The sequence below is a fragment of the Rhinatrema bivittatum genome, chromosome 8, assembly GCF_901001135.1.
Source record: "Rhinatrema bivittatum chromosome 8, aRhiBiv1.1, whole genome shotgun sequence".
Classification (NCBI taxonomy): Eukaryota; Metazoa; Chordata; class Amphibia; order Gymnophiona; family Rhinatrematidae; genus Rhinatrema; species Rhinatrema bivittatum.
Window position 1 is genome coordinate 153,768,029 of NC_042622.1, and position 72,089 is coordinate 153,840,117.

General features: G+C 44.6%; 1 protein-coding gene across 3 annotated transcripts; it reads right to left on the reverse strand.

The window, feature by feature from the left end:
• Positions 1-2,575: 2,575 nt before the first annotated feature.
• Positions 2,576-45,227, reverse strand: FIBP (FGF1 intracellular binding protein). 3 transcript variants are annotated; one of them, XM_029613170.1, is made up of 11 exons: positions 45,071-45,227; positions 37,901-38,040; positions 19,956-20,154; positions 19,352-19,478; positions 18,638-18,738; positions 17,931-18,064; positions 16,621-16,729; positions 16,459-16,522; positions 8,644-8,730; positions 3,333-3,430; positions 2,576-3,245 (listed from the first exon to the last, which is right to left on the reverse strand). In XM_029613170.1, exons 2-11 carry the CDS (start codon positions 37,983-37,985, stop codon positions 3,176-3,178), a joined length of 1,074 nt encoding a protein of 357 aa, XP_029469030.1. In that variant the 5' UTR covers positions 37,986-38,040; positions 45,071-45,227; the 3' UTR covers positions 2,576-3,175. The 3 variants fall into 3 exon arrangements, with proteins under 3 accessions (XP_029469030.1, XP_029469031.1, XP_029469032.1); XM_029613171.1 differs by having other exon boundaries at positions 44,980-45,203; XM_029613172.1 differs by lacking the exon at positions 3,333-3,430.
• Positions 45,228-72,089: the final 26,862 nt, after the last annotated feature.

Below are 72,089 nucleotides of genomic sequence, written 5' to 3' on the forward strand. Positions count from 1 at the left end.
TTCAATGCCCCGTAAGGCTCGGAGCACCGCACCCTGCACCTTGCGGTCCAACTCCTCTTGAAAGTCTGGTGAAAACAAGACTGATGGAGGGGGATGAGGCATCACCAGAGCCTCCTCGGAGCCCTGAGGAGGCTCGGTGCCCGGCACTGATGTCTGTGGGGGAACTCCTAGGATGGGGCCTTCTCAACATGGGGCCTCTTCGGTGGCGGCGCAGCATCTGTCGGTGCCGCACCGGAACAAGAGCCATGCACCAATGGCAACTGGTGGTGATGCTTTCGGGTTTTCCCATGGTGCTTGGTCCGGTCTTTCCCCAGCACCGAGAAAGCGGAGGAACCTGATGTCCAAGAGAGCACCAACAGTGGTGAAGGCCAATCACTGGCTCACCGATCCTTGGAAGTAGCTGCTGGAGGTGTAGGAGAGGGACAGTGTATCTAGCGGTTCCCCCCTACCCCTGGGCGTTGGGGATACCGAAGCCGGCATAGATGGGAGTGGACCTTTTGGGGCCAAAGAGTTTCTCCATTTTGTTGAGACTAGCACGATGGCCCTTGTGGGTCATCTGATCAAACAACTGATACCCTCAGACCTCATGCGATGCCCCCAGGCAGAGGATGCAAACCTCATGCGGGTCTGTGGACATGGTCTGTGGGCATTGGCAAAACCTGGACACCATGAAAATGAGCCTGCGAACGGTCGATGGTCGGCAGTCACAGAGAAGCAAGCCGCCAGGAATCTTCCGCGAAAAAGGTTGAATGGTAAATCCTGCTGCACTGAGGGGACACCGTCCAGAGGAAGGGGTACCCGATGTGAAACAGGAGAAAAATGCTTAAAAGCTGAAAAAAGAGAGCACAAACTAGAAAGCTCCAAGCACCGCGAGGCAATCAGCACTGCAGAAAAAAAGACTGAAGGGTGACTTTGTGTGGACGCGCAGATAGTGGCATGCTGGGCATGCTCAGTGTGCCAGTCAAAGCTTCTAGAAACTTTGACAAAAGTTTTTCCGTGCCAGGCTCCATCTGATGATGTCACCCATCTGTGAGGACTACCATCCTGCTTGTGCTAGGAGAATCTGGATTTTAACTTTCTACCTAAGAGCCTAAATTTGGCTTCCAGAACCTCTCTCCCACACCTTCATATGTCCGTCGGCTGCCAGTAATCAAAATGGCGTCGATGGCCCTTTGCCCTCACTATGTCACAGGGGCTACCGCTGCCATTGGTCGACCCCAGTGACATAGTGAGGGCAAAGGGCCGTCGGCGCCATTTTGACTACTGGCAGCTGACAGCCCAAGTCCAGGAGATCGCTCCCGGACCGCTCCTGGACCCCCGCTGGACCACCAGGGACTTTTGGCAGGTCTTGGGGGAGTCAGGAGGGTGGGGGATTGAGGTAAATTAATTTTGGAGGTCTTGGGGGGGTGTCAGGAGGGTGGGGGTTTTTGTTAGATTTTTACTTTTTTATTAAAGATTTGTCTGCGAGCCCTGGACCCCCGCTGGACCACCAGGGACTTTTGGCAGGTCTTGGGGGGGGGGGGGGAGGGGGGGGGTTGTAGTAAATTAATTTGGTAGGTCTTGTATGGCTCTCACGGAATTACATTTTTAATTATGTGGCGTTCATGGCTCTCTCAGCCAAAAAGGTTCCCGACCCCTGGGTTAGATGGTTAGACAAAACTCCCTTTGATCTTGATTTGTGGAATTCTACATCATAACATAAGAATTTGCCATACTGGGTCAGACTAAGGATCCACCAAGCCCAGCATCCTGTTTCCAATAGTGGCCCATCCAGGTTACAAGTACCTGGCAAGTACCCAAACAATGCATCACTATTAGGGATCTATGTAAATTGTGGGATGAACGTTAAATAACTACAAATTAGTATCTGACAAGACAGCTAAAACTGGTACTACTAGTTGATTGGCAGAGTGAAAGCTGGCTCAGATCAGCTGATTGTAGGGCAGAGAGAAGCTACTGTGTGGTAAAGTACAAAACTACAGTAGAGTCCAGAGATTGTGAAATTCGCAATTTCCATGACTTTGGTCAGATTCTTGATTATCTGATCATGGAAATACTATGAGGTAGATATTCAAAGAATAGCCAGTTAAGAAAGTGAGCCAGATAAACATATCTGGCTAATTTAGCCAAAATATTCAGTAGCACAATTCCGTTATATCCAGAAGTTTGAGACAGCCGGATACGTTTATCCAGCTAACTTTAGATCTGCTCAACAGCAGGTCTAATTTAGCTGGATAAATCTGAATATCACTTGAATTTATCAGGTTAAGTTACCTGGATAAGTAGTCACCTGGAACACCCCCATCCTGCTCATTACTTAGGAAACTATTTAGCTGGATAAATAGTTATCCAGATAGGTAGTGGCCAATCAATGTGGCCGAATATTTGAACACCGCCACTTAGCCGAATAAGTCCAAATTTATCCAGCCAAGCAACACTAAATATCGGGCCTTCTCAGCATAGATGGAGAAATCTTCATACAAATTTTTCTTAGAATTTGGAAATAATTTATTTTTTCATTGTCTCTACAAACTCGAAACACAACACTGAAATGAATTCAGTAAGTGGACATGGGTAGAGACATTTTTTATTCAAGCTAGATATATAGGATGTGTATTCACACAAGCAGGAATAGTCACATATCATGTTACTTTTGGGAATGTGCTCAAGAGTTAATTGTTAATATTGTTGGGAGTTAAATTATGAAAACATTGTGGATGCTGGACAAAGCATCTGCTGTTCATTAATGGTCACAATATGTTCCTTGAACTATTTTCCTGCCTTAACATGCTCTGTACCTATTTGATGAAAGCTGTTATTCTACAAGTACATCATAGTAATAAGATCTTAACTAAAGATGAAAATTGGACAATATGCCATGAGGGGCATGGACAAAGCACATCAGTGACAGACTGTCCCCTCCATCCATGGCTTCCTGCCAGAACTGCTGGCAATGGCGCACTCCACCTCTCAGACCATAAAGTCATTGCCATAGTATAGATACAAAAGTCGGATTTCACAACAACATGAGGGAGAGGAGGCCAATGCTTGTATCTAAGACACAAGAGCTGGAATTAGCTCTCCAGAGGAGGAGAGGGAGCAGGTATCTGTCCTTCCTAAGGTGAATATGGCTCCTGCCAAGGTCAGCTCTGCCTCTTCTGGGCACCCCTGGGGGTTATTCATGATACATCTTTAGAAGACAGCTCTTCACTGTACACATATATCTTTCCCAGAGCGCCTGCTGCCTGTGAACAGAGAAAAATTCTGTTACGGTATTATAAAGCACCATCAGTGTACAATCACAAAGCACAGATTATTTATTAATTGCTTACTTAAATGCGTCAAGTGCACAAGCTGATGCAGTGTATTGTGTCAGGAAGAGATGTACATCAGAGAATGACCAGTTATATAACTTACAAGGCTCAATGAACTGCAAAAGAAAGACATTATCAATGCCCACACACTCATCGCCCCAACCCAGAACGGGTACAGCACAAGCAGCAGGAGTGCAAACTTTACATGCATGTGCATGCACCCACACACACATAGCCCCATCATAGAACAGTTACTGCATGGGCAGCAGCAATGCACTCTTCACACACACGGCCCCACAGTTCACAAGCAGCAGCAGTAGTGCACATTTCCCCATACACTCTGCTCCACATGCAGCAGTAGTGAAAGCTTCCCTCACACAAATATTCTGACAGATATTTTAAAAGGCAACTTACAATAATAAATCGAATCATTTTAGTTTTCCCCGGGCTTCTCCCCTTTCCCACTCTATTCCCACTGACAAGGAAATAGGGGAAATCAGGGCATGGGAAGAAACTCACTTTTAAGGGTCATTTGCAAAAGGGACTTCTGCTTTACTTGCAGAAATGGCCCTTAGAGGATTGTGCGACTGCTATGCACACGTTTATGCACATGCACACTATACATGCATACGTTTATGTATTCAGAGGAGAGGCAGTCCAGGGTGTAGAGTCTGGGAGGGGCTGGAACTTGCGTGCATCCTCTTTGATTTTAAAAATTATGTACGCAAAGCTTCTCAGCAAAACTATGTGCACCAAAAAAGCAAGAGTCATTATGACCACATTGTTTTACTGGGATATTTTTCAAAGTGAATTTATTCCTATAAGTTTATTTTGAAATAGCAGAGTTGTTACCTATAAAAGGTGTTCTCCGAGGACAGGAGGATATCAGTCTTCACACATGGGCGACTTTGGATGGAGCCTGGTACAGAAAACTTGTGTCAAAGTTTCTAGAACTTTGACTGAGCCTCTCTGAGCATGCTCAGCATGCATTGTATCCACATGGGGTCTCCTCAGTCTTATAAATGAAAATTGGTTCTTACCTGCTAATTTTCGCTCCTGAAATACCACAGATCAATCCAGACAAGTGAGCTTTGCATCCCCACCAGCAGATGGAAGCAGAGAAAAAATACATAACAGGTCAGTATTGACCTGTATCCAAGCCAAGATGAACCCCACCAATTTTAACTGTCAAGATAAGCAGGGCAAATAAAGATTGGAAGTCCTGAACTGGAGCCCTCACCTCCAAAAAGAAACCCAAAAACCGTCTTAAACTCTTCTTCCCTATTTACAACCATAGCAATCCAGGTCTTTCGAAATTAAAAATGGAGAAGGACCTCTAGACTGATCTGTAGTACTTCAGGAATGAAAATTATCAGGTAAGAAACAATTTTCCTTTTCTGTACATAACCCAGATCAGTCCAGACAAGTGGGATTTACTGAAGCCCTCCTACTCTGGGCGGGATCTCAAAAGTCCAGCTCGCAACACACCTTCACCAAAAGAAGCCTCTTCCAGCACTCAAACATCCAAACAGTAATGCCTGATAAAAGTATGAAGTGAAGACCACGGCACAACGCAACAAATTTCCTGTAGAGACTGTAACTGACACTCCATCCAGGAAGCAGCTTGCACCCTGGTAGACTGCACACACAATCCACTTGGAATTACCTTTACAGATATAGGCAAAGCAGATAGCCTCTTTATTTATTTTTAGATTTTTATATACCGGTGTTCCTATATGAAATAAAGATCACATCGGTTTACATTGAAACAGAACATGAAAATTGCCAAAAGGCATTACATAGAACAAGGTTATGAAACTTGGAACAGTGTACATAAGTTCAAAATTTAACAATAACGTTGTAACATTGATGACCAAAAGATAAAGGAGAAAAAAAAAAAAAAAAAAGACTTAAACAATTAAGTTGACAGGTCTTATTGAGCATAAAAATTATAACGTATAAGTGAGAAAGTCTCAAGTGTCCTGCAGCAAGAGATTAGATACCGAAGTAGGTAGTGGTATGGAAAATGGGGGTTTGTGAAGAAGATATGTTCTTGCTGGTTGGAGGGGAAAAAATGATGATCATGGTCCTGGAAAAGCTTGGCTAAAGAGCCAGGTTTTAAGTTTTTTTTTGAATGAAGAGTGGCAGAACTCAAGCCGAATGTCTGGTGGGAGCGCATTCCATTGAATGGGGCCTGCTGTAGATATGGCACGTTTATGATGCGAGGATTTTGTTGAAGGTACATAGAGTGTGCCTTTATATGCTCCTCTGATGGGTCTAGAGGAGGAGTGAGGGCGTAGTTGGTTACATAATTGAAGAGGAGAGATATTGTGAATGGATTTATGAATTACGGTGAGTACTTTATATAGGATCCTTTGCTTTATAGGCAGCCAGTGGAGGAGCTTGAGAATGGGGGTGATGTGATCTCTTTTATTCGTATTGGTAAGGATTCTGGCTGCAGAGTTCTGTAGCATTTGGAGGGGTTTGATGGATGAATATGGAAGGCCAAAGAGAAGCGAATTGCAATAGTCGACTTTTGATAGAATAATGGCTTGTAGGACCATCCGAAAATCGTTGAAATAAAGAAGAGGCTTCAATTTTTTTAAGACTTGTAACTTATAAAAACAGTCTTTGGTGGTTGTGCTTATGAATTTTTTAAAATTGAGCTGATTGTCTAGCATGATACCTAGATCTCGAACATGTGGTGAGTGATTTAATATGGGAGTGGATGAGTTGAGTAGGTCAGCTGGGTTTAGAAGTTTGATGTTGATGTCTTGATTGATGATTAGGATCTCAGTTTTGTTGTTGTTAAGAATGAGGCAAAGGCTGGAGAGAAGATGATTGATCTGTTGCAAACAATTGTTCCAGTGAGCCAAGGTTTTTTGTAAGGATTCTGAGATTGAGATGAGTATCTGGATGTCATCTTTGAGCCAGGAGCCACCGATGCCTTAGAGGCCTTTGCACCACTAACAAGACAAAAAGATGATCTGATCACCGAAACCTATTAGTGACCTAAAGATAACGCAAAAGAGTCCAACAAACATCTAATAAGTGCAACTCCCTCGCATGTGGCATCTCCACCAAACAAAGTTGAAAGGCAGGAAGCTCTACCACCTGATTCAGGTGAAAGGAAGAGACGACTTTCAGCAAAAAGGAAGGGACTGTACACAATGAAACTCCATCACCTGTAATCCGCAGAAACGGATCTTTACATGACAAAGCCTGAAGCTCTGAAATCCATCTAGCCAAACACATAGCCACCAAGAAGACTGTCCTTAATGTAAGATCCTTCAAAGAAGCCTGATGCAAATGCTCAAAGGAAGGACCACACAGCCCCCGCAGAACTAAATTAAGGTTCCAAGCCGGACACAACCTGTGGACCGGAGGCCTCAAATTTTTCACCCCTTTAAGAAATGAATGACATCCTGGTGTGAGGCCAGCTGTCTCTGCCAAAGTTTACCTCGAAGACATCTTCTCCATTCTGGCCTTGCGATCTTTTGGTGTCATTAGGGCACAATTGGTGCAGGTCAAACATCGTGCTCACGTCCTAAACACATAGCACAGACTTTATGGGGGTCTGTAATAGACATGGTGCGGGTACAGTCCGGGCACCGACAGAACCCCGACACCATGGCCATGGAAAAAATCGAGCCACGGTACGGTTGATGGCCAGTAGGCCGCGAGGGCCAAACTCGATGGTAATCGACGGAAAATGGGTAAAAACTTACCGGAATACCGCGGTCTGAAAAAAGTTAGAGGGATCCCTGTGGGGCAAATTAACTTTTAGTAATTCCGTGAGGAAAATTCCTGTCAGGAATCTCTTCAGAGCTCCTTTACCGCGAGGCTACTGCTGCGCGGAAAAAAGAAGACTGCTGGCTGCAGGGTTGGTGCCATGCTGGGCATGCCCAGTAGAGGCCAGTCAAAGTTCTGGAAACTTTGACAGAAGTTTTCCATGATTGGGCTCCATCCTGATGATGTCACCCATATGTGAGGACTACCATCCTGCTTGTCCTGTGAGAAAATGCCAGACCCTGGGTACCACCAGTCGAAGTAACTGCCGCACCTGAGATTGTAACATGTTCACTCTCCGAGGTAAGGAAAACTTCCCCAAGTGGATATCAAAACGCACCCCCAGGTATTCCAAGGACTGGGACGGAACAAAACTGCTCTTCGTTAGGTTCACTACCCAGCCCAGAGAGCCTAACGTGCTCCAAGCCTGCTGAACCGAACAACGGCACGCCAACTTTGCCCGGATGAGCCAGTCATCCAAGTACAAGTGTACCAGAACTCCTTCCCTTCTTAGCGCCGCTGCTACCACCATCATCACCTTAATGAAAGTCCTCGGCACAGTTGCCAGGCCGAAAGGAAGAGCTTGGAATTGCACCACAAACCACAAAAACCTCTGATGATTGGGCGCATAGGGATATGCAGATAAGACTCCATCAGATCCAACACCACCAGATACTCTCCTTTGTGAACCACAGCTATCACTGCTCATAAGTTTTCCATGTGAAAACATGGCACCTGTAGCGCCGTATTGATCTTCTGCAGATCCAGAATAGACCAAAAGGTGCCTTCCTTCTTCGGAATCACACAGTAAATAGAGTACCTGCCCTGGCCCCGTTCTTGCGGAGGAAGTGGCACCATTGCTTCTAGGTGCCGCAGGTGCTGCAATGTCTCCCTCTCTGCTTCCCTTATGATATGGGACACACGACGAGACACCACATATGCCTCTCTGATTGGGCGAGAAAATTCTAACACATAGCCATCTCTTATCAAGTCCAGAACCCATTGATCTGTTGTGATCTTGGTCCACTCCTTGTAAAAGAAGGTTAATCTCCTCCTAATAGCATCCTCAGAGGAGTGGACTGAGCTGGCCTCATTGTGAGGCCTTACTTCTTCCAGCCCCTTCACTGGAATTATTGTAGGCAGGTCTACGCACCCCTTGAAGGGAAGTTTTTAAGAGACAGACTCAATTGCTGCGACATACTCTGTGGAAAAAAACTGACTAAGGATACCCCGTATGAATGCTTGGTATAATGCATGCTGGGCATAATCAGAGGGGCTCAGTCAAAGTTCTAGAAACTTTGACATAAGTTTTCTGTGCCAGGCTCCATCTGATGTTACCCATATCTAAGGACTGCCATTCTGCTTTTCCTCAGAGAATTTGTGTAACAGGAATGTAATAGCCTGCAAACTTATGTGAGCTGTTACAAAATTACATCCTTTATGAAGCAAAACAAAATCCAGTGCAAAGCAGTAACAAAAAAAAAAATGTTAAAAACCCAAAAAAAGAAATGAGAAAAAGAGCGAATAGCCAGAGCCACACCTTCTCCAGCAGGTCAATGAAGAAATCCCGGACATCTTTAGTGTGTGTCAGGTTTGCTGCGATATTCACCAGCCCACGGGACAGGGTCTGTACCAGAGAAGAACACAGAGAGATCAGTATTCAAAGGGATTTATCTGGGTAACTTAAACTATCCGGAAAATTCCCAAGAATCATATTTCCTTCCCTGCCAAAGTTTTCAGGAAACACCTGGGTAAATTTTATCTGAATAAAAAGAGGGAGTATGGGGAGTTTGGGAGCAGTGTGTATGTTTAGCCAGGTGGCACTGATAATGAGCGCTGCCTGGCTAATATTACTCTGGTTGGACAAAATTCTATCCTAAAATGACCTAGGAAACTAGGCAAGTATATTCAGTGGCAGACTTACCTGGGTATTTTACTAAGGTAGTGTCCTGCTTGCTGCTGCACTGAAAGTTTACTTCAGAAACATCTTCAGAATCACAACAGCCAGCAGAGGTCATTGCCTAATACGTGGTTCAACAGGGTGCAGGGCCCAGGGCAAATCGGTCTGTGCAGGGTCTCCTTAACATTTTGTTTGTTTATTTATTTATTTAGATCACAACAGTTTAGCCTCAGGGGCTATATGCAATGGGTACGCGTGTAATCTGATGGCTTTATTCCACTCAATGAATGGTCTTGATCAGAGCGGAGACTGTTTACATAAGCGGTGTAACCCCAGCAAAATGCAATGAACTTGTGAACGAATCATAGCGATATTATGAAAGTGGAGTGTTTTTCTGTTGAATCAGACCACAAGCACTGCTAACACAGAATTCAAGAGAATTCATTGAGTGGAATAAAGCCATCAGATTACAGGTGTACCCACTGCATATAGCCCCTGAGGTAGCTCCAAATGTAAGGGGCGAAACTCGGCCAGATTCGGGCTTGCTTTTTTGAATTACGTCTCCATTGAATAAAACTCTTTCTGATCGGACATCTGGCGTCTATTCCACTTTGTTACCTATTCTAGGTCAACACATCATCATCAACAAGCATAAGTTAATTAATGTGCTATGAAAGAGCATTGTAACCCAAAATTTCATTTCATTATCCTACATGCCAAACTCAGTATATTGCCTTGTTACACTTTACATCGCTCAATACGTTTTGCTCAATGTACTAACATTATCTCAAGTTCTGTCAGTGACATTGTCGGCAAATTGGTATTTTACATTAGATTATATGCATTTCTAAAGAGCCATGTTTTCAGTCCCCATTTGAAACTTTTTCTTTCTGTTATCACATGTATTGACTCTGGAAGAGAGTTCCATAACTTGGGGCCTGCTATGGAAAATATTCGGTCTCTTATTTGTGCTAGATGTGTGCTCCGTTTATATTATATCACACTTGGGCCTTTTTCTCCTCTCCCTTCCATACATTTGTACTTTTATCACCTTCTCCCCATACTCGGGCCTTTCTCTTCTCCCCAAACACTCTTGGGCCTTTTTCTACTCCTCCCCTCACCACTTCCTAAACTAATTCATGCCTTTCTCACCTTCCCTCAACACCCATGCCTTTCTCTCTTCCTCACACACACCTGTGCCTGTCTTTCCTCCCCTCCCCTCAAAACACACCAGTGCTTTTGCTTCCTCCTAGTCCCAGATCCCAAAACAAACACCTCTTCCCTCCTCTGGCTGAATCCCCTCCAGATTCAACTTTAAGTATGAATGCTCGGGGTCGGTGGGGCCCACGAGAACTCTGGACCTTATTTATTCAGACTTCAGACTGAAGCTGGCAGAGGAGGAGGAAGATGCAGATGCTCCTGATGGTGACAGGAGGGAGGCAGAATTGAGGGAACATGAAAGAGGCTGCTGGCATTAACATGGACAAGGACATTTCCATGAGGCGACACACAGGTTGTTTATTCAAGCACTATCTTGCTTATTACAGCCAGCCTGCTGCTGTAATGCACAATAGCGTGAGGCACAACAAGGCATGAGTCACAGTGCATTTGCCCCATCTTAAAGATGGCCCTGAGTCTAACCCATGGTACAGGTTACTAATTTTCAAATTAACCCCTCAAATCAAGTACAGGATCTAGGTATACAGCTAGATGAGAACCTTACAATGAAAATGCACATAAGTAAATTAATCAAGACAGGTTATGCCAAGTTGTGAATACTACATCGATTGAAACCGTTAACTTTTGCAAACTTCCGAACTGTATTTAACTCTAATCTTCTCAAACCTAGATTACTGTAACTCTTTACTACTAGCTCTTCCAGCATGTCACTTAAAACCACTACAACTACTACGAAATGTCATCATATTATGTGATCATATTTGCTAGAACCTAACACCCTCGCTGATGTCACGGCATTGGTTACCGGTACAATCCAGAATCTACTATAAAGTATTAACGATAATATTCTTTTTCAATTCTTTAATGGTGGAGACGTATAAAACTTGTTAAAACTGCCCGACTCTGGCCGAGTTTCGCCACATATAGTGACTGCCTCAGGGGCTATAAAAAGACATATATATAAAATCAATAAATCATAAATACATAAAAAATCATAAAATTATTAAAACACAGACAAATTACCTTAAATATCAATAGATCAAAAATAAATAATTAAAATTATAAATACAAACAAACAATACTCAATTACATAAATATAACACTTATAAAAACATAAAAAAACAAAATTAAAGGTGACAATGGAATTAAAATAAAGAGCATGTTAACAACATCAATCTAAAAAAAGGGGGGGTACCTGCAAAGTGAAATCACAAAAAATATAAAGTCTGCCTTAATTATAAACACATTGACAAATGAAAATAAAACTTTTTAGGAAACATCCGCAATACATATACATCTGTTAAAAATCTGAAAATTCAATTTCAAAACGCTCAAAACAGGTTTTTATTTAAAACAGGCTTTTTTTTAAAAGGCTTTCTAAAAACATTTTTTTAATTGCAACAGTTCAAGTATAGATGTGACACCTCAATTAGCATCAATTGTGCTTAAAATTCTACCGGTTCCATTCATCAACGGTGCCATATACTAAAAAAAGATTCAGAAATTGTCAATATATATCTAAATATATCACGACTCATAATCATCCGGAAGGATTTACGCTCGCGGGCCTTTTAAAATCCGCCCCTAAATGAATAGATCCCAAGCTACTAATCCTTACTGATTAATAGCAGTTTATAGACTTCTGCTCTAGGAACTTATCCAAATCTTTACAAACCAGCTATACTATCTGCTGTAACCACATCCTCTGGCAATGAATTCCAGAGCTTAATTATGCATCGAGTGAAAAATAATTTTCTCCAATTTTTTTTTAAACGAGCTACTTGCTATCTTCATGGATTGCCCCCTAGTCCTTGTATTATCCGAAAGAGTAAATAACTGATTCACATTTACCCATTCAAGTCCTTTCATGATTTTGCAGACCTCTATCATATGCCCCCTCAGCCATCTCTTTTCCAAGCTGAACAGCCATGACTTCTTTAGCCTTTCCTCATAGGGAAGCTATTCCATTCCTTTATCAGATAGTGTTGTCCACAAAAAGACTAAACTTTACCTCCTAATCCCTCTGCAATATTGCTCACAAAGACAATTGAATAGAACCAGTCCTTGAGAAACTCTGCTTATCATTCTTCTTTCTTCAGAACAGGTTCCATTTACTACTACACTCTGATGTCTGTCATCAGCCAATTTGTAATCCAGTTCTCTAACTTGGGACCCACTCCTAGGTTTCTCATTTTATTCATGAGTCTCTTATGTAGGACTGTATCAAAAGCCTTGCTGAAATCCAAGTAAATCACACTGAGTGATCTTCCTTGATCCAATTCTTTAGTCCCCAATAAATAATAAATCAGATTTCTTTGACAGGATCTTCCTCTGGTAAAACCATGTTGCCTCAGATCTTGTAACCCACTGAATTGTAGATGGTGGTAGGAAAATTAATGGAAAGGCTAATGAACTGAGGTAAGGCCAGCCTCTTCCCTGTTACCACTTTTGTGAAGCAGGCACAACTCCAGTCTCCAAGGATCTACTGAAGAGGCCCTTCAGTGGACCCGTCAGCACTTCTCGGAGCTCTCTTACAGGCCGATATAGAAAACCCCATGGGAGAGCCAGCGAGAGCCCACTCTCCCGACGCGCGCCCAGGCGTTACTTTCTGTATCGCGCGGGAATAACTAATAGGCCCATCAACATGCATTTGCATGTTGCGGGTGCTATTAGTTTTGGGGGGGGGGGGGGGGGTTGGATGCGCGTTTTCCACGCACTATTACCCCTTACTGTATAAGGGGTAAAAATAGCGCGTGCAACCAGGGGCTAATAGTGCGCTCCACTGGAGCGCACTTTACTGTATCGACCTGTTAGTATCCTGGGATGTATCTCATCCTGCCACATCGCCTTGTCCACTTTTAATTTTGCTAGTTCCACCCAAACACTCTCTTCTGTAAAAGGGGATGTATCTACCCCACTCTCATCCATATTTTTGCCAACCAACAATGGTCCTTTCTTAGTGAAAACCAAACTGAAGTATTTGTTTATTATTTCTGCTATTTCTTCATCTTTCTCCACACCTTGCAGGCAGACAGGCTAATGCAGAAAATGTGTTTAGTCAAATGCACCTTTGTGCCTGCATTTGAGCGCCCTTGTATAGAGATCCCATGCAAATAAGGGCATTAAGCAGTACTCCCCGATGCAGAGAGACTGTACTTGACTGAAAACTTAACTCCAGCCCTGACCCAGGAGTTAAGTAAAAAAGTTAAAAATATATATATCTGTATATTGGAACTCTGCTGCCGCCACTTAGTCAGATAAATATTGATTTATCTGTCTATCTGGCAGCGGGAAGCAATCGCCAGATAGCCGCATAAGTCAGTACTTATCCGGCTGTCTGGCAAGGGTCACTACTATTTAGCTGGAGCGAAGTTATGGATGGCAGTTGTGTGTATCTGGCAGCGGGAAGCTGCCAGATAGATGGATAAATTAGTATTTATCTGGCTAAGTGAGGGCAGCAATAGCCTGTCAGGGATGCCTCCTCCCTTCCTGAGTTAAAATGTGCGTTCTGCCAGTGCCGAACGCACATTTTAAAGTTTACGCACTTTTTTTTTTTAACTCCCCATGCATTAGCATAGCACTAGCTTACTCTATCAGGAGTTAAAAGAAATTAATAATCTGAGCGCTAAAAATGTGTCCTGAAAACCAGCACACATTTTCTTAGCGCAGAGATTACTACATCGGCCTGAGAGAAAAACTAACGAACAAGCCTGTGAAACTGGAGCCACATGCAAACAGCTGCTCACATGATCAAGGGAGGGGGTACAAATGCTGAAAATGTGCACAAGGGAAGAAGAAAGGATGAGAAAGTAGACAGACAGTAGAGAGGATGACACCACCACACAGCACAAACAGCTCGATGCAATAAGGTGCGCACAGGTTTACTTGCAGTTGGAAATGCGTTTTGGGTGCTCTAGACTAGCACCCGATGCAGTAAGGAGATTAGCGCACCCAAAGCACAGGCCCTAACAAATATGGACCCGATCGTGCCCATCACTTGTAAATTCTTTTTCTTTTTTTATAATTCACTCTTTATTAATTTTTACTTAAAGCTAGAATTCATCTTACTCCAAAACAGAAAAAAAAGATAATGTAACATAAGAAACAATCATACAAATACAATAAAAAGTAAATATAAAAAGTTGCATCACTTTTCTTAAAGGTAAATGTAAATAGAGAGAGGTCCAGAAAAACAAAAGGGAGAAAAATAAAAGTGCATATACAAGTGCATATACAAGTATGGATTATCTCTAAGGATCTGTTTCCCCAGGAAGAGAACTTACACTCCTGGCATTAATAAAGGATTTCAGTTGTTCCGGCAAAGAAAAGACAAAACATTCATCTTTACCACGGATAATAGACCTACAAGGGTATTTCAAAACAAATGTATATCCCAAAAGTAAAACTTGAGATCTCATGATAAAAAAATCCCTCCTTCTTGTTTGAGTCGCCCTGGAAAAATCAGGAAATATACGAACAACTTGGCCGTAAAAAGTAAGAGAGATATTTTAAAAATATCTCCTCATTACTTCAATTCAGGTCATGTTCTACCACAAAGGACACAAGAAGAATTGGTCTATCAATAACCTCAGTTGTCAAATTCTCCAAAAATTGGGTCAAATTGGTAAGAGCTTCAGTTTGACTCACTTTAGAACTTTTACTAGTATTAGACAGGAAAAACACTTTATTAACTAAGGGAATCTTTTCAGAATCAAATTTTAAATTTTCTAGGAAAAACGTTTTAAGGGTACTATGAGTATCCTCACCCAGCACACGAGGAAAATTTAAGAAACACAAATATAAATGTCTGGCATAGTTTTCCAAATATTCCAATCTTCTAGAACAGTTTCCGAAGTCCTTTACCAATTTAGAGTTACAAGCCTGAGCTTGGGATACAGTTTGCTCCACGGATTCAATACGCTTCTTTATATCCTTAATTTAACCTCCCAAGTTGGTATCAAGGGATTGTACATTTAAGTTAGCCAGGTAAAGAGTTTAGGTATTTTCTGGATCTTAATTTGCAGATGTCTTCACAAATTAAATCTATAGTTAAATCTAGGTATTTTAAACTCTGCCTTGTTAGACCTCCGAAATCCTTAATGGAAGCAGAGGTATTTAGTTCAGTAGTCAGTGAGCCCTCTGGGGATAAAGTAATACCTACAGTACCTGCATGGTAATCAACTTTGAAGTGCCTGAAAAGCAGAATATAAATACAAATAAATAAATATATAGCCCAAGCACTATTGTTGCCCACCTTGGACTATTGCAATGTGTTTTTAATTGGGTTATCTAAGAGGTCTTTACAAGCGCTTCAAATCCTGCAACATTCAGCTACCAGGTTGGTATCAGATGTCAGCAGAAGAGAACATAGTTCGCTAGTTTTGAAGAAACTACACTGGTTGCCGATCGAAGAGAGGATTAAATATAAACTCACTCTGCTTATGCATAAGTTGTTGAGAATGGACTCCTTACCATGGATTAATCAGATGCTGCATATCTATAAATCAGACAAGAATGTTAAGGTCATCCCAAATAGGCTTGTTGGATATTCCCTCAGTCCGTGTAATAAGATTAGCTGAGTCCAGAGAGAGGATCTTTTTAATTGCTGGACCTATTTTATGGAACTCACTATAGAGAAATCTGCGACTTGCTGACTGCACAACAACATTTAAGAAGCTACTTACTAACAAGCATTTCAGACTGCAGGATTCTGTTGACCTTGCCTTTTTACAGCAGGGAAGATTCTTGGACTTTTTAGGACAGAGGCAACTGTAGCCTGACTAGGCATGTGTTGTCTGACAATTTTAGTGCTGTTTTACATGTTATTTTTAGTTTATTTATTGTCTTATATAGAATGCTTATTTATTATTTTATGAATGTTTTAATTGTAAGCAGCCTAGAGCTGTGTATAAGCGGCATATAAATATGCAGAAATAAGTAAATAAAACACTGCGAACCCCTAGAAGCTAGATGTTGGAAATGAAGAAAAGGGTGCATGGGGTACTCTGCACGGAGCGGTAATCACTACCCTTTACAGAAGGCTTGGGGGTAACCTGCATGGAGCAGCAGTTACAATCCTTAACAGAATGCATAGGGGTAACCTGCACGGAGTGGCGGTTATTACCATGAGCAACTTGCTGAGCAGGCTAGATGGACATTTGGTCTTTATCTGCCATCGTTCCTATATTACTATATAAACATGTATAATAAAGCTAGACAAGAGACATGCACACAGACAAGATCTCATAGTGTGGTGTGACTTTGCTTCTCTCTTACCTTAAAGTTATTTTCCATCTCAGGGAAGACTCCAGTTTTCCCCCGAAGGGAGGTGCACACTAGGCTGGGAACAAGAAGTGGGAGCACAGGAGGAGTAAGCAGTAGGTTTAAAACAGAGCCACTCCTCCCCCATCCACCCAGCTCAGAGCACGCCATCTGCACCTCTTGTGCTGGTCCAGTAGGTCCTTGTCTGTGATGAGTATCTTCAGCTCCTTCAGATCCTGGAGAAACTCCTTGTCCAGATCCATATCCATATCGTCTGCCTGGTTATCTGTGGGTCAAAATAATACGTGCAATTCATCTGAAAGTTAAGTAATCCTACACACAAAAATCAGAGGTACTCGGCAAATTTATATGCCAATCATTTTTTTATTATACAAAATTTAAACTGTACCATTTTATCACCCATATAATTTAATATATAGACCACATTGCACACTTTTATATATTGAAGAACCTAAAAACTTCCCCAGTATCATACATTCATTACCCTACATTCATACCAATCATACCACTCATACCCCTATAACCTCACACAATACCCATATTAAAATATTAATCTTATTCTCAATAATATGAGATTCTTTAGATACAAAATATCCAACAATTGATATGTTACACATACACTTCATATATTGCATAGTATTGTTAAGACTAATTCATTATCTTCATATTATACAGTCATGCACTATTACATTATCTTCATATTGTGCGTTCATCCGACCAGAGCCTCGTTTCACCCTGAAGTACAGGGCTTCTTCAGGGATCTACAACACTCAATTGTTTCTTCATGTATCAACATCAAATATCGATTTCAACACCACTTTCTCAATCAGCCAAGTCTTTTGCTACAATGTGGTCTATTTTGTTACAGCGATGTCTGTAAAAACAGGGTGAAACGAGGCTCTGGTCGGATGAACGCACAATATGAAGATAATGTAATAGTGCATGACTGTATAATATGAAGATAATGAATTAGTCTTAACAATACTATGCAATATATAAAGTGTATGTGTAACATATCAATTGTTGGATATTTTGTATCTAAAGAATCTCATATTATTGAGAATAAGATTAATATTTTAATATGGGTATTGTGTGAGGTTATAGGGGTATGAGTGGTATGATTGGTATGAATGTAGGGTAATGAATGTATGATACTGGGGAAGTTTTTAGGTTCTTCAATATATAAAAGTGTGCAATGTGGTCTATATATTAAATTATATGGGTGATAAAATGGTACAGTTTAAATTTTGTATAATAAAAAAATGATTGGCATATAAATTTGCCGAGTACCTCTGGTTATCTGTGGGAGCAGAGACAACACCACCACATTAGCTGCCAGAATGGACAGAACAGCTGCTCATGGAAAGAGCCACTGTCACTTGCTCTTCAACTGCTCCTGATTTTCCAGCTCCTTGTCAGATCACCACTTCAAGTGCCAGCCTAAGGGAAATTTCACAGCCACTCACCTACAGCGCCCAGGGTCCAGTTCTGGATCAGCTGCTCTGCGCAGTAGGCAAAATCCTCAAAGGTCAGGTACTGCAGCTTCTTCTTGCCAGTCTCAAAACGGCTGTTGGCAAAGAAGACAATAGCGGCGTAGTCCCTGGAGAAGGGAGGTAAAGGCGTAAGTAGGTCTCTCACATGAAGGAGAGCTATCCTGACCTCAGCCTGGAATCAGAGTGCGTAGTCTATAAAAGGAGACCTGCTCCTACCCTGCTCTCAGCTTGGAATCAGTGTGTGTGGTGCATAAAGGAGACCAGCCCTGCTCACAGGATGGAATCCGCAGGTGTAGCGTTTAAAAGAGACCTGTCCTGTCCTCAGAGTGGAAATCAGTGAGTGCAATGTGTGAAGCAGACCTGCCCTTTTATGTCCCCAAGTTCCATTCAGCAGTGGTGGAAATGTGGTTACAGACTGAACCAGCCCTATCATATCTGATACATTCACCACCATGAAAAGGTTTGTTAAAGAATATCTTTTGTTTCTCTGTGTCATCTGCTTGAATATAAATATTTAGAAATGGAAGAACAATTTCCCTGACAGCTTATCTTGTCCCAAAATGTTAAACTTCCCCCCTCCCTCCTGTGTAACATTACATTTCTAGGGCTGCCCCTCCAATTCTGTCCCATCACCGCACACCAGACATCTCCATGGGATTTCAGGGATCGGCATTGTGTACCTGGCCAACCGATCAGAGAGCAGAAAGTTATGTTGAATGTTTTCCACCAGTGACCCCTTCATCTCCTCCACCACCTTAAAGACACGCTTGAAGTTATCAAACTGAGAAGGAGAGAGAGGATAAAAGTGGTCAGAGAACAAAGGAAACCGTAAAGAAACAGGAAGGGGAGCAGTGTTTGTGAATGACAGAAAGAGCGAGAAAGATACATACACAGAGACAGAGAGAGTGAGAACTGCTAGAGAAAGTTCATTCCTTCAACTACTAATTTCATAACACAAGTCATGAATTGGAGGTTGAAGCAGCTCCTTATGAGCTCCAATCCCTTGTAGCAGGGGGAAAGGAAGCATTGCAATCCCCAGAGATGGAGGTGGATGGAGGAATGGCCCATCATGGGATGCAAACCCCAGGGCAAGAGGTGAAGCAGCCCACTGCAGGCTCTGATCCCCAGGGACTCTCTCTCTGTTGTGGGCAGTAATCTCTGGGGACTGGGCCTATCACAAGCTGTGGTCCCTAACACATCAGAGCAGGAATGGCCATTGCAATACCTAGAACCAACACATCACAGGCTCTGATCCTTGGGAAGATAAGCCCATTGTGGGCCAGGATACCTCAGGGCCATGCCTATTGTAGGCTATAATCACTGGGGACCAGAACTGGCATGGACTGTGATCCTCCAGTCCAGGGGAATTGCCCATCACAGGTTCTGATTTTTACCTGCCTCCTGCAGCTCTTTAAGGTGATATTTGTTTTCTCACTGACATCGTCCAGGTCCTTCTTTGTTCCTTTGGAGAGTTTCTTCCCCAGGACCTCCCTCACAAAAGCTTCATCAAAGGTATAGTATCTGAACCCAGAGACAGATAAGAGAGCAAAAGAAACAAAAAGGTTAGTGCCACTCTTAGGAAACACAGCTGAAAGGCCAGTTGATAAACTAAACCTTCTGCCTTCACTGCCCAGATCTCGCCAACTTCCTGTTGCCACTGCTGAGATCTTCCCTGCCTCCTACTGCTACTGCCCAAGTCTCCCTCGCTTCTACTACTAGTACCCAAGTCACCTCCACCTTACACTGCTGTTGCCCAGGTAACCTCCACCTCCTGCTGCCACTGCCCTGATCTTCCCTGCCTCTCTCCACCACTGCTCGGTTCTTCCCTACCTCCTGCATAACCACTTAGCTCTCTGCTGACTCCAGTCACCAATGCACAAGTCTCCTCTGTCACTACCTGGATCTCCCGTTCCTTCCACCTTCTGCTTGCAGTGCCTGGGTCTCCCCTGCCTCTTGCTGCCATTGTCCATCTAGTCCCTTTTTATTGCTGAGACTCACTTTTGGATCAACATAACCTGCCGGCAGGGTGGGATCTGGAAGAGCAGCTGGTTGATGAGTTTTGTGGGGAAATGCAGAAGCCGTTCCAGCATCTGGAAGGTGCGGTAGTGATCCATGGTATCACTCTGCAACACGTCAGCTGTAGCACCCGTCTGCTCCAGGATCCCGCTCTTGATCCGAATGCTAACAGCATCGCTGGCTGGAAAGGAAACAGCAGCACTGAAATGATTAGATTGTGCTTCCAAGAAAGGTATGAGGGTAACCTGCATGAAGCAGCAGTTACAATCCTAAAAGCTTGCCAGGCAGAATGATCTTTTTCTGCCATTATTTACTATGATACTATAACAGCAGGGAGTCCGTGCAGGGTGGTGGTGGGGGGTGATCATTTTGGCAACACTCAAGTGTGCACTGCTCGGCTCTATTCCTAGTTCACTTTGGGAACAATTTTCAAAGATCCTGCAGAGACTACCGGTTATAATAATGAAATACAAATTAAATGTTAGTGGCCACACAGTAAGTAAAGCACTCTTTAGCACATGGTCGCTAAGGCCAAAACTTTTAAACACCCACTTCAGACCTGTCATTAAATCTTTAGCACGACAGGGGCCGATGCAATAAGACGCGCACTGAAAACAGGCGCTTGTATTGTGCACCCGTTTTCCTAATGCACACGCAGCCACATCCCCTGGATGCCGGATGCAGTATTTAAATGAGGGGCTGCGCAAAAAAGGATGCGCTAAAGAAGAATTGTGAGTCCCTAGCGCTCAAATGCATTGGGTGCCCACAACTGCAACGGGCACTCAATAAGAGCATCCGTTTTAATCCCGCTTCTTCTGGCCGATTTTGCTGAGGTTGCTGAAGATGCCCATAGCTAAATACCCCTTGCTATGGGCATCTAAACTGTGCGTCCAGAAGATTTTATTTTTTTTTTTTAAATCAAGCCAATATACATTTATTTTTCATTACCGTAAGCAGTAAATTTAAATGTTACAAGGATACTAAGTAGGAGGAACCACAAAGGATCGTATTTTTAATTTCTTATGAGCTCTTGATTCACGGATTGACTTTAAGCCACCTCCGGGGCTGGAGTTAAATCTGCTGTGTTAAGTATGTGTTGGACGCCCAGCGATTATCTGCATCAGGGGTATAGCTAATAGCCTCATCTATATGGATTTTACATGTGATGGGTGCAATCAGCTACACATTTGTTTGGGTGCATGTTTTGGATGCACTAATCTCCTTATTGCATTGGGTGCTAGTCTAGCACATCCAAAACACGTGTCCAACTGCGTGTAAATCTGTGCGCTAGGCTGGATGCATTTTATTCCTGCAGTCCCTCAGTAGTTAAGAATAATTTTCAAATCAGCTGCAAAGGGATAATCTCAGACTTAAGAGAAAAAAATATTAGCGTTACTAACATACTTAAAAAACAATGAACAAAAGGAAACTTAAGTAACTCCGAAATTCAAGTCCACCATAAAGGGGATATGAATACCACAGGAAAAATCTTACAAAAGGAAGTAAACAAAACTGAGCAGCAGTGAATTTCATATAAAAAAAGAACAAAGAGGACAAAATTAAGACATTGGTGGAGAATCAGAGCCCCAATTTAGTAGCTGACCCTGTTGCATATATTTGTCACTCAGAAATAGGTTTAATTGACCTGGTTAAAAAAAAAGATATATGAAGCATTATTATACCTAACAAGACATTTACATGGAAAAAATAATAATTTAAAAAAAAAAAAAAAAAAAAAAGGTCCCCAACCAGAAAGCAAATTTGCTTTCCATAAACAGGATTCTTGTCTGGGTCTGATACAACAAGCACAGTTCACACACAGTTTTAATTAAAGAAACATGCATCAAACATAACATGGGCTTCTGTCTTAAAATATGCAGGAGAAATAAACGTATTCAAGAGTGCTTCCTCACCAGGCAAGCGAGGAGTGAGTTACAACACAGCTCAAATAGATTCCGAGCAGCCCTTACAGACCAAACCCAGTGAGTTAGAGATTCATTGTGCCAGCAGAGATTCTCTGCTGGCTAGGGGTTTAAACAGGGGTTTAAACATCAAGAGTGGGTTTCCTTCTGGGCCAATGAAACTTCACTAGGTGTGTCCCACCCTCTAATACCTGCAGGATAGAAATAATTCTGCTTCCCCAGTTGTCCACATCCAGCGTGGCTCTCCCTGGAGGGCTCCAGCCTGCAGCTTCTACAGCATCAGTTCAAGACCCACTGTTCATCACAGGATTCCCCCTCCCCAAGAGGGACCTCGGGGCACCTCCAAGGACCACCTTTTTGGGCTCAAAAATTGCATTTTAGAAAAACTGCAAACTTCTTACCACATCAAAATTCCCAAATACCAAACTTCTTATCACATCAATATTTCCTAATACCAGACTTCTTACCACACCAAGATTTTCAAATATCAGACTTCTTACCACATCACAATTTCCTACAACAAAGGAAAGTGTTAGCCACACATACCAGTTAAAAACAGTTAAAATAAGGGCCAGTGATTTTGAAAGTCTAACCCCCTAGTGGCCAGTGCCATTGATCGGTGCAATGGCTGCCCTGCTGATCTTATGGCACAGTTAACATGGGGCAGGCCCAGCTCCGACAGAGTCCACTCAGATCCTATATCTGTGGATTACAAGTCCTTTTCACTGAGGTACTGGTCTGAAGAGTCCTATAGAGATTCCACACTCACGGGGCGGGGGAGGGAAGGGGGGGGGGCTTTTTCTCTGTTTTCTCTTTTCCCCTTGTATCTGATGTCTTTGGAATTGATTCATAGTTATATCTTCTCCTCCTGAAGAATTCCTGATCCTCATCACATGCTCTATATAAGTCTACCCACTGTCAATGACTTTTCTTCTTTCTTGTGACAAAAGCTCCTCAGCAAATCCAGGCCCCTGGGGGCTGGCTTTCTTTCTATTGGTATATTACATTTTGCTACAATCTCTTCAGGATCTATAAGCAACCCTTCTTGTAACTCTTGGGATACTGCCCAAAGATCCTTTTGAATGCACCTGACTGCCTCATCCAATTGAGATTATCACAGGCATTACCAGCGTCCAGTTTCTCCCATCTCACCAGGGATGCTAGCAAAAGCAGTCCAGTCGACCTCTGCTGCTTTTCTTCCTATCAACCCACTAGGGGACCTGCAAGGAGTTGTACTGAATCATGCAGTTCAAGGCCTTGGCCAGACCAACAAACCTGCGATGGACTGCAACTGGGATGTAATTGTCAAGAATGTGCTCTTATTTTACCTGGCCCCTTCCCATGTGGGTACAATAAGAGCACATTCTTGACAACTACATCCCAGTGCATCTACAAATGCAATGCCCAAGCCTGTGATGTCTTCCAAAAGGAAACACACAATAGACAGCACAGTTGTACCTCTGTTCCTAATTTTCGCCATAGAAGTGCAGGGGCTTGCACCCTTGCAGTACTTTGCAACCCCTGTAGCGGTACTCCATTGGGCCTCTGGTGGGATGTATGCGCTCAATATCACAATGCCCGTGGGCATAGCTCCATGCCATAGCCTGAACCGACCGCAAAACTTCTGGTACTAGAAGTGGTGCACTGTGCAAGAGCAAACTATGGAGAAGTGTGCATTGGCACCATTACCAACAGTGACACATAGCACCCCATGGTGCCAGACACATGAGGGCACTAGATGGCGTCTATGGCACCGTCAATGGCCCCTAATAGCAAACAATAGCTGTTTGATGGTGGGAAAAGCGCCCAGGGCAGCTATAGCACCCCAAGTGCCCACCACAACATGAATGACATCAATGGCAATAACAACATCCATGGTGTCCAGGCACTCCACAGTGCCAATAATATTGGTGGTGTCTGGTGGTGCCCATGGCACTCGGAGGTCTAGACAACTCCCACAGTGTCAACTGTGTTTGCAGTCCTCCACTGTTTCAATGACATCCCATGGAGTCAGCAGTGTTCACAGGGCTCGGCGATGTTAATGGCACTCCGATAGCTCACAGTGCTTAATGACGTCCATGGGCTTCTGTGCTTACAGCACTGAGGGTGCCCAATAGCATCCGATGGTGTCCTTGGTGCTCTACTGCATCAAGGGCATCCATGGTGTTCAGCAGTGTCCATGGCTTCAACAGCGCCTCCAGCACTCAATGGTGTCCAAGGTGCACTACAGTATCTATGATGCTTGACGGCATCAAGGGCACCCATGGCACTCGACAGCGCTCCACAGCATCAAGGGCATTCAGAGCATCTGAGGCATTCTTTTTATTTTTTATTTTATTTATTTATATATATATTCCACTTTTTTCAGCACTTCAAAGCGGATTACATTCAGGTACTGCATCTAAGGCGCTCATGGTGCTTGACAGTGTCGAGGGCATCCATGGCGCTTGATGGCACCCACAGCATCAACAATGTCTGATGGCACTCCCAGCACTGGTGTCCATGGATAACTATGGCATCCATGGCACAGCGTCAAGAGTGTACATGGCACTTGACAGCATCAAGGGCATCAGCTGTGCTCTACAGTATTGCGAGCATCCATGGTGCTCAATGGTATTGAGAGAGCATCTACAGTGCTCTATGGTATCCATGGCGCTTGATGGTGTTGAGGGCGTTCCAGTATCTGACCATTGGTGCTCTGGCACGGACATGAACGGGCAATCAATTATAGATATGACACCAATGGTGCAGCAGCAAAGCTGAATGCCCAGACTCATGCTCAGCCTCTCTCCCAAAGAGATGCAATGCCAGAGCAAGCTGACAAGCACACAGGGAGGCTATGTCATCCAGGGTATCAGAGGTGAATATTAACTTTGGCCCATGGAGACTAGCAGTTGGATGAAACTTTCTGGAGCTCCTTCCTGGATGGGAACTCAAGGAAGTCCAGAGACCTTTTTGGACCACTCACGGATTACATACTGTTAGTCCCATGAAACACCTAACAAAGGCTCAAAACAGATACATTTCAGGAGAGGACAACACAAAATAAGCTGCAGATGGAGCATTATTTATTAAGGAGAAGAGAACAACCTCTGCTAGGCTACATAGTGCTTTAGACTCGCCATGCGGCCAGCAGAGAGGCTTAAAAAGGGAGAAAATCAAAATAAATACCATAAGGTATAAGAGGAAACAAGAAAACATAAAAGCTCTGTTAGAACAAAGAGCTGCTGCAACAGCTCCAGAATTGTCACAGCTACTGCTGTGAGGAAGAGAGCAAAGCTGATACCATAACCATATGGCTCCGCAGAAAAAGAAAGACTGAGGAGTTCTGCCTAAGGGCAATGATACTTCTGTTGCCATAACTGGATTATCTCATCATATTTAGCTTATACTGCCTGAACTTGCCACAGTAGGAACTGCATCTATTTTTTTTTAGAAAACTTTTTATTGAAAATTTTATATATAACAACTGTAACAATATCCACCAAAGAATATCCAAGATCAAATTGCTCCCAACCCCTCCTGTCTCATTTCCCTATAACCCCCATCCCCTCCCTTTGTCCTTTTAGATATCGTCCCAAGAACTTCACATGAGCACTCTGGATTAGCCATTGGGATACACAGACATAGAATGACTTCTGTTTGCTAAGTCATAGCAAACTCCTTGAAATTATAATAAAATAAAGGCAACAAAAGTGAAAGCAATTAGAGAACATTAGTCAGCTAAGTGATATGCAGCAGATATCTTCAAGATGAATTTGGCCTTCAGTTCCCTTGGTAAAAAATTCACAAAAGGACACATTGGCTGGATAACTATTTCTTCTTAGAAAACCATAGTAGTGTTCGCCATTCCAGGACATATAAGTCCAATATAGAAGTAGACCACATATCGAAGGTAGGACCCAAAGCAGATAGCAAGTTAGGCAAAAGTAGCTGAATAGTGACTAAGTACCCTTTTGCAAGAATAAGCTTGTCATGAATACTGATAGATATCATTGAGTCTTTATGACAATTAGACAAAAGACCACAGACCATATGGAGATAGAAATATTAGCAGAAACCAAAAATTGTTTGATCAGAGTTCCAGAATATTTGAAACAAACATCACATTCCCATAAGCAATGCGTTAACGTTGCCTTAGGTTGAAGACAAGTAATACAGTGATCAGAGGCGATTATATCTGCAAGATAAGCCTTATGCGACCAAAATGTAATTCTATGCAGAATTTTATCATGAATTTCCATACATTGCTCTCATCACTGCTCCACCAATCAATTTATCACAATCAGATAGATCATTCTCAGTTATCAGGCAAACTAGGTCCTTTGACCATGTAGCAGCTAATGTTGAATAAATGGAATACTTAGTAGAGGAATGTAAAAATGTATAGTACAGCGATATAGAAATTTGTTGTTTGGCATTCAAGGGTAAAAATCTTTGAAAGGGACCAGAAGTCAAGGATCTCATATCAGCTACAGGCAGGGAATTACTATAACTACTAATTGCAAGTATCTGAGACAGTCTTAATTAGGAAAATGTAAATACTGATAACAGTAGTGAAATGAATGTATTTTACCATCTTGTAAATTAATAAAGGAAGCTAAACTAGCAATCCCCTGCTTACAGAGGTTTTTAAAATTTTCATTTCTCCAACTTGGCAGAAAACTGGATTTCCCCGCAAGGGCATATGAAGATACAACTTCCATGATAAGACTAAATGCTAAGAACACGCCAACATTTCCGCATAGAACCTATGAGGAGAGACTTGGAGATATAGGACGGCAACACTTCACTATGGGAATGTAGCAGGTACATTCAACTATAAGGTTTCACAAAATCCCGCTCTAACTTCACCATGGGGCCACCCTGATGAGACTGACTCCTCAACCATTCTCTGAAGATCTGAAAAAGGCATACCGTATTATAAAATCTAACATGCGCAAATCCCAAACCTCCTCCTTCCTTCTAAATGTTGCGATTTTACCCTCGCGGATAGCCTCTCACCTCTTTTTCCTTCTTTTTTCAGCTTTTTCCCACGGTCCAGAGACCGCCAACGGTTTCTCGAACACGGCTGGAGCCGCTCAAGGGCTGTCCTGTGGTCAAGAGGCCGCAGACCACGCTCCTACGCTGCTTGGAGGCCGCCAACGTTCTATGCCCGTGACTGGAGCCCACCGACAGCCTTCTCATGCAGCCCGGAGGCCACCGAAGTTACCTTGTTCCCTCCGTGCAGAGGGGCCTTCATCCTCGGCCTTGCCTCGGCAGGGAGAGCCGTCTTCAGCATCCTCTTTGCGGCTGGAAGCCGCTCCAGCGTCGGGCCTAGCTCTGCTCCTGCCCCGTCTTCAGCGGCAGGGATGCCGCTCTCCAAGGTCCTGCCCACTTCCCCTCTAGGCACGGGGCCACGCCTCTCTTCAGCACTTAAAGGGCCAGCGAGGGAATGGTGCTTCAGTGATGTTATTGTGGGAGCCTCCTCTTCAGCCCTATAAAAAGAGCATGACTTCACTTCTTCCTTGCCTTCGCAAGGAGCCAGTCCTCCTTAGGACTTCGCTGCAATCCAGCTTCTCCAAGGCATTTCGTTCCATGTGGGATCCCTTGTCTTCGTCCAAATGTTCCTCGTCTTGGTCTCTTGTCTTCGTCAAGCTTCATGTTCCAGTTGTTCCTGATGTTCTTTATGGTTTCATTCATCAGTATTCCTGAAGTCCTGATGTCCGACTCTCTGGATGTCTTCATACCATCCTCTTCTTCATCCAGATGTTCTTAGTCTTGGCTGATCCTGACTTTTATCCTCCCAGCATCAGCTTCCATGCTCCGAGCTCACTCGAGCTCCACGCCGAGCTTCACTCCGAGCCCCTGGATCCTGAAGGCTTCCTTATCTGGAACCCCGGTTTTAATCTTCAAGCTTCAGGTGCCACCCTCCAAGTCCACTTGAGCTCCTCGCCAAGCCTTACTCCAAGCCTTTGGATCCTGAAGTATTCTCCTCATCCTGAATCCTGTCCGGATCTTCGGAGCCTCTTGCACTTGCCTCCGTCTTGATATGAACTCTGCCTAACCCTGTTTTGTCCTGGCGTGTCTGCGCCTTGCCTTGATTGGCCAGGAGGGCACATCTCGGTTCAGGCCTCGCTGGAGTCTTGTCTTATCTTCATCCTGAATCTTTAAGCAACCTGTCTTGGGAAATCTCAAGCGTGGTCTGCGAACTGCCTTGCTTGGTAGTGTAGGGTGCGTGATGTGGCAGTACCAATGCAGAACTCCGGATATTTCTTCAGTTGTGACTCCATCTGAGTCCTCTGTATAACCTAAGGCTCGTTTTAGCCTACAAGTCTTCGTCTCACCTTGAATACCCTGAGCTCATCTCAACCTTTAAGCCTTCGTCAGATCCTGGTTCTTCATCTGATAACTTTGCCCTTCAGCCACTGTCTATCCTGTCGCATTTGCTGCTCCCGTGCGGCAGGTCCCGAAAGGGCTGAGTGGCCAGAGGGCTACTCCAGAGACCAACATTAAGTTGTTGGGTCTCCTGATGCGTACCGGTTCGGCAGGGGCCACGGTTCTACTTCTCAGCCTGTGCTTGGACATTCCTCACCTGCCGCGGCGCTATCCGGCGTTCCCACAACACTGAGCTGATAAAATAGGAAATTTAAACCTCGCCCGCTTAAAATTCCAAAAGAACTTGGAGCAAACTCTTTGAATGAGACATATATTCTTTTTCCTCAAGAAAAACGGTACCATCTGAAGCAGATAAAATTATTTTGATCCCCAAATTATTGTAACTAATACCCTATGACCCTGTAAAAATAAAGGAAAATGTTTCCAACTAAGTAATTTACTCTTGAATAAGAGGTATAATATTATACTGATAGCAGCTAGCAGGGACTCTATATATTTTAACCCCTAAATACTTAATAGTATCCTTTGCCCATGCAATCGGAAAATTAAGCCACCCGTCATGTAAATGGCCAGCAATATCCATAGTCTTGGATTTGGATAAATTCAATTTTAGTCCTGAAAAGAATCTGAAGTCATGGGATATGCCATATCAGTAAAGAAAGAGTAGTACGAGCATTAGTCAATACCATCAACATATTATCTGCAAAGAGCATTAACTTCAACTCCTGGGTTCTTATTCGGACCCCAAAATGCCCATATCTTGCTTGATTTTGTGCACCAAAGGTTCTAGCAATAAGACAAATAGGAGTGGAGACAGTGGGCACCCCTGCCTAGTACCTCTCCTTAAACTAAATAAAGGGGATGTGGCACAATTGACACATATAAAAGCCTTAGGATCCTTGTAAAGAAGTTGGACAGCAGATAAAAATGGGCCCACAAAATCAAACTCTCATAAAAATGTAAATAGGAAATCCCAAGCCACCCTATTAAAGGCTTTTTCTGCATCAAAACTGATTAATAGGGGTTCTGCAGCTTCTTGAAATGACAAGTTTCCAATGCTAACAATAGACATCTTATGTTAGCAGTGGGCTTTCTACCAAAAACAAATCCAGTCTGTTCAGGAGAAATCAAATTGGGCAAAATATACTTTAATCTATTAGCCAAAATCTTGGTGTATATCTTAATGTCCTGGGTCAGTAAAGAGAAAGGTCTGTTCGAACCAGGATCAGTTAAATCCCTCCCTTTCTGGCATTTCTTGACTCTGTATCATATAATTAAATAGATCGCAAAAAGCAGAGGTCACTGAATCCTGAAGCAATATATAAAACAATGAATTCAAACCATTTGGCCCTGGTGATTTATGTAATTTTAGTTCTTTAATAACCAGGGAAATTTCCTATATAGAAACCGGCTTGTTTAGAGTAGCTAGCTGCTAAGTCGATAAATGAGGGAGTTTTCACTGTTCAAAAAATTCCTTTTCGCAATCTAAATTGGGTACCTCTTTGCTATATAAGGTTTGATAAAAGACTTTAAACACTTCCCCTATAGTAGAGGTAGTAGTAGCAAAAGAGCCATTTGAGTGCTTAAGATTACTAATAAATTTAGATAAGGACTGAGATTTCATCAGATTAGCTATCAACCGCCCCCAGTTTGTTCCCATACTGGAACAATTTATGCTTGTCTATAAAAATAGCACTAGAGACCTTCTGGTGAAGTAGATCATTAAGGACAGCTTGAGCCTTGCTAAACCTGGATTTCCATTCCTCTGAATTATTTTTATTCCATTGATTTTTATAATAAATCATTCTTTTATCCAACTCCAAAATGTGTTTATTCCTTTGCTTTTTCTTATAAAAAGCAAATTGAATAATCTCTCCTCTCATTACTGCTTTCATCATTTCCCAGAACAAAATTGTGTTGTCCCTATGCCGCTGGTTAGTTTCCAAGAAACACTGTCACTTTGCCAGCAAAAACTGTCCGAAATCCTGCTCATTGCACAACCATTCCAGCATTTTCCATTTAAATAAGGAATCAAAACCAATGTTTCTCCCCATATTGCAAATGGTCAGAAATCACCAGATTCCCTATTTCCACTTTGTTTACATCATTAAATAAAGATTCTGAATCAGAATGTAGTCAGTCCAAGATTTGGTACAATACACCCTTGTATAGTGGGTGAAATCCCTTTTTTCTGGGAGGTGAGTCACCAACTGTCCAATAGGGAAAGAGATTTACAAAGAAAGGAAATACCTTTCCCAGGCCCAAAGAGGACCACGGAGAAACGGAGTGTCTGTCATCAAAGGGTCATGATGTAGGGAGATATCCCATGTTTTGCTACTGAAAGCACCAAGTATGAATCATAATAGCAAAGAAATATGCAGACCAGTGTACTGACAGGCCAAGACTCTGTCTCAGTGGAAAAAGAAACAACTTTGGCCAGATGAGAGCTTTACACTGAAGGATGTTTTTCAAGATATGCCTGTTTGTAAGTGCATGTGTAAATAAGACCAAGGCAGAGGGACAATGCAACAACTTAAGCTCATAAGCAGGAGTCATGGATCAGCCAAGGCAAGGTCCAGAAGTCAGAAGAACCCTCACCCTTGGAAGAAGTGGGGGGGCAGTCTGAGATGGAGAAAAACGCTGACAATGGAATAACAGCTTAGCATACAGATGTGGCAGAACACCCCCCGAAGAAATAGGGAGCGGGGAAAAGACCTGCAATGCAGCAAAGACCCTCCAACCACCACATGATTATGTATGAGCTTATGCATATTTATCAGCTGGAAAGTAAAAGACGGAGGGCAAATAAGGAGAAATAAGCAAAAAATCAGAGGAGTGACCCTGAAACCAGAGAAGGACCTGAAGCAGCCCAGCACCCCCGGTATCGAGGAGGGAGAAGACTAAGGTGTGGCCAGGAGTCCGAGGAAAAGTACAGAGCCTGAGGCGATGGGGAGTCAAGAGCAGCCTGATAGCTCTGCTAGTTCGGGACCCAGAAGCAGACCTCAGAAGCAAGTCTCCTCCCCTAACCACATTCTCCAGACAGCATCTGTTTCATAGGTGAACAGAGGGATATTGTCTGAAGTTGGAACCAGGGGTAAGTAAGCTAGCCATAAGTATTAATATATTAAGCAGGCTAAGGTTTATGGCATGTTTTAACCACCCATGATACAGAACTTTCTTAAGGTAAACTGATGCCTAGTGGCCAGGATGTTAGAGACAAGAATTGTTATCTTCTAAATGCTAAATCCCGCCAAATCTGAGGAGAGCACATTGAAATGTGAAAATGATGTAGGGAGATATCCCATGTTTTGCTACTGAAAGCACCAAGTATGAATCATATTAGCAAAGAAATATGCAGACCAGTGGACAGGCCATGACTGTCTCAGTGGAAAAAGAAACAACTTTGGCCAGATGAGAGCTCTACACTGAAGGATGTTTTTCAAGATATGCCTGTTTGTAAGTGCATGTGTAAATAAGACCAAGGCAGAGAGAAGGTGGGGGTGGAAGGGAAATAGAACCAAAAGGTTACTAAGAGCCAAGAGAAACAGATAAGTATGAGGAAAAAAAAAAAGTGCGAAGCTTGCTGGGCAGACTGGATGGGCTGTTTTGTCTTCTTCTGCCGTCATTTCTATGTTTCTATGTAAGTGGGAGGGCAACTGGACGTGGCCTATAGCAGACAGGTCCCTGCACCCCTAAACTTGCTTTCAATGAATGCAATTGAAATCCCCCCTCATAACAACAAGGGCTGTTCTTAAAACTGAGATACAAGTGATCAACTAAGTAAAAAAAAAAAAAAAAAAGGTTGACTGTACCTATTTGGAGCATAAAAAGACACAAAATGACAGGCTTACCAAATAAAGTGCCTTTGACCAATACAATTCTACCCTCATCATTCTCCCACTTTCGTTCTAACACAAAGGGCACCTTTCTGTGGATTAAAATGGCCAACCCATTGTGTTTGGAATTGCCTGAGAAGAAAGAAAATCTGATTAAAACCTCTTTTATTCCATAATTTATCATGCTCTTTATCTTTCAATGAGATTCTTGTAAAAAGACAATCTCTTCCTTCAGCCTGTGACTCTGAGAGAGCAATTCTTCCCTTCCCATTCCTGCTACGTTCCATGTAAGAAATGTTACTTGAGGTCCCACTGAACTGTATGTGTGAATTGCCTAACCCCTCACTGGCAAATGCCAGAGAGAGGCTAATATTGACCACTGCATTGCTACCCTCTACTCTAAGTACCTCCATAGAAAATCCAAATATATACGCAAGACTGTGGCTATCCGGGTAAAATTTCCACTATAAGGCATTCCCAAAATACACTCTGTTTCCCAAAACTCACAGCAAAAAATCGATTCTCCACCTGAATCCTAGTTTGGGTACTAAACCATAGGATAGTGCTCCCATAAAAGACAAAGACATCGCTACCCCTCCACCCAGCCCCTCCCCTAACCCTCTCACCTTAATCCCAAAGCCAACCATAATCAAAAAGAACTCTCTGCTTAGTTAGCTGGAAACAGTACTGTGAGTGTTCAGGTGCCATCCCCCGAGGCAACCCAAAACAAGGCCTATTGAAGGCAGACATCAGTCTCATAGACTTCTTCGTTTAACAGTGAATGTTTAAACTCGACCATATCACCGCCACATAACTAATTATAAAGAAAACAACAGGCCCAGTCAAAAAAAATAATCTGAGCTTTCAAAATATAAACACACCCCTTGGAGAGGGCTCATACAAAAGGCTTCTCTGAAACTGAACCAAACGTGGCCCAAAAATAATGAACTATCTTTCCCCATCAGGAGTGTCTCCAGGTTGCAAGGTTAAATAAGGAAACCAGCGCAGAACATAAGAAAAATGTCACCATTCGATATAACCTCTGAAGTGCCGTTAATATGAAACTCCATCCAACATCAGAGTTGCAGGAACATCAACAACTGGTGAAAACTATACATCAGGACTGCTTAGCCCATATAAGACCCAAAAATATCAATGCCAAGTACAAGAGCGCATGATAATGGCCATCCTCAAAGTATCCAGCATATAATTCTACAAGAGAGCCACATGCCCGATTATTAGGGAAACTGCTTGGCATCAGGCACAGAATCAAAAATGCAGTGTACCATTGCACCACATCTTCAGCCTGGCTGGAAATTGTAGAGCAAATTCAATTTGCTTGGCTGCAAGTTGCGCACTCAAAGGCCCAAGTTCCTTGTGCTTCATGGCTACTTTGAAGGCGAAGTCTTCAAATATTTTAATGGCATCATTATTATATTGCAGCACCAATACCTTGTGATATGATTGCCAAATTATCTGCTTATGCTGAAAGTTAAGGAAGCGGGCAATCACGATACATGGCCATTGGTCACCATCCTTTTTAGGTCCCAAACTATGTGCACATTCTACAATCAGAGGCACTACCTGATCTGATAGTCCCAACGCCACCAGCAGCCATTTAGCAAGTATCACCACTAATCTGTGTTCCTCAAGGGTTTCCATGAAGCCCACAAAATGCAAACTGTTCCGACATGAGTGGTTTTCCAACTCGTGTATCTTTTGCTCATGGACCATGACCAATTTCTCCATTTTCTGCAGCTTTCTCGCAGTGGTCAGAGTTTCGTCTTCGACAACAGTCATGCGGCCCTCTAAAGGCTTCAACTTTGGGGCTGAACTTGGCTATCGTAAATTTTATACCTGCAATTTGTGGCTAAATTCCAGGGACTGCCGCTTTTACTGCTTCTGTTATGGCCATCATAGTTTCGTTTATGGCACACTGAATCATGTTTTCTACTGCAGCGGCCATTTTCTTGTCTCCCGCCTTCGGCTTATCTTCCTCTTTCCTTACTAGCTTAGTAGACATTCCCGAGGGAGATTTTTGCATATAATGATCAATGTTCATATGAGCTTGCAGAAACAGTATGTGCTGCTGAGATATTGCTACAGCTGCCTTCAATATTAGTGAAAATTCGGGGAATGGCACCTGGATCCAGCAGCAACACAACTGCCCAGGATCAACATATCACGTGACTCCAGATCTATTGTTATTAATTCTCCATCATCAAAACTATGTAAAAGAGCAAAAACTTCCTTTTAAATTCAAAGCAGCAACCAATGTTAGTCTTTCTTTTGCAGCAAAAGCTGGAATTGGAGTAACACTGGATCATCAGACAAACTGCAGCCTCCACAGCCAGAGTTCAAGACCTGCTGATCCTGATAGTTCTCTGTAGAAGGATGAATTAGCCATGACATGCAACATCATCCAATGGTGCTGAATGGACCCTTCTCTCCTAGCTCATAGAAATCTTTTGCTCTACTGAACATGTATGGAGTTCCCATGTGCATGCTGCCTCGTGAGCCCCTCAAGTTGATTGCAGACCTTAGATTTAGCTAAGTAGTCAACTCTCCAGGGTGCAGCCTGAAACAGAGGCTTAGGTGCTATGACTGGAAAAGCAGCCTGGCAGTGGGTTCTTGAATCCATTCTAAACATAGTCTGGGATAGAGTCCTGGAATCTGCTGTAAGCAAAGACTGTAGCACAGATATAGAGGCTGCAGGAGAAGATGGCTGGAGCGGGGTCTCTGGCACTGCAGTGGACAAAGCAGCTTGCAGCATGGTCTTTGGTGATGCTGCTGTAAAATAATCAGTATGGAGAAAGATAATTGGCACTGGGACAGGCATAGCCTGGGATGAAGACTTGAGCGCTATAAATCCAGCGCGAGACAATCTTTGGGAGTTCTGTGCAAGCAGCCTGATCTGGGGTCTCAGGAGGAGCCAGAGGCAGAATTTGGACCAGAGTCCTTAGATATGCTGTAGTAGCAGCCTGGATTGGATTCTTGGAGTGGACTGCCAGATCAGATGAGTGTCTTTGGATGCGCTGTGGTAGCCTCCTTGAGCAGATTCCCTGAAGTGCTGCTGGAACAGTCTTGGCCAGAGTCTCGGGAAATGCTGTGACAGCAGTCTGGATTGAACTCTGTGGAGCATGACCTGGATTAGACATTTAGTCTAGAGTAGGGCTAAACTTCCTTTCATGAGGCAGGTGTAGACTTCTGTGTAAGAAGCTGATACATAAGAGCTGGCCTGGAATCTGGCACCAGATTCTGTTTAACAGGTGTGATAGCAGGGCCTGCTGGCTAGGAGTCATGGATAGAAGCAGGGCTAGAACTGGCTTCTGAGACAGAGGCAGTTTTAGGAGAGCCTGAGACAAGGATGGGTTTAGTCAAAGCAAGTTACACAAAAAAAGCACAAGCTACCTTCCTTGGTTTTAGAGCCGGTTTCATCAAGGCCTGATTAGAAACAGCTGGTTGTAAAGGGAATCTGGGCTTGCATGCAGAGATCGGATGATTGAATAGGAAACCCAGAAGATGAGCTGAGAATATCAGAACAGGTAGAATTCCCAGGCACCGAGCTGAGAATAGTTGACTGACTATTAGCCCTACAAACTGGGACAGAGACACCAGAGCAACAGCAGGACTGGACTATGGAGCAGGATTCAGTTTTGCAGGTACTGATTTTTTTAAAGGTTTGGCTACTTAAGACAACCTAAAAGCAATTTTCAGACTTATCAGCCACTATTTAGTCACATAAATTAGAACTTATCTGGATAGGCACCATTTCTTTTCCAGATAAATCCAAACCTGCGTGGCTTGCAGTTTTTACATACGTGAGCATGTTTGCGCAAGTTATAAAAGACAGTAGTAAATTTTCGTGCACCCATATACATGTGTATATGAGCAAATGCCAGCAATTTTGAAAGTTATTCTCCCAGTCTTGTATTAGTGGAGCTAACGAAGAAAGAAATGTTAAAAATCAAAGGAGCTAAGATAGGACCTTGGGGACCTCCACAGCCTAGTGACATAGAAGATGTCAGCTAATCAACCCATATGTGCTGAGGAAGAGTATAGTGATCGGAGTATACTACCATGCACCTGGCCAAAATGATGAGACAAACAATGAAATGCTAAGAGAAATTAGGGAAGCTAACCAAATTGGTAGTGCAGTAATAATGAGAGATTTAAAATAAATGTAAATGTAACATCAGGACATGCTAGAGAAATAAAGTTCCTGGATGGAATAAGTGACTGCTTTATGGAACAATTGGTTCAAGAACCAAACGAGATAGGGAGCTATTTTAGATCTAATTCTTAGTCGAGAGCAGGATTTGGTGAGAGAGGTAACTGTGGTGGAGCCACTTGGCAGTAGTGATAATAACATGATCACATTTGAATTAATGACTGGAAAAAGGACAGTAAATAAATCCATGGCTCTAGCATTAAACTTTCCAAAGGAAAACTTTGATACAATGTGAAAAATAGTTTCAAAAATCAAAACAAAACAAAACAAAACTGAAAGAAGCAGCTACAAAAAGGTTAAGAGTGTACAACAGGCGTGGGCATTGTTAAAAATACCATCTTAGAAGTGCAGTCCAGATTTATTCCACGCATTAAGAAAAGTGCAAGGAAGGCCAAATGAATGGTAAAAGGTTTTTATGCTCGTCAGTCGCAGATGGCTGCGACCGTGTGTACTTACTTCTGCACTGCTCTCCTGCCCTCCCCAGGACTGCTCACGGCTCGGGCCAGCTTTCACCGCCGCATTCCCCGGGACTCCTCATGGCGGCCTGGACTCCACCGCTGCCGCCACCCTCCTCGACTATGGGCCTTCCTAGGCGCGCGCGTGTGATACCGGGCCCTCCTTTGAAGCCTCATCGGCGGGAACCTCGGGGGCATCTCCGGTATGACATCATCAGACCGGCGTATTTAAACTCCACCCTCGCCCTCAGCTAGTCGACTTGGCAACAAATTCCATACGTCTTCGACTACTGCCTACGTATTCCTGAAACTCACTTCATGCTTTGGACTCGGACTCTGTCTGGTACCCGCTCCTTGGGGCCAGTGCACACACTGGGGATTCGCTCTCCTTGCCTATCCCGCTCCTCGGACTGGCTCTGCTTCTCTTGGGTTCTAACCTGCAAGGCCTCCCGTTCCTCGGGCCTACCTCTGGGACACCTCAGCTATCCGTGAGTTCTACAGGGGAGCTTCCCACTTCTCAGGGTTGCACCCGCAACCTGTATAAGTCTGTCTGTGTCTCCCGCTCCTCAGGACCACGCCTACGTTAGTGACTGCCAGGGCTTCCCCGCTCCTTGGGGCTGCGCCTGCCGACTTCCCGCGCATATTATAAAATCGGGCATACACGTGCGCGCACCGAGTAGCGCGTGCACATGTATGCCCGTGCGCAGGTTTTAAAATCTACCCCTTAGTGAATAGCCTTAGGGTCCCCCGAATACAGGGTTCCAGGAGGCGGCCTGGTGTGTGGACCATAACGGAGTACTGCTACTGCAGATTCAGTTAAGCGAGTTGTGAGGGTGGACACAAAATTGGAGTAAAATCTCGAGATAGTTGTGAATGACTGACTAAAAGAGGTTGGTTTTCATTGAGGAGGAAACTGCTGGGCCAAAAAAGAAAAATCACATTTTTAGCTACTCAGCTTCTGCAAACACAGAATAGGAAAACCAGAGTGTGTTTTGTCTGTGGTTGATGTTTAACAACAGGACAGGCCTTGTCCAGCAATGCCAGCTGCCTAATACCAGCACATCAGGCAGAGGACCACCAACACAGCCATATTCTATTCTGGTACCTGAATAGCCATCCAGCCACAGCTGGTAAACCTCCTCGTCAATCAGGGTAGTGTTCCCCACAAAGATATCCAGCTCATTGGCCATTTCTGGGGTGTCTCAGGCCCCTGCACGAGGATCCTTGCTGCACACACTGATGGCTCTGGAAAGGAAAAAGAGAGATATGTAACCCCCACATGATCAGAAATCAGCCATCCCTGGTTTTCTTCTCTTCATCTGTATGTAACTTAAGGGCAGTTCAGGGTCGAGCATTGGAGATTAAAAGTGGCCTCAGTTATGCCTGCTGAAATCTGGTGTCCCCAGTTCTCAGTGTTATCCTCTGCCCCTGCTCCCTGTTCTGTTGGACGTGCTGGAGAATCCCTCAGCTCCCCATAAGATGCAGGATAAAATACAGGCTTATGCATGTAAATGGCTCATTATAAAACTGCCTGGAGTTTATGTGCATAAAAGTATGTATAACCCAATTTCACACCTTCTTTTATGCAAAAGAAACCAGGCATTCTGGGGGGAGGCATTGGAATTTGCACGTATACTTTTGATTTTAAAAAGAATGCACGAGGGTCACATGATGCTGAGAGAGAGGAAGGATGTGAATTTCTACTCTCTTAGGCCCAATTGTTCCCAATTCGCTTACACCAGGCAGTTTTTCTCAGCATTTTCAGCTTCAAGAAGTTGGGACAGTGCTAGTGTAGTCATCCAGGTGTGTTTCTCAGGGTATGTTGGCTTTTGCAGCAAAGATAAAAAATAAAGAGAGGCCTAAGGCGGTTGGACCAAAGATGGCGAACGAGAGCTGTGACGCCGAGCAGGAGATGGTCAGCCTAACCTCACTCACCGAACTAAAATCAGCAGAAGTGGAAGCGCTTGAGCCAGAGCTCAGAAAAATCATTGATAAGTTGGACGAGGTTTCCTCCATCGTAATGGGGTAGAGTGTCGTTTCGTGGAGGTGAAATTGCTTATTTAAGATGTGTAAAATGGCCTAACTACGCAGACTGAGGTAACTGCGCTTAAGTCAGCACTGCAGAAATAGGACGACCGAATGAAAGACCTCAAAAACAGGCCCCGATGTAATAACATTAAATTTGTCGGGCTGCAGGAATTGCTGGGAGAGAATTACCCGGATTCCTCAAAACGTGGCTTCATCAGGAGAAATGTGAAGAGAGACTTGAGAAAATTGAGAAAGTACAAAGTAATTTAGTTAAATCTGAAATTAATAACTATAATAAAATGGAATTTATAGAAAATCAGTTAAAGTATGCTAACTTAAGAGTTGTAAATTTTCCTAAGCAGGATTTGACTCCAGCAATAGATATGTTTAAGGAATATTTACAATTTATATTGAAATTGCCTAGCCAAGCCCTGCCCGCAATAGCAAAAGTATATTATATTCCTGAGAGAGGAAGGCAGAAAGAAAAAGTGCAGTTAGAGGTTTCTAATTTATCTGAAGTACTTGAAACTTCTATTGGAACAGATATTTCTGTGAGAGCCACACTTATGGTATCCTTTGTTTTTTCTTCTGAAAGAGACACTGTATTACGTCTATTTTTTAGATATAGGAAGGAGAAATTCCATGGGCAACAGGTTTGGATTTATCCAGACCTGGCAAGATCTACACAGTATAGACGGAAAGAATTCTTGAAATTGAAATCTGAGGTCTCAGTTAGAGGTGCTGGGTTTTTATTAAAATACCCTTGCAAATGTTAAATAATATACAAGGAACATAAATATGTTTTTTCAGAAATTTCTAAGTTGCAGGAGTTCTTGGATTCCCATCCCCCAGATTCGAGTCTAGGATAGGAGCAATGAATAAAACCAAATTGTATCTCTTAATAGTTGAGAGAAGGGTGACATAACTTCTCTTGTATATTGTTTACTGTTATATCGCTCATTATACAAAATTTATTCCCCTGGATTTCTTGGAGAAAAACAGAGAATTAGAATCAGTTTTACTTCAAGTGTATAATGCCTTAATTAGAGATGTTGGATCCTCTGTATTCAGTGCAAATGTTGGTTTTTGTAAGGATTGTTGAAAATGCAGAAATAAAAAATTAAAAAACAAAACATGAACATATCGGGGGCCCCCTTGCCGAATGCAACGTATCTGCCCCCCCGACGAATGCGAATCCCGAATGCAACTTATGGCGTCCCTCTGCACATCCCTACTAAGCCCCCACAAGGAGAATATGGACAGATCATGTGTAGCCATACCATTGCTACTGGATTTCTCACATAAGGTGGAAATAATGCAGGTGCTGAGAGCAGGTAAACAGCTGAACGAGGGCAAAAAGGTTTTGATGTTCCAGGATTACTCCGAGAAGCTGTGGGCAAAACGCCAGGAATTTTCCCCAATATGTGCTAAACTGAATGCGATGGGGGTGAGATCAGCATTAATATACTGGGATAAGCTGAGAATTCAATAATCTGGTGGAGTCTGTTGATGTCTTACAGTGTCGGAAGCCAGGAAATTTGTGGAGGAGATAAAGCAGAAAGGTACATAATTACGATGGGCTGCCTTTGCAGCGTGCTGACCTGCTTTTCTTTGAAGTTCCAATTAAAGAAGTGAGAGTCCGGTTTGCTACCTGGCTGGCGATGGCATTTGTTTTTGTCCTATACAAAGAAAGTCTATGGAGCCAGCTTTCCATGCCGTTAGACTTGTAAGCCTCTAAAGTTTACATGCAAATTGAGTTTAGCAAGCAAAAAGGAACCCGGAGATGTTCAGCAGAGGTGGCTGCTTGTTCTCCCCATTTTTTCTTTTTGACTGATACTGACACTTTTCTTTTTTGTCTCTCTTTTTCCACAAGTTTTCAAGTCTCTTTTTGTTTATTGTTCCCTTTTCCTACAATTATCTTACATCCCCAGTAGAGAAGACTGCGTGCTGGTTGTTCTGCAAGATTTCGTGCTTAATTTTGATTGGAATAAAGTTGGGGAATGTGTGAAATTGTGTTGGGGGGTATTTACTAGGCAGTCCTCCGAGGAGATATCTCTTATGTGGCCAAATGGAGGAGGGATATAGCTAAGCAGCTTTTCAAATTGGAGAATCAGCTTGCTAAGACCAAAAAAAACAGTTGGTTGCTTCAAACATAAAAGAGAACAGAGAGGCATATTTAGCTGTTCGGGTAGCTTTAAATTCCTTGATCCATCAAAGAACTGTAAAATCTATAACTTACTATAAATTTAAGCTGTACCAACATAGCAATGAGACCGGCAAACTTCTGGCAAATCTTATTTTTAAAAAAGTGCGGGACCCCATTATATCACTAGCCTAAAAGCTGATGATGGGAATTTGGCGAACTCTAACAGGGAATTAGTCAACATTTTGAAGCACTTTTATGAAGTTTTGTATATCTCAGAAGGCTATGATCAGGAGAAGTGCAGAACCTTTCTAGAAAAAGTGAATATACCTAAGTTTACAGAAGTAAAATCTATATAAATAAAAATGTTAAATAGTTTGGACAAAATCATTAATCTCAGAAACCACTGAACTGATTGCTTTCAAATTTGGACACAACCTTCATTTCGCATACAGGAAGGTTCTTCTGTACTTACATTACAGATATGTCACACCTGTGACAGGTAAAATAGGTTTAAACATTTTTTTGAGAAAACAGCGACATCTGCTGGACGTAAGCGCCATCTGTTACACCTTACACTAACACACACTACACTAATCATTTCGCCAGTCCAGGTCCACGTTTCACTTCCATTTTAACACATTCGCGCACTTTTTTCGACGGAAGATAACTATTTCCTTTACAGGTAAAATACACCCACCACCCTCCTCACACCCCCCACACACATGCCAAATTGATTTACTTCCCACAGCCTCCCAACACACACAAAACCACCCTCCTCACACCCCCCACACACATGCCAAATTGATTTACTTCCCACAGCCTCCCAACACACACAAAACCACCCTCCTCATACCCCCCCCCCCACACACATGCCAAATTGATTTACTTTCCAGGCCCCTCACAACACACACAAAACCTGACAGAAGTCCGGGAGGCTCCAGCGGGGGGCCAGGACCGGTCCGGGACACATCTCCTGCACTACGGCCGTCAGCTGCCAGCAATCAACATGGCGCAGACGGCCCTTTCCCTTACTTTGCCACTCGGGGACACCAATGGCGGCAGTAGCCCATGTGACATAGTAAGGGCGAGGGCCCCTCGGCGCTATTTTCAGGACTGGCAGCCAGCGGACCTTTGCCCTTACTATGTCAGAGGACCTACCGCTGCCTTGCTCCACCTCACTGACATAGTAAGGGCAAAGGGCCGTCGGAACCCGTTTCAGTGCTCGCAGCCGACGGACCAACGCCAATACATCGCTCCCGGACCGCTCCTGAATGCCCGCTCCACCGAGTGACAATTTTATCAGGTCTCGGGGGGTCTGGAGGGTGGGGGGTGGTAATGAATTTATTGCGAACATCTTGGGGAGGGGTCACAAGGGGGGGGGCAGGGGTGGTCTACTATTTTTCGCGGGGCTGGGGGAGGGGGGCAGGAGAGTGTGGGGTGGTTAGTTTAAGAGAACTTTTCTCATAGGGTTGTTTTTTGGGGAAGGGGGAGGTTCACACACAAATACATACACTAGACTTGCACGATCTCGGGAACGCACCAAAATAGCCCTCCCCAGACCACAAAACAAATTTGGAAGTGCAAATTTGGTTAGGCACTCCCCTATTTGGCTACATAACGCGCACAGATGCCCAGGGACAGACCACATGTAGCACCAACAATTTTAATTTCCCAGGTCTTGGGAGGGGGCAGGAGGGTGGGGGGTTATTATTTGATTTAAAGGGTTGGGATTGGGGGGGGGTTGGGGTGGGGGGGTTCCCACAGAAATAGAAAGACAAAGGTTTTCTGATCTGAAGGGTAAGCAGTAGGCGGGGGAGGTGACAGTGAGGGGAGGGAGAATGAGGGGGAGGTGAGTGTCAGGGGAGGGAGAATGAGGGGAGAGGTGAGTGTGAGGGGAGAGAGTTGGAGTGGGGACAGGGGAGGGAAGGGGGGGGTGAGTGACCAAGGGGGAGGAGGATGAGTGACTGAGGTAAATGAGCAAGGGGGAGGGAGGGAGGGTAAAGAACCTGACTCTGCCACTGCAACGCGTGGCCGGGTACCGCTAGTACCAAAATAAATAAAAAACCCAAAAGTGTAAGAATCCACTTAACCAGTACAATATGTGAGCTAGGCCTTACCCACTTTTATCTATGCGGACGATGTCCAAATCCTCATTCCCATAACCGAAACTGTCTCCAAATCATTCAAGACCTGGGACAACTGCCTTCACTCTGTCAACCTGTCCTTACCAGCCTCAACCTCGCCCTCCATCCAGCAAAAACGGAACTACTCATCATCTCCCCTGACCAAAACTTCCCCTCCCCTCCTGACCCGACTGCATCGACCGCCAGCCAAGTAAAAGACCTAGGTATCATTCTGGACAACCAGCTGAACCTAAAAAAATTCATTAACACCACAATAAAGGATGGCTTCTTTAAACTCCAAGTTCTAAAAAAATTAAAACCCCTCCTCCACTTCAACGACTTTCGTTCAGTCCTCCAAGCCACATTATTCTCAAAAATCGACTACTGCAACTCTCTGCTCCTAGGCCTCCCTATGACCACCATTAAACCGCTCCAAATGCTCCAAAACACTGCGGCCAGAATCCTCATTAATACCCGCAAAAAAGAGCACATTACCCCTATCCTCAAAGATCTCCATTGGCTCCTTATCTGCTTTAGAATAATCCATAAGAGCAATTTCCTCCCCTCTCATTCTAACACTGTTACACACACACACAAACACACATTTCCTCCCCTCTCATTCTAACAGTTACACAAACACACATTTCCTCCCCTCTTATTCTAACACTGTTACACAAACACACACACACATTTCCTCCCCTCTCATTCTAACACTGTTACACACACACACACATTTCCTCCCCTCTCATTCTAACACTGTTACACACACACACACACTTCCTCCCCTCTCATTCTAACACTGTTACACACACACACACACTTCCTCCCCTCTCATTCTAACACTGTTACACACACACTTCCTCCCCTCTCATTCTAACACTGTTACACACACACACACACACTTCCTCCCCTCTCATTCTAACACTGTTACACACACACACACACTTCCTCCTCTCTCATTCTAACACTGTTACACACACACACTTCCTCCTCTCTCATTCTAACACTGTTACACACACACTCTTCCTCCTCTCTCATTCTAACACTGTTACACACACACTCTTCCTCCTCTCTCATTCTAACACTGTTACACACACACTCTTCCTCCTCTCTCATTCTAACACTGTTACACACACATTTCCCTCCTTTCATTCTAACACTGTTACACGCAAACACACACACACACACACATTTCCCTCCTTTCATTCTAACACTGTTACACACACACATTTCCCTCCTTTCATTCTAACACTGTTACACACACACACACTTCCCTCCTTTCATTCTAACACTGTTACACACACACACACACATTTCCCTCCTTTCATTCCAACACTGTTACACACACACACACACACACACACATTTCCCTCCTTTCATTCCAACACTGTTACACACACACACATTTCCCTCCTCTTATTCTAACACTGTACACGTGCGCATACATTTCCCCCTCTCATTCTAACACTGTTACACACACACACACACACACACACACAATTTCCTCCTCACGCTAATAAATCTACTGATGCTTTCTCTCACTCTAAACAGAGCTAAACACGAACACACATTTCTCCCTCTCACTATAACAAACCTAGTCATACAGAATTTTCCCCCTTTCAAACTAACATAGCTACAAACACACATCCCCCTCTCAAACACATCTACACATACACGCACTCACCCTCTCACTCTAACACTATTACACACATACATTACCTTCCCATCTTACTAACACAGCTGTACACATACACGTCCCCCTCTTACTCTAACACAGCCACACATAAAAACACTCCCCTTCTCAAACTAAAGACAGCTACACACACTCTCACACCCCCTCTCACTCTAACACAAACTCATATATTGATGTGGTGACTCGGTCTGTACCTCCTTGGCCCCTAATAGGCTGACTAGTGATCGTGTGTTTATGCGAATCTTTCCCCTTCCTTCAGTGGCCGAATTCTCTCTGTACACTCACCGACTCGGCTCGGCCTCACACCTCAGCCAGAAACATCAGCAGGATCCATGCTTCTGTCACTGTTATATTACTAATTGAATAATAAAGTTGCAGCTCCTGTTGTTGATGGTTTGTTGTTTTTTTTTGCTGGCGGTGATTGGTTCTTTCTTCTTCCTGAAGAGAGACGCAGGCTCAGACGTCACTACGTTTCCAGCAAGTCATAGGGAGAGTATATGAAGGAACAGCGCATGTTCTGAGCAGTGAGGGATTGTTGCAGGGGGGTGGAGTGTTGGGTGGGACTAGCGAGCATGGTAATCTGTTCACAGTGTATTGCACGTACTTGTCGCTCTCTAGCCAAAGATCTTAATTTTTTACACTTTCGTGCTTTCCAGGGAATCCGAAGAAAATTTTATAACTGTGAAAAACTTGGTAAATTAATAGCTAAATTAGTTGTCTTTTGCCTTCGTAGTTCTAAAATTTCCATCAAGCTGAAAAGAACACCAGATCAAGCAATAAAATTGCAAAATTGGGACCACTATCTAGCAGGACTGAACATCCTACCATGCATCATGGCAACGACACCCGGACGCTAGTGACCCTAAGCCTCCCCATCTCTAAAAGCAGGGCTCCCCAAACTGTGTTTTGGGACCCTAAATGAAGTTACAAAATCTCCAGCTAAGGTCAAAAGTACCTCAAATGGCAATACTTTACAGGCAGACGCCAGCAGCAGCATTGTTAGTAATGGAAGTCAGTGCTCGCAGGCCCTGTGATGGCACTACCCTTGCATGAGTTTCTGTAGTAACAGAAAGCCCATGCGCAAGAAGGGATAAGGGTCATTGCAGGATCTGTGAGCATGCACTAATCTACAAACTTTTTTCTTATTTTCCTTAGTAATGCTACTTCTGCTTGCAGATCACCATCTGATTTGGGAACAGCCATGAGGGGAAAGGAGGTTTAAGTGTGTATGGGTCGAAGGAGATTGCCACTGTTCTCTTTTCAGCCATCACTTACCCAAGAGAAAAATGTTGCCCCTGTCATCAGCCTGCCCTCTCTTCCCACCAGTTGTCATCCACTTTTGGCCCGGGCCCTAAGAAAAATGGCTATTTGAAGGGAGGGATGAGATGTAGAAGGGGTTTGTAGGTTGGATAAGGTGGAGAGGTATTGGCAGTGGATGATGAGTGGGTAATGACAGAAGTTGAACTGGGAGATGTAAGAGGAGTTGGGAAGGGTAAGAAGTGATCAGCTGAGGGGAATATAAGGAATGACTGGAGGGGAGGAGATGAGGGTGGGTATGACAGAGGATTAGTTGAGGGTTATAAAAATGTCTTGCAGCAGAGAAGGACCGGAAGGTGTATCTGCATACATTACCCAGCAGCCTCTGGGAAAGGACACCAGAGGTCACTGCGAGCAATCTAGATTTCAGACTCCACAGCCCCAGCTTCCAGAGTCCCCACTCCCCTTGCAGCAGAAGAGGACCAGAAGCATGCGCCTAATGATGTGCATTCCTCAGTCCTCCTTACTATAACTTTACTATGGATTTTATACCGGAGTTTAATTCAAAACAAGAGTCAATAAGGTGAGTAACTAGGTAATTATAAGTAGATTAATTATAGCATTTTGAGGGTCACTGACAGACAAATATAAAATAAATCAATAGACTAAAAGTACTTTAACATCCTTATTCCCTTAGGAATTTTAACTCGATTACAAATCAACTATATTAAGATGGAGATAATACTTCAGCAGCGAGAGGGAGACTTTCCAGTCCTTTGCACATGTATGATTATCTCCCAGCTGGCAAGAGGTTGTATGTGTGCACTAAGTGCAAAGAGCTCCTAGCCCCCAGAGAAAGAGTCTGATCTCTGGAGGCTAGAGTGGCAGACCTGGAAAAGCAAAGGGAGACAGAGAGATATATAAAGGATACCTTCAGGGTCATAGAAGATAAATCCCATCTCCAATCTTCTGCTGCCTTGGAGGAGAAAAATCACCTAGAAGGAGAGCATCACCTTGAGGCAGGAAGCAATCCTGTGGCTAGCACCTCTGCTCAAGGTGATGTACAGGGAGAGTCACTCGAAAGAGGCCTCGAATATTCTGTAATAACTCTCACTAGGACGAAGCAATCTGAACAAAACAACGTACAATGTGCTCCTCAGTATATGGATTGGCCACTGTTGGAAACAGGATGCTGGGCTTGATGGACCCTTGGTCTGACCCAGTATGGCATGTTCTTATGTTCTTAGCTTCGAACAAGCCGGGATGCCCCGGACAGCCGTTGCAATGTTTAACCTAGGGGGCAATCCATGAAGTTAGCATGTGGCACATTTAAAACTAATTGGAGAAAGTTCTTTTCACTCAACACACAATTAAACTCTGGAATTTGTTGCCAGAGGATGTGGTTAGTGCGGTTAGTGTAGCTATGTTTATAAAAGGACTGGATACATTTTTGGAGGAGAAGTTCAATACCTGCTATTAATAAAGTTGACTTAGAAAATAGCCACTGCTATTACTAGCAACAGTAACATGGAATAGACTTAGTTTGTGGGTACTTGCCAGGTTCTTATGGCCTGGATTGGCCACTGTTGGAAATAGGATGCTGGGCTTGATGGACCCTTGGTCTGACCCAGTATGGCATGTACTTATGTTCTTAACCTCCGTTTGCGAGATGGAGCAACATGTCACACATCGGCAAAGAGCATAGCAGAAATTAGGTCCTTTTTCAGCAACAAGGTAATTTCAAAGGGGCTTTGGCCACCATGCTCGCCGGATTTGACACCACCAGACTTCTTCCTTTGGAGTATGCTCAAAGGAAAAGTCTATCAGAACAAGCTTTGCACGGTGAAAGATTTGAATGAAAACATCCAATGTGAAATTGCTGCTATTCCCCCTGATATGCTCACAGACACGTTCAGGAACTTGGATGGAGCGTCTCGTTGAAATGTGTCTGGTGGAAAATGGCGATCACTTCCAGTATCGCATGTAATGCAAAAGATTACACATACGTCAAGGTAAGTAGCGTATTTTTTTTGGTTCAGATTGCTTCATCCTAACAGAAATTACAAGAGAATATTTGGGGCCTCTTTTGAGTGAATCTCCCTGTAGTATCCTCTCACACCAAGGACATGTTCCCAGGGACACATGCCCCAGGGGGGAGGGTTAGAACAGCCATTGTAGTTGGTGATTTGATTATTAGGGAGGTTGATAGCTGGGTGGCTGGTGAACAAAAGGATGCTTGATAACTTGCCTGCCTGATGTGAAGGTGGCGGACCTCGCATGTCACATAGATAGGATTTTAGATAGTGCTGGGATGGAGCCAGCTGTCTTGGTACATATGGGTACCAATGACTTACGAATGTGCAGGAGGGAGGTTCTGGAAGCCAAATTTAGGATTTTAGATAGAAAGTTGAAATCCAGAACCTCCAGGGTAGCATTCTCAGAAATACTCCTTGTTCCACGCTCAGGACCTCAGAGGCAGGCTGAGCTCAGAGTCTCAATGCGTGGATGAGACGTAGGTGCAGGGAAGAGGGTTTTAGGTTTATTAGGAAATGGGGATCATGATGGGTAAGGGGGGGCCTTTTTCCAAAAAGATGGACTCCATCTTAGCCAGAGTGGAACCAGGCTGCTGGCACTAACCTTTAAAAAGGAGATAGCACAGCTTTTAAACTAGATGATGGGGGAAAGTCAACAACCACTCAAATGCACATGGTTGGAATGATGTATCTTTGAAGGATACTAAGAGAACAGGGAATTTAGAGTATCCCAGTAGAGAAGTTGAAATAAATGCTAAAGTGGACCAGGTGCCTTTAAGTAAAGAGCAGGCAGAACAGAAAGATTCTAAATGGCCCCCATAAGCAGGTTGTTAATACAAACAAAAAATATACTTTGAAATGTCTGTATATAAATGTGAGTGTTATAGTTAGTGAGGTTTGGGTGGACCCTTGGACACTGTGGTGGCTGACCACGCCCACGGGGGGAAGTCCCTTGAGGGGCCACAGGTCAGGCTCAGCTCTGGACACACAAACACAGATTATATCTTTATTTAGACAGTTTGAGAAGCCACCAGAGGTGGCAGTAGTGAGTAGAAGATGTAGCCCGGCTGGGCTAGTATTCCCCAGGGTGCTGGAACAGCGGTTCTTCCGGTAGCAGTGCTGTAGTGGAGAGAACTGAGAAAGTGAGCACAATAGAACATTCACAGAATCCCAGATATGGAGAAGCCCCGAGATAGGGAGAGCTGGCCCTTGAGGAGCAAGTACCAGATCCCTGGAGGTAGAGAGACTTGTTGGCAAAGTACTCACACAGCGGTTCCACGTAGGAGATGGCACTGGCGCTGGAACGGGTAATAGTACTCACTGATGGTGTCTGTAGCTGGAACGGGGGCAGGACCTCGAGGAGCGAGTACCTGGTTCCAGGGAGACAGCTCTGAGGAGTAGATGGTAATAGTACTCACTGATGGTGTCTGTAGCGAATTCTTCCAAGTAGAAGAGGAGATAGATGCAGGCAGCGAGTCAGAGAACATGGGCCCTCGAGGAGCGAGTACCGGTTACCTGATAGCAACCTGAAAGAAACAATGAGGCCCCGGAGGAGTGGGTACCCAGTTAGCAGAAAGAGTCCAAAGGGAGTTGGAAGGCAGAGTAGCTGGGTACGGAGAGCGAATCCCATCCATAAGATCACCCTTGCTAACTCAACGGCTAGCAATAAACAGTAGGCTTAAATATCCGGGCAGTGTGACGTCATCACAGGGGGACGCCCCTGAGGAACGCACCAATGAGGAAATAAAAATGAGGGTCACGCGGCGCGCACGCCCTAAGGTACCTGAAGAGCATGGCGGGAGGCAGTGCCCAAGCCGGTCCGGGGACGCCGGAGAGGACGGCAGGCGGACGCCGCGGCAGCCAGGCATCCATGAAGAGCAGGAGGAGTCGCAAGAAAGGAAAGGTAGGCGGAGTGAAGCCGTCGGGAACCTTCAAAGTGACGAGGGGAATCCTCAAATGTTCCAATAGGCGTCGAAGTATAAAGTTGCCTCCTGCCCTGTATCCACCAGGGAGACTGGGAGAGAGCGGAGGAGAGGGCGTAGTAAGGCCTAAGAACAGTCCTTCCGCAGGACTTAGGCTCGTCCGTTTCCCGGACGAATTGGGTATGTTTGGACATCGTGACCAGCTTGTCCACAGTACATACACAGGCCATGCCTCTTCTGAAGTCTTCTCTCTTGTGAAGTCAGGTGACTGCGACCAAGTTGCATCGGTTCCTCTCCACTGGCGACAGGTATTGCTGGAACCATCTGAAGTGCAGGTTTAGCACGGACCTCCTTCTGAACTGGTCCTCTACCAGGCTTGAGTTCTTTCACCTTATCAAGAAGCCAGTGGTCAATTCTAGTAGCCAAAGCCACTAGTTCATCCAGCGAGTCAGGTGTCTCACAAGCGGCCAGCTCATCTTTCAAGCGAGTATCCAGTCCTCTGAAGAAGAGAGTTTTCAGACATTTAGAATCCCAGCATAATTCGGTTGCAAGAATCTTGAACTCTATTGCAAAATCAGCCAGTGGTTGGTTGCCTTGCTTCAGGTCAACCAGAACAGAACCAGCAACAGTCACTCGAGCAGGATCATCAAAAACGGATTTAAACAAATCCAGAAATCCGTCAATATCCTGCAGAATTGGATCCTTACATTCCCATAGCGTTGAGGCCCAAGACAAGGCCCTTCCATCAAGATAAGATAAGAATATAAGTAGTCTTGGAGTAGGCTGTGGGGAAGTGAGAAGACTGTAATGCAAAATGCATGCAGCACTGGTTTAGGAAACCTCTAGTTCTTTGAATCTCTCCAGAGAAACGAACTGGAGCAGCCAGAGGTACCGTAGTCTTTATAGTTACTTCAGGTAACTTATCTCCATTACTGGAAGCAGCGCTTTGATTCTTCTGTGCGTGCAGCTGATGGAACGCAGAAGTGAGTTTCTCCAATGCGTCCTGTTGTTCAGCAATGCGCAGGGACAGGCCAGGAATGGCCTGCAGGGCATTGAGCTGTGCCGGATCCATGGAGTTAGCAATCTGTTATAGTTAGTGAGGTTTGGGTGGACTCTTGGACATTGTGGCAGCTGACCACGCCCATGGGGGGAAGTCCCGTGAGGGGCCACAGGTCAGGCTCAGCTCTGGACACAAAAACACAGATAGTTCTTTATTTAGACAGTTTGAGAAGCCACCAGAGGTGGTGGTAGAGAGTAGAAGATGTAGCCCTGCTGGGCTAGTATTCCCCAGAGCGCTGGAACAGCGGTTCTTCCGGTAGCAGTGCTGTAGTGGAGAGAACTGAGAAAGTGAGCACAATAGAACATTCACAGAGTCCCAGATATGGAGAAACCCCGAGATAGGGAGAGCTGGCCCTCAAGGAGCGAGTACCAGATCCCTGGAGGTAGAGAGACTTGTTGGCAAAGTACTCACACTGGCACTGGAACGGGGACAGGCCCTCGAGGAGCGAGTACCTGGTTCCAAGGAGACAGCTCTGAGGAGTAGATGGTAATAGTATTCACTGATGGTGTCTGTAGCGAATTCTTCCAAGTAAAAGAGGAGATAGATGCAGGCAGCGAGTCAGGGAACATGGACCCTCGAGGAGCGAGTACCGGTTACCTGATAGCGACCTGAAAGAAACAATAAGGCCCCCGAGGAGCGGGTACCCCGTTATCAGAAAGAGTCCAGAGGGAGTTGGAAGGCAGAGTAGCTGGGTACGGAGAGCGAATCCCATCCATAAGATCACCCTTGCTAACTCAACGGCTAGCAATAAACAGTAGGCTTAAATATCCGGGCAGCGTGACATCATCACAGGGAGACGCCCCTGAGGAACGCGCCAATGAGGAAATAAAAATGAGGGTCGCGCGCACGCCCTAAGGTACCTGAAGACCATGGAGGGAGGCAGCGCCCAAGCCGGTCCAGGGACGCCGGAGAGGATGGCAGGCGGATGCCGTGGCAGTCAGACGTCCATGAAGAGCAGGAGGAGTCGCAAGAAAGGAAAGGTAGGCGGAGTGAAGCCGTTGGGAAGTGCCCGTCACAATAGTGAGAAGTTTAAAAAATAAGATGTGAGTTTAGAATGCATAGCACTGGATGAAGAGATTTATATACTTGGCATCTCAAAGACCTGGTGGAAAGAGGATAACCAATGGGACACTGTGATACCAGGGTACAAATGATATCGAAATGATAGGATGGATCAAATTAGTGGAGGGGTGGCACTATATGTTAAAGACAGCATTGAGTCAAACAGGATAAAAGTTCTCCAGAAATCAAAATGCAATGTTGAATTTTTATGGATAGAAACTCCAGGTGAAAAGGGGAATAAAATAGCAGTGGGTGTGTATTACCATCCACCTGGCCAGAATGAACAGACAATGAAATGCTAAAAGTAATTAGGGAAGCTAACAAAATCAGCAGCACAGTAATAATGGGTGATTTCAATTACCTCAGTATTAACTGGGTGAACATTACAACAGGACATTCTAGAGAGGTAAAGTTCCTAGATGAAATGAATGACTGCTTCATGGAGCAGCTGGTGCAAGAACCAGAAGTGGGGAAACTGTTTTAGACTTAGTCCTTAGTGGAACACAGGATTTGGTGCAAGAGGTGACAGTATTGGAGCCACTTGGCAATAGTGATCACAACATGATCAAATTTGACTTAATAACAGGAGGAAGGGAGTTAAGAAATCTACTGTGACTACTCTTGGGGGAATTCTGTGCTACTGCAGTGTGCAGAATTTGCGCAGAATTCCCCTCCCATGCAGAATTTAAATTTTCTATACAGAAATTACATTTTTTGTGCAGAATTTGGAGCAGGCCCCGGCATGCCATGAACGGACCCCATCTTACTGTGGTAAAGAAAGAGCAAGCCCCAGCGTGCTGCGTTGTGGCAAAGGAGAAAGCCCTGGCATGCTGTGTTGCAGTGAAAAAGAAGGCCCCGGTGTGCCGTGTTGTGGCGCAGTCAAGATGAAGTAATATAAAATACGTCAAAAACCCCTGTGTGCTCTTCTGTGAATGACAAATATTATGCAAGAACCAGCATCCAGCACTCACAGTGTTAACAAGTTGGGAAGAGGGCTGTACTGTTTAGCCCGCCCAGAGAACAGCACTACATAGCCAGCAGAGAAGGAAGCTAAAGGAATGCTGGGAAACCATTTAAGGTAGAAAAGGCACAATTTGGCTGGCTCTGTCTATGTGTGCAGGGTAGGGATAGCCAGGAGTTGGAACCAGGAGCCCGAAGAGAGGACTGCATCTGGCAGCCCTGAAATCATTTCTTATCCTGAAGAGCAAATTACTGAGAGGGAGGGACAGAATCTGCGCTCTGAGGAAATAGAGACAGACAGCTGTTCTTGCTTCATAACTGAGCTACATGTAAAATCCCAACAAGGACAGAGGAGCCAGGAGTTGAGAGACTGAGAAATTTCCTTTCCAGAGATATCCAGGCCCAGGAGCACATGGCTGGATCACCCTCCTAAGAGTCTGAGTTAAGTAATCTAAACTTTGTACAAAGAATATCTTAGCAGAGGAGAGAGAAGGTTGTCCTTGACTTTTGTCACAAATTCTGTATTTCATTTTAACTGTTTCAGCCTTTTAACCAAAGTCAAGCATAAACCCTTGCTGGCAGGAACAGACATACAAGATGGGGTTGGGGCGAGAAGCCAATGGACCGTGTTTTTTCTGTAAGAGACTGAAACCAGGCCCGTTTTCTGTTAAGTACCAAGTAAGCCATTTGAGGAAGCTCCCCAGGAGAGAGAGACCCTTCTCACACTGCAGTGCTCATCTATTTGGTTTGTCACCTTGCCAGCTCCACCATCAAGAGGGACTTCTTCATTTTCTTGATTGTTTTTTCCACCCATTTTGTGTTTGGGACAGTGTGCAGTCTTTACAAACTGGTGATATTGGGGTGGATCTGTTCCCCCCACCACCATTTGGGGGTAAAGGCAATTTTTGAAAGGTGTGTACTTCACTGCTTCCCCCCCCACCCACCTTTTCTCTATTAGTGTTCCTTTTTTTTTTTTTTTTTTTTACTATCCATGTGAGTGTGTTGGGTGCCCCTGGCTATCAGGCCATACCCAGTTTTATGTTTGCATTGCTTGATATAAAATAAGAAAGCTGCAAGTTTATATTATACTTCACCACTGTACCTTTCCCATTTAATGTTCTGGTTGGATTTATGTCTACTTACACAATACTAGTAAAAGGATTATTTGCTGTTTTATTCTGGTGTGGTGATGATTTTATCTGGTCTGTGGTGCCACAAGTGAGAGGTTGTTTGGGAGGGGAACAGAATTGTGGTATCGGGGTATCTGGGACTCTGTCTCATTCCCCTCTCAGGCTCCAACCCAAAGATAAATCATATTAGTGAATATAATTTCTCATGTGGCACTCCCCACTACAAGCATAGGGTAATTCATAGACTGGACCAAGGGGGGGGGGGGGGGGGGAGACCACAAACGTTTACAGTCCACACATGCAAATAGTCAGGAACTAACAATTTACTGCAAAAAACTGGGCGTAACTGTGGTACCACTATAACAATTTTTTAGAGAACAACCACGTGGAGTGAAATGCCAATATTAATGAGTATATGACGAAACCCTCATTAGTGAGCAAATGTCCAAACACAACAATGTGTATGATCCTATTCACTTATAAGGATATCCCTTTAATACCCAAAAGATATGAAATGGACTGCTCAAATTATTGTAATCATAGGGTTCGTCAAAAAGATTTTTAAGGAGGTTCAACTCTGAAACGCTGAGCTTCAATATCACACTGGGATGAGTTCAATGTTCAAAGACACATATTGCTCCTGAGCCCCTGACGAAATTTTGAACGAAACACGTGCAATGTCGGGCAAATGTGGGCATTTTAAGCAGGCATTTGAACTCCTTGCCGCTTGAGAGAAATGGAGTTTGAATGTTGCTATTACATTGATAATGATAAATATAAAATGCTTTGTGTGACCTACCCTATGCTGCTATAAGCCTATAATCAGGATGGTGCTATAGATAGGGTGGGAAGAATTGATTGCTAGAATTGTACTCAAAGCTTTGCTAAACATAAGAGATAGAGCTAAAGTGAATATCAAAATTTGTAACCTTTATGTAGAAGCTATAAGAGAAAGCATAACCTTGCTGTTAGAAATCATGTAGTTTGTCTGAAGCAGTTACTGCAAAAAGAGGAAGCTAGAAGCTGTGAAAAACTGCTGGAAACCAGCTAACCAGAGGCTTTATTATAACAGAAAGATAACAGTATTAAAACACATTCTCCAGAAATCCCCTCTTATAGAAACACAATACCTGAGTAAAATCCCCTTGTCATTAAGGCCAAAATAGGAGCCTGAAAGATAAACAGGCCTAAGTAATGAGCCAAAGTGCATAATTGTCTGTACAGCTTCTGTGAAATCACCTCTTTCTGCAGAAACTGTAAGCAATGATATTAAGAGACATTAAGAAAGAAAATGTTGAAAGCAGCCCCCATAACCCCCCCCCCCCCACACACACACACACACACTTCTCTTGTTCCAGAGAAAACAGGTGCAAGTTGCTAGATTTAGGGAAGTAGAGAGAGAGCAGCCCCTTCCTACTCCTCCTTTCTCCTCTCCCCCTCAAGCCCCCCCGAAATGTTCCAGGATGCAGAAGAACAAGTTAACCGCAAAGCAAAAAGAGGAACTAAATTGGGTATATAAACCCCTGTATTTTAATAGCAAGCTTATGCCAGCATTGATAGCACATACGTGTGTTGGCTCTGTTGGCATCCATTTACAAATGGTATAATAAAAATACTCCTTTCACTGAAAATATTATTCGTTCACTGTTTTATCTTTCCCAAAAGGGAAAAGTGTGTTTGTTTACTTCCCACACCGCTGCATACATCTCAAGGATAAGTGTCTTTTTCATTACTATGAGGCGTTAAATTGTTTTCTAACAGTAATTCAAAAATGTTAAAAAGTCAAAAAATCATTTGAAAAAAAAAAGCGATAAAAAAGCTGAAAAAGTTGAACCTCTTTAAAAATCTTTTTGACTAACCCTATGATTACAATAATTTGAGCAGTCAATTTCATATCACTTGGGTATTAAAGGGATATCCTTATAAGTGAATAGAATCGTACACATTGTTGTGTTTGGACATTTGCTCACTAATGAGGGTTTCGTCATATACTCATTAATATTGGCATTTTACTCCACATGGTTGTTCTCTAAAAAATAGTCAGGAACTGGCACACCGGCCTTGAGAAAATATGCTGCAAACAAAGAGATGAACTAAACGACATCTAATGAGTGTATTGGAGCCACCACAGCTAAAAGATTCCAAAAGCTGCATATCTCTTGGTGACACATCTCCACTACTCAAACTGATCCCCAGTAGCAGCTACTAATACAACATGTAAAAGTCCCCAAACTCAAACATACTGGGGTAGATTTTATAAATCTACATGCGCGAGTACTTTTGTTCGCGCACCAGGCGCAAACAAAAGTACACTGGATTTTATAGGATATGCACGTAGCCGCGCGTATCTTACAAAATCCGGGGTCGGCGCGCGCAAGGGGGTGCACATTTGTGCACCTTGCGCGCGCCGAGCCCTGTGCGCGTTGCCCGTTCCTTCCGAGGCCGCTCCAAAATCGGAGCGGCCTCGGAGGGAACTTTCCTTCCACCCCCGCACCTTCCCTTCCCCTACCTAACCCACCGCCTCGGCCCTATCTAAACCCCCCCCCCCCCCCACCACCTTTATTCGAAAAGTTACGTCTGCCTCCGGGCAGTAGTAACTTACACACGCCAGCTGTCTGCTGGCGCGGCAGGCTCCGACACAGGCTGCTGTGTCGGGGTACTCGGCCACGCCCCCGAGCCGACACCACGCCCCCTGGCCACGCCCCGACCAACCCTTTTTGCAAGCCCCGAGACTTACGCGCGTTCCAGGGCTTGCGCGCCCCACCGAGCCTATGCAAAATAGGCTCGGCGCACGCAGGGGCGTTTTAAAAGGGTTATGCGCATACCTTATGCCCTGCACAAAAATGGGCTCTGCAATCATATCAGGGCGATGAAATAATCTGTGTATTGAAATCCAGCACACAGTTCCTTAATGCACAGATTAAATTTGTTTTTAACTTCCAATGCAGTAGGCTAACACTATGCTAATGCTTAGGGAGTTAAAATGTCCATATGACGAGTTAAAACGTGTTCAGTACAGGTTGAATGCACACTTTAACTTGGGAATAAAGGGGGGATTATTCCTGTAGGGGGAAGGATGCACGGCAAGGATTTGCTACAGCTGTAGACTTCATCTGTCGGCCAGCCAGGTCCACACCACTGCTTCACAGCTCTCTCTCTCTCTTTTTCACTACAGGAGGAAGTGAGAGCAGCTGCAGGAGGTTTGACCGCTTCCTCTCCCTACACCCCCTCCTAATCATTTAATAAACCCGCTGCTGAACCAGAGTGAGCTGATGGCTCATACACGTTAGGTAGCTGGAGACAGGAGATTTTCAGGATGCACTCAGCCTGTTTGTGTTGTGTCTGTGGATGTTTGGGCCGAGGTGAGATTGGCTGTACCTGCAGGGTGTACAAATCAACTCCTATTGTTAGACTTTTCATCACTTATAAGGACTATAATTCTTTACTGATGTCAGTTTTACTATGAATACTTCTGAATGTGTCTGTAACAACACCCCCCTAACCCCAACCCACCTCCTGAAAACCCACCCTGATTCAAAGTGCCCCTCTAGAGTGGTACCTATATAGAGTGAGTTTCAGACTGACCCTATACGGCAGCATTGTCTCTCTCTCCCTCCCAGGTTCCTGTGCCTCATGAAAAGCAGTAGCAAAGTTAGTTACGTGGTCAGTCTTCAGAACAATATGCAACCAAAAAAACAAGTGTATGAACCTTATCTTCGATGTGCTGTCATCAATAAAAATTTTTTGAAATCATTATGCTTTAGAATTGAAACCGCATCAGCAAGCCAGACAACAGCAGTGAACCCACTTGCCGTCCGGACTACTCGTCATTTGCGGCGTGATGGTCAATGTGCTGTTTTTTGTATATATCAGCTAGATATCACTTAGAATGCCTTCTGAGTCCCGTATATTAATAAAGTGCATCATATGCCCCGAAATGTCCAGCAATGACACCCGACATCGGCCGGTGTTTCGCGATAAAAATCGCTTCCTCAGGAGTGATTTATGAAAACATTGTCATGGCAGATGCTATAGAATTAAAAGGACAGAAACAATTTTTAGAGCTGATAAATTCAAAATAGATACTTAGCTTTGCGTGAGTGCAGCACCACAAACCTTTCTGATGGACCCAAATGTCTCTGGTGTTTTTTCAGCAACTCGGGACAGAAGAACCCTGGACGCCTTAGCCCTTTAAAAAAGCCCGCGCTTTTGCGCACGTGATGACGACATCACGGTGCTGCCGTCATCAGACGATCGTAATGAATAATTCTTATTGTATGCTGTAATGAAATCAAAAGGTGACAGAAGTTGGGTCAATCACAGAAAGACTTGCAGTTCTAATGCAGAATTGAGCCCGTCAGGCTCTGCTGTTTTAAGACGGTGAATCCATCGCTGTTCTGCACGTAAGAGGCGGCTGTCAAAATTACTCTCCTCTCCAGTTTGGAGATAATTGTTCCAATACACAAACCTTAAGATGCTCAAAAGTGTGTTGAGAAGCTATACAATGGGGGGTTAATGGAGCTGATAACCGACCTGTTGAGATACATGACCGGTGCTCAATGAGCCTGGTCTTGAGTGCTCGTTTAGTCTTGCCTATGTATAACAAATTGCAGGGGCACTGTATCACATAGATGACCCCTGTAGAGCGGCAGTCAGTGAAATTTTTAAGCATGAAAGTAAAATTCTCACGAGTAAAATGTATGGCAGATGTCTTAATCATGACAGAGCATACTGTACATTTCCCACAAGAAGTGTGAGCTCCAGTGGTGATTTTTGACTGAGGTATTGTAGAATCGGAGTGTACTACTAGATCTTTGATGTTAGAACTCCTGGTAAAAGCAAATCTAGGAACCTCAGAAAACTCGTGATGAGTTTGTAGTATGTGCCAATTGTTAAACATGATTTGTTTCATGGTATGAGTCATTGAAGAGTAAGGCAGAACGCAAGTGAGTGTGTCTGGAGTGTCTAAACTGCGTGGTAGAAATAACCAGTCTCTATTGGTAAATCTAGCCCGAGTTAAAGCCCGCTTGACACAGCGTGTAGGGTATCCTCTTTTAATAAATCGATCTGTGAGTAATGTAGCCTGGTGACGAAAATCCTCCATAGAGGCACAGAATCTTTGTTTCAAGAATTTTTGCATTGGCTGAATGGGCGTAATTGTCATCTACATTTTACCTCTGACATCAGTCCCACAGTGATACATTTTTTGGATATAAAAATTTTTAAGAGACCCTTAGGTTTTGAAACTTCTATCTATAGGAAACCAGTCTCTTCTAACACCTTTCTACACTTTACCAGTGCACATTCACGTGCTCTCAAAGAAAATTTGCCAGTTAGCCAGTTTTTCAGGTTAAGAAGATTATGTACCTCTATGGAGGATTTAAGCAATTCATTTTCAAAAAGAATCTCAAGCACTATTTTTTATGTAATTTTAGTTTCATTTTTTGTTTTTTTCTAGAAAGATTTTAGGGGGGGCGTTATTATAAGAAAATGAACTTCATTTAATAAATGAAATAATGGTAAACACCCCACTACATAGTAGTAAACTTAATAAATGCATCCTTTCCCAAAAGAGTAATAACCGTATTGTCCATAAGAAAAGGGTGTCCACATCTTCAGCCACTGGCTTCCCAGGACCACCCTCTGGACCTCAACAACTCCAACCTCCTTTGGAGGGCAGGCAAACAGCCTTTTACTTTTGTCTCTAACTGGAACATCAGCATACCCCGGCCCCTGGAACGGAGATGTGAAGAAAACAGAGACAAACAACAAAGAGACAGAGAAACCGGAAGTCCTTCTAAGGAAACAGTTCATCTTTTCTTCACCCTCTTCATAAGACAATCAGAGGTGTACCTCTCACAAAATCCTCTTCTGTTGATGTAGGTGGTGCCGGGCATAGTGATCTGGACTGCATAGTGATCTGGACTGGGCCTTCTTGATGGTTACCCCATTAGGGAGCAAGCAGTTTATGGAATGGGCTCTTTGCTCCCCACTCCTCAGGTGCTACACCACAGCATGTTTGTAGATGTTCAGGCCTAGCTTCAGCTCTGCAATCTTCCTATCAAGGGAGCGTTTGTAATCAGGGTGCTCCCTCTCATGTTGCGGCTCGGATGTGTCCTTAACGATCCTGCCATCAGCATGGCCCGGCAACCAGCTCTCTCATTTCTCCTCCACATAGCTTATCACATGCCCTGGTTTGTAGGGGTAGTGGAGTCCAGAAGGTTCCAGCACCTTTCTGGCTATTATTCTTTCTCCATGTGATAGTTTGTACAGATTGTTTCTCTCCCCTAAGTGGCTGGGGGCCACCCAGGACTGATCCCTTACTGTGATGGACAGCGGCTGCTCCAGCGTATCTTCATCTGGCAGCGATTCTGGAGCCCCAGAAGCTAAACTGGCACCCGATGGCGATTGGACTCCCCTGGGGGAGACTGATGAATCCCCCTCTGGATGGGACCCCAGTCCAGATGATATTCCAGAGCTGGGACAGGTAGTGATAATCCCCATAACCATGTCGCAACCTCATCTATCTGATTATCTACCATGTACAAAGTTGAGCTTTTTTAGTCCGTCTAGTGCCTTCCCCTGAAAGCACAGTTGACCATGTTCTTGTAACTCAATGGTGGCTCCCTCTCAGTCACCTGTTCCTTTCTTTCTCTACCTTTCAATTCCTCTTTTCCCTTGTCCCCTTTTTTCCATCTGCTCCCTCTTCCCCCTCCCTAGATTCCCCCTCCCCAGATTCCCCAGAATCCTCAAAGAAACCTACGTTCAAACAACTCAGGATGCTTAAACATCCCCCCCATCAGAGATGCGCATCTAACAACAACAAGAGAAAGAGCCTTTTCCATTGCCTCCCCTAAATTTTGGAACTCCCTACCTAAAGATCTGAGAACCCAACCCTACCTCAAAACGTTCAAAAAAGACCTAAAAACATTGCTGTTTCGCAAATTCTACACTGACCTTCATACTTCTGAACATCCTAACTCCCAATCGAACGTTCATCCAAAAACCTCAAAATAACTTCTCTCCAACCAGAACAAACAATCCCTCCTCCTCCCACATAATGATACTTTCTGGACTTGAAATGTTTAACCTCTGTTTAATATGCACATTGTTATACTTTTTCCACTATTGTTAAGAGAGTTACAATTTAAATTTTGTAAACCGTTATGATGGCTTTACCGAATGACGGTATATAAAACTCAACAAATAAATAAATAAAATAAATGTATTTTCATCCTTTTGTTACACTGTAAACCGACATGATGTCCCTACGAATGTCGGTATATCAAAAGCCAAATAAATAAATAAATAAATATTAACGAGTGCAAAAAATTAAATACAGTGGACCCTCAAGTTACAACCGGCTTGACATACGAACAACTTGGGTTACAACCAAAATTTTAGTTTTGAATTACAACCAAAGGGGCCGATGCAATACAGTGCGTCTGAGACGCACATTTATTTTTTTGAATGCGGAGTGAATGAGATAGCACTCATCACATGCAAATACATGTGAATGAGGCTATTACTCTGCATTCAAAAAAATAAATGTGCGTCTCAGACGCACATTTATCGCTCAGATATTAACGCTTGCCTGAAGCAGGCGTTAATAGCTGAGCGCATGTAAAAGAAGTTCAGAAAAGCAGAAAAAAAATGCTTTTCTGTACTTCTTCAGTGAAAAAACAAACAAAAAAAAAATACCTCGGCACACCGCCAAGTTATTGAAGACCGACGCTGGTAAACTTGGCATCAGTTTTCATAACTGGCCATCTGCCAGTAATGAAAACGGCCGCCGAGCGTTATGAAAACCGATTCGAAGTTTACCGGCGTCGGTCTTCATAACTGGCAGCCGCCGCAGGGTCGTATTAGCAAGGAGGCGCTAAGGTCGTCAATTCAGCGCCCGCTTTCCGCAAAAATTATTGCATCAGCCCCAAAGTCTTGAGTTACAACCTGAATGCCGGCCAAGGCCATGTGTAGCCACTCATGCGTGCAGTTTGCTTCTAATTAGGCGTTTTTTCCTGTCAATCGCATTTTTTGGGGGCTTGGTGGGTGGGACTTCTGCTCTGCTGTTGCAGTGATTCGCTGCTGCAGCTGCCGATGAGGCCTGTCCATCTCAGGCGCACCCAGAGCTGCAAATGTTCACAGGAGCACATAGGCAGACCCAGCACGGCATTGCAGCATGCAACAGCATCACTGGTGACCAAGGAAGCTTCTGTGCAGCAGCAGAAAGGGAGTGTAGCACTCAGCTGGCTACAGCAAGGTATCAGGAGGGGAGGAATGAGTGTTTGGGGGCCAAAGATGTGTTCTGAGGGGGGGAATCCTCCCCCTCCTCCCTTCCTGCAAGCCAAAGATGTCAACTTGAATGGTGAGTACAGTATGAAATTGTTGTTTCTGGCAGGCTAGGCACATTTACTTTTTGGTGAGTACACTAGGAAAATTATAGGTGTTTCTGGTAATTACGCACAATATACAACCCTTTTTTATTATGAAAATGTTAGGTAAGGGGGGCTTTGGGAGGTTCGGAACGCATTATGGGTATTTCCATTATTTCTTATGGAAAAAATAGTCTTGACTTACAACCAACTTGAATTACAACCAGCCCTCTGGAACGAATTGAGTTCATAAGTCAAGGATCCACTGTAAAAGTAAAACAACTATCAGCAACTCTGCCTCCCCACACACCCACATACACACATTACTCCTCCACTCACTTCCACCCACACTCCCATCCACACACTCACTGTACCCCAAATCACACACACACACACAACACACACACATCTACTCTCCCACACACCCCATACCGCAGGGGTGGATGAGAGGGCTACAAAGTGGAGAGAGAGGGAAGAAAGAGTGCACACATGGGGACAGAAGGAAAGAGGGAGTGGGAGTGAAGGACAAAGTGAATAGTGCAAGGGTGAAAGATTGCCCCCCCCCCAATACACTTACCTCCAAAATCTCTGCTTCCCTCCCCCACCCCACACACACACAATGGGGGAGGCAAGGACAAGGAAATAGGAGAGGGGAAGAAAGTGAAGAATTCAAGAGGGAGGAGATGAGTGAGAGGAAATGGGGATGAGAGAAGGGAGAGAGGAGTGGAAGAGGAGGGTAAGTGCGATGGAGGGACATAAGAGGGGATGGAGAAAGGAGGGGAAAAATGAATAGGGGAGGGGTGAGTGAGATGGAGGGAGCATGGGGGGGGGGAGTATAAAAGATGGAGGGGAGGTGAGAGACTGGATTGGAGAGACTGGGAAGGGGGAGAAGGGAGGGGGAGTAGAGTGCTCAAGGGAGGAAGTGAAGAATGACAGCGAGACAAAGTGAAGAGGACACAGTGAAGAGTACAAGGGGGGAAAAGTGCCCCCTCAATACACACACACCCCATCAGACAGCCCCCCAGGCACTCCCATCTAGACCCCCCCCCCCACACACACACACACACATATGCACATCCAGCCTATAGCACTGCCTCCCCCCCCATATACACATCAAACAGGGGTAAAAAGAAAGCAGTGCACACTTACACACACATACAGAGGGGAGGACAGGGGAAAAGAGTGTCCCTCCCCCACACAAAGCAAAAACACAGGGGTGGATCAGAGGGCTACAAAGTGGAGAGAGAGAGAGGGAAGAAAGAGTGCAGACATACAGGGGTGAGAAGAGGGAGACCCCGCCCATACACACACACGGAGGGTAGGGCTAGGGACTGGAGAGTGAGAGGGGGGCCAAGACTCTCCACACCCCCAGCAGAGTTTGTAAGTGAAGGACCATGTTGACAGACTTGCATCTGGTTGAGAAGTGTGGAAATAATAAATGAACATTAAAGGGGGAAGACAACTTACCTTTCATAAAGTTCTGGCAGCAGCGACACTTTTCTATGTGTCTGAAAGAGGGGTGCAGCATGAGAAAGATGTTAGCAGAATTCAGACAGCAGAAACGACATTGTTAAGATTGGTTAAAGCAGAGGTTCCCCAGACTCGAGCTGGTGAAGCCCATGTTCCAGGCCTCCCACACTTTCCCAGATCCAGCGCTCGGAGCAAGTATTTTTATTTTTCAAGCACAGTGGCGGCGGCGGCAGCAGCAACAGCAAAAAGAGTGGCGGGACTTCCCAGGCCCAGCCAGCAGAAACTGAAGAAAACATGTGGCGGTGGTGAAAAGCTGGCAGGATTTCCCCCCCTCCCCCGGCTCTGCCAGCGAACATGGAAAAAGCTGTGCAGCAGAAAGACTGGAAGTGTTTCTCAGGCCCTGCCAGCTCAAGAGGAGCCGACGGACTCGTGCACATTAAGAACGGCTGCGGGGGAGGCCAGGCCTCACCAGCAGAAGAGGAGGCAGTGGATCTGTGCTGGCGGGGTAAGTCAGGCTCGTGTCAGCAGAAGATCAAAAAAGACTTGCGAGGTGAGAGAGTGAAGGGAGGGCGTGAGCACTGAGTGAGAGGGAAGGGAGAGGGGTGAGCGAGAGAGAAAAGAAGGGAGAGAAGAGGAGTGAGAAGGAAGGGAACAGTAGAGACAGGAGCAGATGAGAGGGGAGTGGGTGAGACAGGGGTAGGAGGGAATGCCCCAGCCTCCTCACACAGATCCATACACTTCAGGGGGAAGAGGAAGGCAGGGGGCAGGATTCCTGGGAGTGTGACAGGGTTGCCAGCATTTGAAGTCATTGAAAGGGCCACCCTCCCACTTCCCAGCTCGATGACTGTAAATGTCCTATGTGGTCCTTCCCTTAAAAGGTTTGCGGATCCCCTGAGTTAAAGGATGTAATAAACAAGATAGGATCAGGACTGAAAAGATAAGAAAGAGCTAAATATTTATTCCAGAAATGAGAAGCTCAAAATTATAAACAATGGGAACAAAATTCAGAAAAAATGGACCATGGAAGATTCCGAAAACAAACTCTTCAATGTCAGCCTACAGGAAAAAGAGATCCAAGCAGACCTAGGAAACGACAGAGCTAGGGCGATCTATAATGAGGCTGGAACAGGCACTGCGTCTAATCCAGGAGCGAGGAGCACCAGTTCTTTTCTCTCCTTTATACAAAATGTTGAACTGTTTTAAATGAAGAGTGTGAATGACATTTTTTATGGACCGGGCAAATGATTGCAAGGGTCAAATTTTAAAGGGTGGAGGAGTAGCCTAGTGGATAGAGCAGCAGACTATGAACCAAGGAGACCAGGGTTTAAAATCCCACTGCCACGCCTTCTAATCTTGGGCAAGCTGCTTTGCCTTCTCTTGCCTCAGGTACAAAGTTAGTCTATAAGCCCTTTGGGGATAGGGAAGTATCTACAGTACCTGAAAGCAATCTGCTTTGAAGTGCCAAAAAAAAGCAGAATATTAAACAAACAGGGAATTATTTGGGTAAATGGACCAGTAGGAGCAGGGCTGGTGCTAGTATTTTTGCTGTCCTGTTCAAACAATGAATATACTACCCCATCCTCCACCTTGTTCATTCAGTCTCTGTCCCGGGCTAACCCCAAAAAAAAGCCCAGCTCCCTCCAGCAATACACACTTTAAAAACTGACACTTCCCCCAACTCCAGGGTCTTCACTCCCTACCCTGGTACCCATGGCCAGTACAAGAGTATTTGGTGCCCTAGGCAAATCTTATAGCCTTGTGCGCACACACATCCTTCCCCAGGTCCTCTCCACACATACAGTTATGCATGTATAATATATTTTATAGTATTCTGAGGTAAAAATATCATTTTCATTATATTACATTTATATGCACTGCTGTGATGCCCACCAGAAATTCCTGCAAAAAAGACACTTGGAACCCATATGGTATTAGGCCTACTGCAATATGTGTTGGATGTGGGTTTGACACTCCGAAAGCCCTGAAACACTGCTGGGTGCAGAGAGAGACTTTGTGGTCCCTACAGAGAGTAAAGCTGCTTGAGGCTAAGTGTGTGTGCACACAGGGCATGGCCTCCAGTATCAAACTGAAGCTGCACTGAGCACAAAAGTCAGCCAATGTACAAACATTGATTCAGAGCCTCCGGGTAGGACAGAGGCAGCTACAAGAAAGTGCCCTGAATTATCAGACTGGCTGGGCAAATGTCTGGAAAGAACAGGAAGCAAGCTGGTCAGCTATAACTGCCAGTCTGTCAGAAATAAAGCAGGAAGCAGAGGGTGCACCTCAGCTGAGTGAGTCAGAGAGAGCTGAGAGCAGAGAGTTCACAGCAGCTGAGTGAGTCACATGAATGCAGCTCGACCCTTCAGAGGGACTCCACTTCAGAGAGAGCTGAAAGCAGCAAATGGGCTGACCCTGAGTTGCAAGAACAGCTTGAATTTCAGGTGAAGTTACCTGCAGTTACTGAGTTTGAGATACCAGAAAACTCATGGTAAAGCTTCATAGCCTGACCTGGAGAAGGCAACACAGACTGCCCAGAAGCAGTACAGAATGGCCTGCTAGATGCAGCACCAATTGGCCTATGGGAAGTAGCGTGGAGGAACCAGAGAGGGGCGTGGCAGAGAGACCTGGAGAGAGACGCTGCAGGCTAGCCAGGCAGAGGCGCTGCAGAGGAGCCAGAGAGTGGCGCTGTGGAATGACTAGAATGTGGTGATAGTGACGGTGCAGAGGAGTCACAAGACGCCGGAGAAAAGAGTGAAGAGCACTCACAACAAATGCAAGAAAAACCACCACGTTTTTCTTGCATTTGCCACGTGCTCCCTTGCCAACTCCCTGGGATCATCCATGCAGAGGCCCACCTAAGACCAGCCGGCCCTGGTACCCAAGGGTTCAACCTGCGGGGAATGTGAGCTAGTAGTGGCGAAGCTCCAGCTGGCCTCTGCTTCCCATCTGGCCTCGCCAACCGACAGTGGGGACCTATGGGTGTTTCCCCCACAAGTGGCGCCAACACCACCTCGGGCCGACGAACGCAACATGAAGTCTAAGGAGTCTAGCTGGGGAAGGAGTGGAACCTGGAGCCAGCAATGGATTCAGTTAAAGGACTGGGGGTGCACACTGGGCAAAGTGCAATCTGGGGTGACCTTAATGTGTGGGGGTGAGCTTGACCCTAGAACCCCAACCCCAAGCTTAGCTGGCAGCAGGCCAGATGAAGCGGAATGGGAATTTGAGACACTTCCCTTGAATGGGATCCAGAAAGTGTGAAAACACTTGGACTAACAGGTCCAAGCTGAGGGGGAGTGTATGTGAAGGAGTGACCCTAAACCCCCTCCTTAACCTGTGTGGGACCAGGCATCTAGCCTTAAATCCTACAGAGGGAGAGAGCTCTATGGGTGGGATCCTGCTGGGAAGGATAAGAGGTGGAGTCCAGCTAGAAACTGGAGGCTCTGTGTCTCCAGGAGTAGAAGAAAGCTCCTGAGCTTTCTCTGCATGAAGGTATTGTAGAAGTACACTGCTAAGAAGGTAGGCAGTCTACTAATGTCTATGTCTGACTGTGAGAATAAAGTTTACATTTCATGATAAACAGGCTAGTGTTGCAGAATATAGTTTTCGCCAGCAAGTGAGGGCTTGGTTCTAGGGCCGGTTCTGTTCAATATCTTTGTGAGTGTCATAACAGAAGGAAAAGTGACACTAGGATCTGCAACAGAGTGGACCCAGCTGAAGGAATGGAGAAAATGAGACGTGATCTAAGAAAGATCGAGGTGAGGTCGAAGGTTTGGCAGCTGGAATTCAATGACAAGAAGTGCAGAATCATCCAAAAGAAATCCAAAGGAGCTCTAAGTGATGTGGAGGAGGGGGGCATGGGGTAAGATTGATGTACATGGATCAGGAAAGAGACCTAGAGATGATAGTGTCTGATGGTCTGAAAGCGGCAAAGCAATGTGACAAAGGAGTGGCTAAAGTTAGAAGGATGTTGAGCTGCACAGCGAGAGGCATGACCAGCAGAAAAAAAAGAGGCGATGATGCTCCATATAGGTCCTTGGTCAGACCTCACCTGGAGTATTCTGTTTGGTTCTGGAGATTGTATCTCAAAAAGATAAAGACAGGATGGAAGTGGCCTAGTGAAAGGAGACCAAAATAATATGGGGTCTGCACCAGAAGACTTATGAAATGAGATTGAAGGACCTAAACACGTATACCCTAGAGGAGAGGAGAGACAGGGAAGATATGATACAGATTTTTAAATACCTGAAGGGTATTAATGATGCACAAGAATTGAACCTATTTGTTGCGCTCGGAAGTAGACCCTTGTCCTGGAGCAGTGGAAAACGGCTCCCTGGTTGGGACCAGGAAGCACCTGCCCCCAAGGGGCGGATCACTGGAGGAGACAGAGGCTAGGATGAGCCTCACCACTGGAAGCTCGAGGTCCCCCCGGGAGGAGCCCATAGGGACCCGGGCCACTTGGACTTAGGTGGGCCTCACAGGGTCTCCTGGAAAGATGGTAGATGAGCGTGCCCACAGACAGGAGAGGAGCGCGGTCAGGTTCAAGACTGGAGGTCAGATGGAGCAAAGAGGACCAGCACAGCGTAGGAGATGATAAGGCTAGGAACAGAGCCAGAATCTGGAGACGTGGTCAAGCAGGCAGAGGTCAGAATCCGGAGGTCAGTCCGAGGAGTAGTCAACAAGGCAGAGGTCAGGTTCTGGAGGTCAGACAAGGTCACAGGCAGGCCGAGGTCAGAAGGCAGGCAGCAGGCAGGCAGGTCAAGGAACAGGCTGAAGTCAGAAGGCAGGCGGCAGGCAGGCAGGTCGAGGAACAGGCTGAGGTCAGTACCAGTGAAACAGTCCGGAGGTACTACCTGGGGAGACGGACAGATGAACACAGGAACAGAAGGACGCTGGAGAACTAGGATGCAAGAACAAGACTGGAACAGAAGGATCCTGGAACGAGACTTGGAGCAAGACTGGAACAAGGTTCAGACGCAGAAACTAGCAAAGTACAAACCCGATTGCCAAGGCAAGGAAGTACAAGCAGGAACTTCCTTATATCAGGGAATCAATCAGGGAGCGCTGTGGAGCTTGGACCCGCCCCTGGCCCTACAAAAGGTTGGGCGGTCCGCACGCGCGTATGGGCGTGGCCAACGCCACTGAGGAAGCCAAACTCCGGCGTGAGGCCTGGTGCATAGTGGAAGGCCCGGCGACCACCGCTGCAGAACGCCAAGGCCTGGAAGAGCTAGCAGCTACCACTAGGGAGGCCGACCCGGGACCTGCCGTGGAACCAGAGAGGTGAGCAGGCCTGTGTGCGGGCCGGCTGTGGACAGGGTGCGTAACACTATTCTGATGGAAAGAAAGCTGTAGAACTAGGGGACATAATATGAAGCTCAAATGGAAAACTCAGGAACAACATCAGGAAATATTTTTTTATGGAAAACTGCCCTCCCAGAAGAGATCGTGAAGACAAGAACAGTAACAGAATTAAAAAGGGCATGGGATAAACATAGAGAGGATACCTAGTGGCTAAAGGATGGAAATGAAGAAAAGAGAACTTGTGTTTAACTGTAGTAATGTGCATGGAGCAGCAGTTACCACTCTAAACAACTTGCTGGTCAGATGGATGGACCACTTGGGTCTTTTTCTGCTGTCATTTCATGTTCAACCTGGGAACTCTCAGGACTTCACCCTGAGACTCAGGGAATTTGAATCAGTTGCAGGGTCTCAAGAAGAAACACTAGAAATCTCAGGGCCTCTCTGTCTACAGCCCAGCCACTCCCCTTGCTCAGTAAACCTGCATAGAACAGAAGTGGGGCAAGTCTGGAGCAGACACTGCAAGCAGCATGTGGGGAGAAACTGGAGAGAGACTGCAATATACACAAACCTCAGTCTGCAGCTGTAATTTCCAGGACTTGGGAATCACTCAGCTAAGGGTAGAGTGAGGATGTATAAGGTCCTGGGGAGGGAGCAAAGAGAGTGCTGGAGTCAGGGAGAGACGAAGGGGAAACATGCTGGGTCATCTTGGGAGGGGGGGGGGGGGGGGGCAGGTGATGGTGATGGGTAGGAGAAAAAGAAAGTGTGGATTAGTTAGGTGGGCAGGGAACGGGTGGAAGAAAGAAAGCCGATACATATTATTCCATTCCTTTCCTCTTTCCCCACCCTCTGCTACTCAGCAGCAATCTCAGTGTGACTACAACTCAAAAGTTCCCAGGTATGATGACTGTGTTACTGTTTTACTATGTTTATGAATCTGATGTGAGCTGAATGCTAGCCTCATGAATGTCTTAAGAGCCCTTCAGGTTGAATTTGCAGTTTTGTCATCACAAAAGGAAGTATTTCACCATGAAGTTAGTAAGTGAAGGCTGAGGTTTCTACATAAACATCCTGGACTCAGCCTTTTGATAAGATTTGAGCAGGTCTGAGCTATGAGCTAAGGACAGTCCTTTGGCCTATTGACTTTGATTCTCTGAGCTAGTAAAAGATAGTATTTGTTTGCCAGTGTTAGAATTGTCTGTGTAATGAAAAATAGATTTTGATTCTCTGAGCCAATAAAAGATAGTATTTGTTGGCAGGGTTAGAATTCTCCTTGTAGTGGGAAAATAGACTGATTCTCTGAACTAGTAAACAATATTTTGATTAAATGTGTAGAACTGTGAGTTTGCAAAGGTCACTTAGTTGATATGAGAAGGTGAGAGTACTGGTTCCTGGACAACCAATTACTAGTTTGCTTTCCACCCCCACACTCCCCCCATCTGCCACCCACCTGAGTCTCATTTCTTGATATATAGATTATCACCCCCACTAGGAGGAAAGTCTTCAAAATAATTCAATTAGTCATTTAAAATAACAATCAGTTGACCCTGATTTTACTGATTGACTAATTTTAAGTAGATAATATTCAGCCGCTATCCAGCTGAGCTAGCTGGGATATTCAGCAGCGCAGCTGTGCCTCTGAATATACTTGGTTATCTAAAAGTTATCTAGATAAGTTTATCCGGCTAAAGTTAGGACATGTGTCCAGTGTGACCAGAGTTAGCTGGATAAATTATCCTGCCAAATTCTGAATTAGTTAGCCAGATAGCATATGCAGCTAACTCAGATCCTTCCAGTTATGGCCATACCCCATCCACAACATAGCTAGCTAACTACCGGTATATATAACCCTTTTTCAGTGGAGGTACTGTGTCCCAAAGAACCATAAAATATTTATCTCTTAGGGCTGTCTCAGTTAGCATATTTTCCCCCTTTTCTTGTCCCAAGGAGTGAGTCCCTTCTATGGGGGAAGGATAACCTTCAAGGTCCAGGCGGTGCAATGAATTCCCTTCCTCCTGGGTGCAACTGATTTTTCCTCTGTGATAGTGCTGCAGGAACAAGCAGGACAACGTAAATTTTACTCTGGACATTTAGTGATTTCTGAAGAATCAATCAATTAGATTAACGGTTTCTTTATATCCATGCTCTCACATTGGGGCATTTACAGTGCAGACTCTTTTCCCTGAGAGAGTTTATCTCTCAGGGAGTGAGCTGATAAGATATCCCAGTTAAGCAGGGAATTTCCTATGTATGAGGAGGATCCCCTTGGTCTCAAAAATCGTAGCTGAGGTCCCACACAAGTCCAGTTCTTCCCCAGCTGTGTCCTGTGTCTCAAAGGGTGGACATGCAGATGGGGGTCTCCGAAAGATCTTGCCTCTGCTCTCCAGACTTCTTCTGATTTGGCCTCTCATTAGGAAACAGCCTGATGCTGAGAAAACGAACCAGGCTAATATAGCCCAGCTTCAGCCGTGGAGAGGGCTGGCACTAACCTCCTCACAAACCAAAAAAGGGCAAAACACTTTCAAAGCCCAAAACGCTTCTTCTGAGGCGATGAGTCACTGCTGCCCTTCCCATTGCAGGGGAAAAGGTACACAGGTCTTCTCTCCCCTCACCCCCTGGATACAGGTCTTGTCCTTCACCAGAACTCGGTCAGGGTCTCGCCCCTGGTAAACTCAGGAAAACTACCCAAAACGTAACCAAAGTGTCTTTTTCCAAAACTGGAGGCAGATCCTGGCAGACAAGG

Bases quoted from the DNA above. Each gene is read 5' to 3' on its own strand.
- FIBP (XM_029613170.1), bottom strand. From the start codon at position 37,985: ATGGCCAATGAGCTGGATATCTTTGTGGGGAACACTACCCTGATTGAC. The intron at 18,739-19,351 runs GTAAAAATCAGA...TCTCCTTCTCAG, and splicing joins TAAAGAGCTGCAGGAGGCAG to TTTGATAACTTCAAGCGTGT. The intron at 8,731-16,458 runs GTAAGAGAGAAG...TCTCTGGTACAG, and splicing joins AGATGGAAAATAACTTTAAG to ACCCTGTCCCGTGGGCTGGT.